Genomic DNA, 72,089 nt, shown 5'->3' on the forward strand with positions numbered 1-72,089 from the left:
TAATGAGGCTGAGCCTTCATATCCAATGAGAAGACACTTCACTGAATTAATCACGATACCACGTGGATCTTTCCAAAGACAGACATGTCAAACTGTGATATCGCGTAGTAGATGAGAGAGGCAATGATGGGACGCGCGTTTGTTTTCATGGTGCAAAAGTTCCAGTGCATCTTTCCCCGCGATGCTGCCAGGGCTGGACTCTGACTGCGGGCGGTTGGTTGGCCATCAACCACGGGCACATCTAAACTATATGTGTGTAGCAACCATTTAACTGGAGAATGGTGGACTTCAGCCTTGTACACCAATGCAGGTTTCGTCTTGCTAGTGATGCGGTCCCTAGGACTTTTCTATCGCTTCAGAGGTGTGTGTGTGTGTGTGTGTGTGTGTGTGTGTGTTTGTGTCTAAATGTAACCCTGACCGTTTTTACTTGTCTTTTGTTAAATAATCACTCGTTATTAAAATGTAGATATTTCGATAATACATCAACGCATGCTTAGTTTGTGCAAATTTATGTCACATTCATTGTCCATCTTTAGTGGGTTTAGGGGGCGCGTAGTCTAGGCTATTTACGGAACGTTATTATTTTCAAATATATGCATTTATAGTGTTAGTGTATATAAACAAATATATATTTTATAATGGCCGATATGCATGTACATGTATATGTTTTAAATAGAATGATTACTGTAGTAGGCTAATATGTGTAGCAGGGCATTCAGTTACTTTTTAAGGACAAAAATAAGGTGTCAGTGTATTTCATTAGACTTTAACTTTGCCAGCTATAAAAAATCTAGCATTTCCTCACGTTTTACCACTGACAGTGACGGTCGATATGCATTGGCCACTGGCTTTGACCACACCAACTCCCCCTCCCTTCTTCTCACAGCCACCACGCCCATTTAAGTAGCATTTTTCAAAAAGATTTTGAGCTAGACTTGAGCTGAAAGAGGGGGATTTCATGACCCTTTAAAGACGCATCTCTTCAGCCAGGCATTCACATAATATTTTTAATCTTACAGTTAAATCCAACCTCTAGTTCATAAACGCCAGAGGAGAACTGGCCCCCGACTGAGCCCGGGTTCTCCCAAGGTTTTTTTTTCTCCATTAGGTCACCTGATGGAGTTTTTCGGTTCCTTGCCACTGTTGCCTTTGGCTTGCTTAGTTGGGGATATTTTGGGGATATTTAATTTTAATTTTATCAATCAATAAATTCCATCAGAAACAAACCTTGTTGTATTATTTTAATTTAATACTGTGAAGCTGCTTTGATACAATCTGTATTGTGAAAAGCGCTATACAAATACACTTGACTTGACTTGACTGGTAAACACCTTCGAACTACGTAATAGGACACACTCTCTCAATTATCTTGCTTTCATAACTGCTAAAATTGTAACATTGGATTAATCGCCCAGCCCTATCAGTTAAAGCGCAATGTCAGAACGTAGGCTCACTATCACTAGAGCCTGCGTTCTGATGTACAACCCAGAAGCGCTGAACATAGTGTACACACAGAAGAAAATGAATAGTTGAATAATATCGTAATTTTTGTTATTTTTGCGCACTAAAAGTATTCTCATCGCTTGATAAACTTAAGGTTGAGCTACTGTTGTCACTTTGACTATTTTAACAATGTCTTTACTCACTTTCTGGGATGGCAGATATCGATTACCTAGCAGCCTATGGAGGAGTGAGACAGCTCTCAGATTTAATCAAAAATATCTTAATTTGTGTTTGGAAGATGAACGAAAGTCTTACAGGGTTGGAACAACATGAGGGAGAGTAATTACTGACAGAGCTTTCCTTTTTGGGTGAACAAACCCTTTAAGTTCTTCCTTTAAACATGTTATTGTGATCCAGCTAAAAAGTGTTAAACCCTTTATAAAAACAGCAGGTTCATTAACTGAAGCACAGTGACATGAACATTACTGCATCCTGTTTGTTATGATGGATTCCTGTGTTTATTTTGAGCATGTCTAGAGAGAAACATCTCTAGAAAGAAACAAGGTGTTTCTAAAAACATACCAGGAGGTTGACAGACTCGATGACGTCCAGGAAAACCTCGTTCTTCCTGTACTTGATGCCCTCGGACCTCCAGGAGACGGCGTTGGTTACAGTCGCAGGGGGTCGTGGAGCTCCTGTGTCCAACTTGTGACCTTCCTGCGTGATGTATCTGTGTATCGACACACACAATGACACGGGCAAAATGAACACACGGCTGGAAATTTATAATTGAATTTATAATTAAACTGCAAAAATATATGAGTGAGTGATCTCCGCTGGATCAGAGAAAGGCCTGGAATTATGTCAGTATTGAGACACATATTACAGTATCTCACTTGAAGCACAACTTTTAAAAATTTTATGCTTTTTCAGATTTCCAGATGTAATAGAGCTGTTTGTGAATGCAAATGTAAGATGTAAAACTTCCAGAGATCAAAGTGCAGATTATTGTCTCCCAAAAGAAAGAATCGATTCTGAACTGCCTGAAACGAGTCGTCAGTAACTTTAATTTTCTGCTGAACCTGCGTAGGTTTGTAACAAATTAGCATAATGGCAGCCTTTGATCTTCATTGGCTGCCGGTGAACAGCGTCTCTTAGCCCCGCCCTCAAACACTGTAGCTGTATTTGAGAATGGAAGAGTTTGGTTTGTGTCGTTCATGTCAAAAAGACGCTGTTTTCTGCTGACAAAACAAATCCACTTTGGTGGATATTTCTAAATATGCTAAAGAGCATTTAGTTTCCGACCAATCACAACAGACTGAGCCGTCTGACCAATCAGAGCAGAGTAGACCAATCATAACAGACTGGGCCATCTGACCAATCAAAGCAGAGTAGACCAATCACCAATCACAACAGACTGGGCCATCTGACCAATCAGAGCAGAGTAGACCAATCACAACAGACTGGGCCGTCTGACCAATCAGAGCAGAGTAGACCAATCACCAATCACAACAGACTGGGCCGTCTGACCAATCAGAGCAGAGTAGACCAATCACAACAGACTGGGCCGTCTGACCAATCAGAGCAGAGTAGACCAATCACAGCAGACTGGGCCATCTGACCAATCAGAGCAGAGTAGACCAATCACAGCAGACTGGGCCATCTGACCAATCAGAGCAGAGTAGACCAATCACAGCAGACTGGGCCATCTGACCAATCAGAGCAGAGTAGACCAATCACAACAGACTGGGCCGTCTGACCAATCAGAGCAGAGTAGACCAATCACAGCAGTCTGGGCCGTCTGACCAATCAGAGCAGAGCAGCTCTCGGAAAGGCGGATTTTAGAAAGACCAAATCCTTAATTGAACCTTTTCAGACACTGTGATAAAAGAGCTGATGGAACAAATAAAGTTTTTTTTTTTTTTCTTTGATGCATGTAAACCTGTTGTAGGAGACTACAAAACAAAATTAGGAACTATTCAAATAGAATAATAGGGGCACAATAATGATTAAAAAAGACTTGAGGGCGAGTATATGATGACAGAACTGTTAGTTTTGAGTTGTTATTCCTTTAACCCTTTAGAATCGGCTGTGTCGTCGCCGACACACACCAGCAAGCTGTATTCATTTTACCGTAACTCTTAAACCATTTGCACTATCAAATAGAGCTGCACGATTCTGGCTAAAATGAGAATCACGATTTTTTTGCTTGGAATAAAGATCACGATTCTCTCACAATTCTGAAAAGCTTTATTATTTTAAAGATCTACAAATCCTGAATATTAGGTTACCAAACAAGATAAGAAATAATACTCTTGCTTCAGTCAAATTTAAATAAATGCAGTAAACAAAAATAATGTAATATTTAAATAAATAAATAAAAAATGACAATTAAACATTGACGACATTCATTGTGTTGAATAGCGTTGCTTTTATAGACCTTTGTTTCGTGTGGCTGCTGGTGTTTTGTGATTGAGCAGTTTTGTTTTTAACCGTAAGATAAGTTTTTAATTGAGATGAGTTTTATAATAACTTTGGCAAGGAAACGCGAAAGAGGAATCTAGGGCTGTGACGGTATGGGATTTTTTCTTACCGCGGTGAAGAAGCAACAAATATCGCGGTTTGGCGGTTAACCGACCACCCCCCCCCCCAAAAAAAAATCACCCGCGGCCGCATCACACACTGTAGACGCGATCAAGACCGCATGTAGCTTAATGACAATGGAAATGAATAATCATAAAGCATTATTCTTTATTAAAAAAATAAACAAATTAACATTTATATTAAATTGTAAATATTAATAATTAACTATTAATTAGGTAGTCTTAAGGCCGGCAACACACTGGCTGTGTGGTGTGAGTGTGGCGTTTCTGTTGCGTGTCTTTTTCTATGTCTTTGCACACCAGAAACAGCTGACATATACGCCTCATTGGTGATATATTCGACATATGGGGAGAGAGTTGTGGAAGGCCTAGGCTACTTAATGTTATAAATATATAGCAGCAAAGACAGCGTCGGCACTCGGCAGTATTGACGGCAAAATAGGCTACAGTATATTTCGTTCTGTATTGACAGGTGCAATATTTGAAAATCGATATTTTTTTTAAATTACATTTATATCTACATTTATGTCAAAACCTTAACTTTCAAACATCAAAATGTAATTTATTAATATTTATTCATGTCAAAATGACATACAAACATCTTTTCCTATTATATTTTGCCAGGAAACGCTTCCAACAGGCTTGCGTGTCGCGTGAAAAATAGGCGTTGGTTCTATTTCTGGCATGCACGCGTTTTCAGCGCGGCTCGTGCCGCAACTGAGAAGCGCGTCTCACGCTCTCAAGCTCTAACCTGTTAACATGGGAGCCGAAATAAAAACGGACACGCCACGCAGCAGTGTGTCGCTGACCTAAGGTAGGTGTTCTGCACTTAAGTCCTGCAAACGCCACAGGATGGTTAATTTTTCTAAGATGTGGTCTAGTTATTGGTTAGTGGTATTTCCTCACGAGACGAATACTTTTGTGCGCCTTGTCCAAATTCACCGGCTTCCCCTTAATTGTCACCTGCCTCAAAGGCGACACAGTATTTGGCTTAGACACTAGATTCATGGCTATTTTTTGAATCATTCGGCTAGCGCCGTCAACTGTTATTTCCTATACCATATAAGAGAGATCGCTACTTGCAATTACAATCTAACTCCAACTGTTTACGTTATGCTTGTCTTTTATTCCTGTGTTTGTTTGTATTTAATTGAACATTATCTGTAAACATCACTAAACTTAGCAGTTATTTAATAATAATCAGACACACACAAAAAAAAAATCCCCCATATAGGCTATGTTTAACGGACTGTCCCTCGACTCCCTCCCTTGCACAGGAAGCGTTTTTTTTTCTCCAGAAGCCCTTGAACATGGGACTCGCAGAATACAGTAAATTATAAGCAAAATATTAATGTGTTTATAGTTCATATCACACACCATATGCACTCCTGTAACTTTCAGCAAAAAAAAAAAAAAAAAAAAAAAACGTGCGGTGATGACCTCACACCGCGGTAGGCATCTCATCAACGCGATATTGCGGTGATGCGGTTATCGTCACAGCCCTAGAGGAATCAATTCTGCATTCGAGCGCTATCTGACACGCGCCCCTCTCTCTCTCTCTCTGTGTGTGTGTGTGTGGCTGTGCGCTCAGATAACGCACGAGTCCCGGTTTTCAGCTCTTCTTCCGCGATTAAAATTGTTTGAATGTGTAAACTGTCAAGACAATACACATCCAAATTATGAACTTTCACTCTATGATGGTTAAATTTAGCAGTTAATACGCGAATCACATGCGTGCTGAACCGAATCTAGCGCGATCCGTTCCGCCCCTAGCGCGTTATCTCGTTGAATATCATTGGCAGAATCGCAGGATTAAGTTTGCGTGGGGGGTTGAAAAACCAAACCAAACCAAACCGAACCAAACCTCTACTATCAAAACCAATCAAATTGCCCCTAACAGTAGACAACATGTGCTTTTCGGCAATATATGACTTATTACGGTAATTTCATGCTTTCTGTCAGCAAATGACAGCAGCTTTCTGGCAGAGCGGGGTCAGAAGGATTTGAACAGAGAGATACGAAGCGCGGAAGGTTAGAGTGTTTTGGATTGCATAAAATAATTAAAGAAACGAACAAATACATGGCGAAAGAAGTGGTAGACAGCAGAAGAGGGGATTGGGATGATTTTTAATGAAACTTGGAAGGCGGATGGCGTTACTCTTTCACGTATCCAAGCATGTGGTGTGTGCATGTGTATGTGTGCGTGCCTATGAATGCGTGCAGTTGTATGTGTGCGTGTTTAAAAAAAAAAAAAAAGTGTCCTAAATGAAAACTGTGCAACCCAATGTAAAAAAAAAACTTGTATATATTATGTATTATAGTTCATTTTTCCACTAAAAAGTGTTTTTCTTTCATTTGTGATTTTTCTGTTTTTTTTTTCTAAATAAAAATCAGTCAATTTATTCTAGTTTTTTTTATTTTTGTCTATTTAAATTCTATTTACAAACTCACCACACACACAATAAAGGTCAACAACTGTAATTTGTTGAAAGCTAATCTTTTTCTGAAAAAGATGACACCTTGCACATGAAGATAGCACATCGTTTTAGAATTTTACAGTCAAAAAATCTAAATATGTGAAAAACACTGATTTTAGCTTCAGGTTCTAAAGGGTTAATGGCTCATAACAGAAAATCAAACACGAACTCACTCTTGAAGGATCTTGCTGTCTGTAGTTTGAGGATATCCAAAGTCCATGAGTTCGTCCAGCAGCTCGTAGATGATGACAAAGTTATCTCTGATACTCTCCTCCTCCAGCTCCTTAAAATACTCAGAGAAAACCTGAAAAACAGACACATCGAACACCAGTGAGAATAAAGCAAGTGATCGTGAAATGTAGTATGCAATGATAAAACCATATATTAATGAAGCTGATTTTGAGATTGCTATCAGTGTCGACTGATTAACAGAGGTGTTAGCACCCCCTTGTGTTAATTCCACTTTATTGGCCCTAATAATTATGGTCCACTAAGGTGAGAAATCACTTTATGCCCAAAAAAAAGAAATGTACAATTCACATGTAACGTACCTGAACAATTTTGTAGAGGAAGGAGAAAACCAGGGAGACGCAAGCATTCTTTTTGGATGTTGCAACAACTGTTTGTAAGCAGGTTAAGAGACAAAACATGACTAAAAGAGACAATTAAACAATAAAATGATTCATTAAATAGAAAAAAAGTTTGATGAGACAAACTTTAAGTTGGCTTGAGAAAGCCGGACCAGAGAGTTGGAAGAAGTTTGAAGTAGTTTAAGTTTAAAGTTAGTTTAAAGTTTGATTGATAGATTAGTTAGAAAGAATAGTTGGCAAGAAAGAAAGATTAGTTAGAAAGAAAGAGAAAGAAAGAGAGATTAGTTAGAAAGAAAGAGAAAAACAGAAAGATAGATTAGTTAGAAAAAAGATCAGTTAAAAAGAAAGATTAGCTAGAAAGATAGATTAGTTAGAAAGAAAAAAGAATATTTAGAAAGAAAGATTAGTGAGAAAGAAAGATTAGTTAGAAAGAAAGATTAGTTAGAAAGAAAGAGAAAGAAATAGAGATTAGTTAGAAAGAAAGAAAGATTAGTTAGAAAGAAAGAGAAAAACAGAAAGATAGATTAGTTAGAAAGAAAAAAGAATATTTAGAAAGAAAGATTAGTGAGAAAGAAAGATTAGTGAGAAAGAAAGATTAGTTAGAAAGAAAGATTAGAAATAAATAAATATTAGTTAGAAAGAACGATTAGTGAGAAAGAAAGATTAGTTAGAAAGAAAGAAAGATCAGTTACAAAGAAAAACAATAGTTTGAAAGAAAGAAAGAAAGAAAGAAAGAAAGAAAGAAAGAAAGAAAAGATTAGTTAAAAACAAAGAAATATTAGTTAGAAAGAAAGATTAGTTAGAAAGAAAGAAAGAAAGAAAGAAAGAAAGATTAGTTAGAAAGATAGATTAGTTAGAAAGAAAGATTAGTTAGTCAGAAAGAAAGATTAGTTAGAAAGAATGAAAGATTAGTTAGAAAGAAAGAAAGATTAGTCAGAAAGATAGATTAGTTAGAAAGAAAGATTAGTTAGTCAGAAAGAAAGATTAGTTAGAAAGAATAAAGAGATAAGTTAGAAAGAAAGAAAGATTAGTTAGAAAGAGATTAGTTAGAAAGAAAGATAGATAAGTTAGTCAGAAAGAAAGATTAGTTAGAAAGATAGATTAGTTAGAAAGAAAGAAAGATTAGTTAGAAAGAAAGATTAGTTAGAAAGATAGATTAGTTAGAAAGAAAGATAGATTAGTTTGTCAGAAAGAAAGAATAGTTAGAAAGAAAGATTAGTTAGAAAGAAAGATTAGTTAGAAAGAAAGAAAGATTAGTCAGAAAGATAAATTAGTTAGAAAGAAAGATTAGTTAGAAAGAAAGAAAGATTAGTTAGAAAGAAAGATTAGTTAGAAAGAAATATAGATTAGTTAGTCAGAAAGAAAGATTAGTTAGAAAGAAAGAAAGATTAGTTAGAAAGAAAGAAAGATTAGTTAGAAAGAAAGATTAGTTAGAAAGAAATATAGATTAGTTAGTCAGAAAGAAAGATTAGTTAGAAAGAAAGAAAGATTAGTGAGAAAGAAAGATTAGTTAGAAAGAAATATAGATTAGTTAGTCAGAAAGAAAGATTAGTTAGAAAGAAAGAAAGATTAGTTAGAAAGAAAGAAAGATTAGTTAGAAAGATAGATTAGTTAGAAGCAGGTAAAGAGACAAAACATGACTAAAAGAGACAATTAAACAATAAAATGATCCATTAATCTTATAACAGTTTTGTAATTTGAACATTGTGGCTCATCTAGTGATACAGATCTAAAAGCTGGAACTATCCGTGTCATAATTATAAGTTAATAGGGCAGCTTAATTAATGCAAAAATCTTAAATAATTTCTTTGGTAAATATTGAGATAATAAATACTGCAATATTCCATAAAAAAATAAGAATTGTTAATTTTGATATCCAATTTCATAAAACATTACACTTGACTTAGTAGCAAATGCCAGTGAAACCTTATGAAGCAATGCAACTCATATAATCAAATACATATACAATGGTAGAATATAAAACTACTGACAAATCATTGACTAAAAAATGAAATAATAATAGAAGTTTATGGTGAAATATGCATACAGATATATTATTATAAGAGCACAAGAAGACCGAGTACATAATTTCACACGCAATGTTTCATGTTTTACTTTTAACAGTCTACTTTTACACTCTATTACATATAACAAGCTGCAAACATTAGCGGTGTGGAAGGATACGGTACAGGTTGTTGTGTTTAATCCACATGAAACGAACTCCACCGTGAGCCAGGATGGGTGACAGCGTGCCCTCCTCTTCTTTATCCATCAGCAGGCTCATAAAATGCTCAATCTCGGACATGTCCACATCACCGCGGTAATTACGGCAGATCAGGACCTGAACACACACACACACAGACACGATGACTCTTACTGCACAGCTATTCAAATTCACTGACTGCCACCACAGAGTCATTACCATATTTGCTGATTTTCTTCTACTGAGACGGATGGATATTATCTGAAAGTCTTTATACGGGCTGCTAACAGACGAGGATGTATCCATATTATCCCAGATTCACTACAGTAACCATGCATGATAACCAAGGCCAGGAATGAGCAGTTTACCAGATTAAACAATAAGACTAGTTATACATGAAGACTTCAGATGCAAAAGCCTCTAAAGTGCCATCTGAAATTTTCTTCTAGAATGATCATTTTTTATCAAGCTTGTATGTTTATGATCAGTTATTTCGCTTTAATGGCAAAGAAAATGACCTATTAATTGTCATTAAAGTGAAATTACTGAACCTAAATATATACGAGATTGAAAAAAAATGCTCATTTTAGAAGAAAATTTCAGATTTTCAGGCTTTTGCATCTGAAGTTTTCACATGCAAAACACCATTTCTTTACAATACTTGCAATTTAAACAGTCAAATTATACTGTCAGGTGACGGCAATGACTTTGTACAGTAAATAGAATATAATTTAAGGAAAGCTTAAATGTGTAATTAGATCTCGGCATCGGCTGAAAAATTAAATATGTTTAATATCATATGCTGTTTGATGTGTGTCAAATTTGCTCCAAAAAATGTGCAATGGTTATGGATTTTTATTTTTATTTTATTTTTGCACGTAACCTTACAATGAATTACATTACATGAACATTTTAGTAAGGTAATATAGTATTATCTGATGTACTTTGCCATGGCAAAAATCACTGTAAGAGCACAAAAGTGCATTTATCGAAATTTTTCGAAAACTAAAACAAACAACAACAACAACAACAACAGAAAACTGCATTTATAAAGCATATTTCAAGCAAATGTCAAGTCAAAATGCTTTTCAAAAGTGACATGAATTAGATCTTATTAATCAAACTAAAGAACGAGGATGAAGGCAAACAAACTAAAGAATAAGGGTGGAGACAAACATCTGCTATTTATTAATTAGTGAGAGATAATAATTAACTTTTGACTGAGTCACAATACATAAAAATATATCAGTTTCTAAGCAGCTGTTTGAAGGGTGAATTTAATTTTAATTATTTTAATCTCAGTTTCATTTACTAATACATGAGTATCGACTGTTAAAAACCTTCGTAGGTTTCAGATCAGGGGAACACGTTTATTGGTTTTAATTGAGAATAATTCTAATTAAATGCCCGCACGTTCATGTTTGATGTTGATTAGCTTTAGCCTTCAGTGCTAGTGAACCGTTATCTTACCTTCCCCTTCAGGTCTAACACATAAACAGCGCTGGCCGACATGTTCGCGCCTTCCTCGACCGCGTTATCGTTGATCTACAGAAGTTCGCTCACTTCTGGGACATTTGTTGGTTTAATAAAGAACTGTCATCGGTTTTAGAAGCTCAAAGAAGCTCAAACATCATCAAATCGCGGATGGGAGAGATTTTGAGGAACCGGGTGGCGCCGCTGCGCTGAGAGCCTGTAGCGCCTCCTGCCGCTCTGGAGGAATGAGACAATACAGTTTGTGCAATGAGACAATACAGTTTGTGCAAAGACTTTAGAATAAATAAATAAATAAATAAATAAATAAATAAATAAATAAATAACATCATCAAACATGTGTATTTTTTACAGTCTATAGTTGTTTCAGTCTATTGTTGTCGAGTGTTGACAGCTGTGTGAACTGGATTAGTCTTTCCACTAGATGTCGCTCGAGGGCTGTATAAAAGCACCGTTCCAAGTATATTATTTTTAAAGAATAGGCCTACTACTAATACAGTTTTTTTTATTCGCTTTGGTACTATTTTCACAAGTAAGGTGTACATTTTCAAAACTCTTAGTACAAAAATCCAAACCGATCACACTTGTAACACAGCGAGTCATTCTTTCAAAACCTGATGTAATGCTTTCAGTCAGTTGCACATGTTTTCAGTCCACATAATCATCGTTTCAAACACAAGATTATTGTAATATGTAATGAGAACATTTGGTTTAATCACAGAAACACAACAGTGTGATCTTCTTTCCATTTAGTACTTTTAACAATCAGTTCATCCAACAGCAAACAATGCAAGATGCATGTTTCAAATCACCGTTGTTGCTGAATTAATTACAGTAAAACAGGCTATGCCACATTAGAAAATACACGTGCATAACCTGACTTATGTAATTTTATCCATGTTTGTAATAGTATCTATCCAGTGTGTTATCAAAAGGTGTGATGAAGCACAGCCATGATGTTCTGTGCTAGAACAGAGTTTGCTGGCAATGAATACAGTAAATGAGTTTGACTATTTGACTGAATATACTGTGGTGGACCTTTACAGATGAAGGTTGAGTTACAGTAATCTAACTACCATGTCTCTACCATGTTTACAGTATCACATAGCATACATACTGTAATGTAAAATGCTGTATTTGATGCCATCTGTCTCCCTTCTACTGATGCATCTCTGATCAATCTGATGTTTTACAGTCATTGACTGTTTCCTCTCCCTTATACTCTATTCTGCTTTACAGTATTTGCACAAATGGCAAATTTCTCTGTATCTTTCTCTCTCTCACAGACACACACACACATGCGTGTTCACACACTTTGAACATGATGGAGGTTATTATCTATAAATCACTTATGTAAAAATAATTCATTACATTTGGTTTTCCATATCAGAAATTGCAAACAAGTTCTATAGAAACTGTATATAGAATCAATATCTATTGAAATCTATAGGTGTACCAAATGATTCATTGATTAACCATTAAGATCAGTTGGATTAAATAATAGACAAATGTATTAAACTGAACAAGAAGAGATGCAAATCAAAAGTTTGGTAGTAAGAGCTTTATGAAAGGCAGTGACTGTGAATGAAACATGTATGTAGATGAAACACTTATTTTGTGTTGTGAAAAGGATACTTTGTGATTTTGTGTATTGTGCTAACACAATTGAAAACATAATGAAATGTTTGAAAAAAGTGCACTTTTGATGATCTGTTGTGATATTAGCACTAAGAGTTTGGAAAATGTACACCTAACTTGTGAAAATAGTACCAAAGCGAATAAAAAAAACTGTAATTTATTTTTTGCTTTAGTTTAAGTTCAGTTTAGTGTTTATGCTGATTTTAGTTCTTCAGCTTATTTCATTTAGTTCCAATGCAACATTTCTAGTTTTCATTGAACAGTTTTTCATCTAATTAATTTCCGATGTGTATTCCTGTACGTGTGTGTCTTATGTTCTGCATGCCATGGCTCAGAGTGAGACGTCCTCTGACGTCAGGCGTTTATTTATGAGTCAGGCACAGTTTAACCTTGAGATGCAGATGACACTTCTACTGTGTATAAGGGTTAAGAAGAGTATGTCCCCCAAGAGAGGCATAAAAATGTGAAATCGTCTTTAAAAGTGGCCGTGAACAATGCAATGAACTGCCCAAGTTAAGAATGGTGAAATCTTTGCTGTGAAAAACCCAGCAATGTTCTCCAGATTCTGTTGCAATGATTATCAGACGCAACACTGACTGGTTAAGTTCAGATTTAAATCACTCCTGTCACCTTTTAACCTCAGATCTTTCACTGCCTTTACATTCTCAGACTTTAAATATAATAAAATATTAATAAATGTATAGATATTTTTTATCAATTAAATTTTTTTCTGTTATTTTATTTCATCAGATTTTTTTTATTTTCAAAAATATTACATTTTATTTAAATTTTTTAAACATTATTTAAACTAAAAGGGTTTTACACAGATGCTACAACTCTACACATTTGCCTCATTTAGTATGCGTGGTTCTATGAATATGCAAATGAGCCCCGCCTCCACTCACTCACTCACTCACTCAGCTCAGAGATCCACTGGTTGACGATCACACGTTGATCTGATTGGTTACAAGGTAGTTTGTGACGTCAGAAACACCAGCGATTTCAAAGTGTGTTTTTGAGACTGTCTTTGGTTCACTGCAGTTTTAAGGAGAAAATACTCAGCAATGCTGTCGACTTATGAATTTACACATGGTTTGTCTTAAAGCATATTAAAAACACTGGGTTGCCCCTCCCTCACTTATTTATCCTCATTTCCTTCCCTCTCTCCCTTTCGACGCCCTTAGGATTCGAGGGAAGGATCAACCTGTGTTTGTTTCCTCGCCTCCTGTCCTGGAGGTGTCCATCACACACACACACACACACACACACACACACACACACACACACACACACTCTTCAGAATCTCATCGGAAGAAGTAGGACATCCGGGTACTTTTACGTGTTCGGACACTTCTTTTGTCACGTGTTTTTCTCCTGCTAATCGAGATGTGGCTGCAAGAGGGAGAAGTTACTTCGATTCAAGATTACGAGGCACACGAATTTAACAAAACAATAATGATGTGCACGGATAATTTATAATACTACTGCAATATTCCATAAAAATTGATTTCGTGGAGATTTTAAGAACATTTGAAGGACCTTTAAAGCACCTTATAGTGTTCCATGGATGTTAAATTATCTTATATCTAATGAAGTTCCTTTGTTTTGTACTGTGGGTCACACCAACACCCCTTCATCTGACCAATCAGCAACAGAGACACGCCACACCCATCAGAGGACATTGTTCTCTCTCTCTCTCTCTCTCTCTCTCTCTCTCTCTCTCTCTCTCATCTTTCTAACCTCTTCACTTGTTTCCAGATTCATGAGTGAGTTATTGCTGTTCTGTCCCATGAACTCTGTGCATCTAAGAACAGACATGCAAATCATTTTTCAGATATCTGTATCACAAAAATACTTTTATTGAGTTTGTCAGAAACAAAATGGAGTGTAGAAATAGTAAACATCTGTTTTATGAGGGCAAACAGAGGTTATTTATAGTCCAAAATTAAAAATTATCCATGCTTCAAAAACACAATCAGATCTTGTGCATTTTGTCTAGTTCTTGGCTTATGCAATTAAAATATTATTGCAAAATATGTATCCTTTATGGTTAGACAATCCCAGAATGCACCGTGATGAACTTTAATCCAAGATCGCTCACAGAGTAGAAGGAAATTTTGTTGATTTTAATCTGTATTTCCATGCAATCTTTAATATAATCACAACAAATATTGATTGAAAACAGTTTACATAATTATGTCACGCTTTATTTCACGTGAATATATTTCTATAATAAGAAACACAAGAAGTTTTCTCATGGACTGCATGAATTATTAATAAATTGGATGTAAAGATGAAGATAAGCATCTGTTCATGTGTTTACTCTTGTGTTATGATTGACAGGTCTAGATGAACATGCTCCTCTTGAACTTTTGGGTAACACTTTATTTGACAGTGTCCTTGTTACATATGTTACATGCACTTACCGTAGTAATAACAGTAAATTATGCATAATTACATGCATCTAACCCTCAACCAAACCCTAACCCTATATAAGTACATGTAGTTACTTACAGTAATATTACTCAGTACTTAAATATATAATTACACTGTAACAACGACACCTTAAAATGAAGTGTAACCAACTTTTGTTTAGTTGCTCTGTTTCATCTGCATTTTATGTATTGTTTTGCATTGGAACAAATGTCAGGAATTCATTAGTTGTGAATGAGAGGTTGATTTGCAACAGCTCGGCAGGTGTGATGATTTATGAGCATTGAGCATGTGGACTTCATGTGCACTATAATTAGACACATATTCAAAATATCACCTTGCGTTAGTGAACCTTCTTGTACACGTTTTGAGAAAGTGACAGGCACTCGGGTTGCACGCTGCTCTTGGAACTGAGTTTGTTAACCCTGTAAAGCCTGGCATGTGAAATAATAGTCAGAAAAAATCTTTATTTAAATTTTTTATTTTTTTTTAATGGAACGGTTACTGAACTACTTAACAAAATATGAAATAAAATAAAAGCTTTTAACTTTTAAACTGTTTTTTTTTTACAGTGCATATGTGTATTTTGTTGAGTATGATACATCAGGTTTTTATGGCTCACATTATATGATATAGTGAGAATATTGAGGAGAAAAAACACCTCAATATTGTTTTAATAAGAATCAATTCTGTTAGATTGTAACGTAAATGAGGTCTTTAAACACTGTCTCAGACTACTTGCATAAAGTGCATATTTCCAACTGCGTATATATGCACGTAAAAACTCATTTTCGCGTATTAATTGCACAATAAACACAATGCGTGCTATAGAGACGCATTTTCATGAGATCAGGCTGAAATATCAGTCGTCACTCAATATCTGCCAATCAGTAAGCTGATATTTAAATGCTTTGTTTTATGATCAAAGCTCTGTAGTTTAAAACATATAATGCAATGCAATACAGTGATGATTGAGAGATGAACAAACAAACCTTCCTCAAAAGCCTGATGATCATATATGAGACTCACATTTGAACACATTATATGGATAATCAAGTAAACCAAGACACGTGATCCACGAGCTGAAGGTGGACGTTTGTACAATTATAGTCTTTTACAGTGAACAAGTGTCAAATAAACTAGTTCTGCTAGTGACACCGGTTACGTCCAACTTCAGAGATGCAACGTTTGATAATTCAAACTGCTAAAGACATTTTTGCATTTATGTATCATTTTACATGACAGATTTTTCAATGATAAAAAAATTGCTGGATGACTTGTTATATTAGGCCACAGACGCAACAGCTGAATTGCCATTTGTTTATTGAAATAAGACATTGATAACTCTTTCAAAGCAGATAATGTTTCAGTAACATTTCTCTCAGATGCTTTTCATAAAAATAATTTTGTAGATAAAAACAAAAATAAGTCAATAAATGTCATAAGAGCAAATAAAATGAATGTGATTCGCAGCTCGGATCATTTGATGAGGAATGTTTGAACGATGTTAGCATAATGTTTTGAGAACATTATTAAAGACCAGATAATTTTGAACGAACCTTCTATTAATATTTGTTGAGAGAACGTTGGCTGTCTTGTTAAATCTAAGTTTGAGATGTTGTTAACGTGTAAGATTGCTGGTCTTTATCTCGATTTGCTGTGCTGATTCTTTACTTTGCTTTGATTCGTTGTTGTGGAGGAGAAATAATCCAAATGTCGTTTTAGTTGTAGTTTTCTTTCTTAAGCAAGTTCATCTAGTAAAATCTCACAGTCTGTTTACTGCCGTATGGCATGTGAGCAACTCCACCGCTGTACTGTATGTGTGTGTTCAGATATGATGGATATGTGCTATACCTTGCATGCTTATTTTACTCCTCTATGTGCAAACACACACGCTCACACTCACACACCATGTTTTCCATGTTGACATAATGGTTTTTACACTGTACAAACTGTATATTCTGTCCTCTTATACTAAACTGACCGCTAAACCTATACTCATCACACACACACATGCACGCACACACTAACTCGACCCCTAAGCCTACCCATCATACACACACACTTACCCAACCCCTAAACCTACCCATCACACACACACACACACACACACACACACACACACACACACACACACTTACCCGACCCCTAAACCTACACATCACACACACACACATACCCAACCCCTAAACCTACCCATCACACACACACACACACACACACACACACACACACACACACACACACACACACACACACACACACACACACACACACACACACACACACACACACACACACACACACACACACACACACACTTACCCGACCCCTAAACCTACACATCACACACACACACACACACACACACACACACACACACACACACGACCCCTAAACCTACCCATCACACACACACACACACACACACACACACACACACACACACACACACACACACACACACACACACACACACACACACACACACACACACACACACACACACACACACACACACACACACACTTACCCGACCCCTAAACCTACCCATCACACACACACACACACACACACACACACACACACACACACACACACACACACACACACACACACACACACACACACTTACCCGACCACTAAACCTACACATTACACACACACACACACACACACACACACACACACACACACACACACACACACACACACACACACACACACACACACACACACACACACACACACATACCCAACCCCTAAACCTACCCATCACACACACACACACACACACACACACACACACACACACACACACACACACACACACACACACACACACACACACACACTTACCCGACCCCTAAACCTACACATCACACACACACACACACACATACCCGACCCCTAAACCTACACTGTAAAAAAAAACTGTAAATTTACAGGAAACGGTCTGTATTTTTTAACAGAATTTTGTCGTTTTGTCATTATACAGTGAATACCTGTTATTTTACAGATATTTGTTGTAATTTAAAGGTCCACTATTAAATTTACAGGTAATTGCTTTTATTTTGGTTTTACATTAATTTTACGTTTTTAAAAGGAAATTCTCTGTAATTTTATAGGGTTATGTGTAATTTTACATAAAAAATTAAGTAATATTTTACAGATTATTTCTGTGGAATTAGAAAACAAAGAAAATAAGGTATAACTGCAGAAATCAGCAGTCACTAAACATGTTTTCCTTAAAGATTATTAAGCATGTGGGGGTTAAAGTGAGTTTTAAGATTTGTACACACATTAGGCAAGCCTATTTAATTATTTATAGTCTTTTAATTTTGTCTTGCAAATAGATGTTCATTTTGATCATCATTTGTAGGCTATTTGCCCGAAAATTTCATTTAGGCCTATATTTTATGTCTTTTATGAATCGTTTTTCCAAATCTGCGTGGCTTTGTGTGCGTTTGTATGTATGTGTGTGTGTGTGTGTGTGTGCCCGCGCGCGCGCGCAGATTCAAATTATCCGCCATTACGTTTCGTTGCTGCTAGTCCCGCCCACAACAGTTAGCTACAGATCTGTCTCTGTCGTCGACCTGTGTCAAGGGCAAGCGGGAGATTTGAAGTTTCAGTCTACGCTCGTGAAGTAGTCGTGGATTGTGATCACAGTGGTTCAAAGCTATAATCGTATTCGACAGAAGCAACCAGCCGTGAGCAGGAGCGCTGAACACATATTAGTTGTTTGTAGTCTGTCAGTCAGTCCAGAAATAATGCGCCCTTTTTCAGTGAGCCTGGTTCGTCGTCACAGCGGACCTCATCCCGACCGATCAACGGCTGAGGTAAGAGTCTCATACTACTGTGTGTACGATATTTTATATTACATTTGTGTTAAGTGGTTAGACAGTTTCCATGCTAACGTTAGCATTCTTAAATGATGTTCAGTTATAACTGGGTCAGGGCAAAACACTGAAAATGCAGCATGCGTTTTTAATTATCGATCTGTGTTAAGAAAGATCAGTTGAACCCAACCCACATCTCTACTTATTAACTTAAAGACCTAAAACAATCTTTAGTAGACTTGTTATTCATATTAAAGTCCATAATTGTGTATAAAATCTTCGTTATGATAGTCAGTAACATTAAATCAATAAATGGCGGGATATTTTGAAACACTGTCTGGAAGCTGAAAACTTTTCTCTTAAAAAAATACTTTATTTTATTATAATAAAATTGTAGTAAACACGTTTTTAGCTGATTTTTTACCATTGTAATAGCCACAGTTTTACTAAAAATAGGCCTACCGTGTTTCTTTTGTTTATTTCGTAATAGTTAACATGACTAACTTTATTAAGACTGTTAAGAAATCAAAATACTGTAACTTAAGGTACTTGTTGATGATACAGGAAAGCCTAGAACAGGAATACTAGAATATGAATACAACATGATGAACCCCTAGGACCTAGGTGTGCAGCTAGGTCACAGTAAATCATATTCATTTAACTTTACTTTCTATAAATGTAACTTAGCTAAAATCACATGGCAGCTCAAAATATTACTGTTAGCCTTTCCAGCTCAGCTTCAAGATCATAGTCATTTGAGTTTTTGCATTGTCCCAATGGAACATATTCTGACATGTGTAAATCTAATACTGAGTTTTAAAATAACTTGTGTGTGTGTGTGTGTGTGTGTGTGTGTGTGATTTCAGGTCACGTGGAAAGCAGATGATCATGGCAAACAAGGTATGGGAAGAATTCATTAAAACATAAAAATCATAACGGTTCTGATTCCATATGTTCATAACAGTCTTCTGATTCCATATGATTGCACTAAAAGTATGCACAAGGTTTGGATTTGCTACAGCAAGATTACGATTGTGTTAGATTCCACCCATCTTTCTTTATTTTTTTATTATTTTTTTAACTACCCACTAAGCAAAATTATGTCCGAAAGACTTCTTTTCAATGTCTTTGTTACAAAAATCAGACGTTGAAATGCCGTCCACTGAGGAGCCAGAATGAAAGTTATGACGTCTTTTTTTGACGTGTTCTGCACGTCCGATATAGACGTTCATCGAACCTTCGTACAAGGTTAAAACTAGTTCAGATGTGGCCATTGTGGACATATTTCAACATCATTTATGGTCTCATTTAGACATAATTACTTTGACTATTGCTGTCAGATGATCTTAGTGAGAATTAACAGAGGTTTAGATGTTGATATTAGTTTAATTTGAAGTGTCACCATTGTGGCGATCCGTGTTTGCTTTAGTTGGGCTCTTGGTCCCCGTTCCTTTTATTTGAGCTTTTCTTTGGCTGCTGTAACAGTGTGTTTGTGTAACACAATTGTTGTGGCAGGGAAAGCCTAGAAAAAGTATGAGGTGTTATCAGTTCAATGTTGATGATGACATAATTATCACAAAATGAGCCTTTAATATTGTGTTTAAAGTTTTGTGTTTATATTTGCCGTTAATAACCACCAACCTTTTGGAACTGCATTATTGGTGAAGGTGTATTTATTTGAAGGTGTGTAAAAAGCATGTGCACATTATGTTTTGAGCAAGAGTATCATACAGTCACACACAGACATCAAGATTTTGGATATGAATCACAACAACGGTGACAACCAAAAAAAGCTTGGGAATTAAGGATGAGTTTTGTACTATGAAAGCTACCCATCATGCATTGCAGCATGAAGCTTTTTTTTTAATTGTCACCATTGTTGGAAATCATATGCACAATCTTGATGTCTGTGTGTGACTGTATGATACTCTTGCTCAAAACATCATGTTCACATGCTTTTTACACACCTTCAAATAAATACACCTTCACCAATAATGCAGTTCCACAAGGTTGTTGGTTATTAATGGCAAATATAAACACAAAACTTTAAACACAATATTAAAGGCCCATTTTTGTGATAATTATGTCATCATCAACATTGAACTGATAACACCTCAAACTTTTTCTAGGCTTTCTCTGCCACAACAATTGTGTTACACAAACACACTGTTACAGCAGCCAAAGAAAAGTTAAAGTAAAAGGAACGGGGACCAAGAGCCCAACTAAAGCAAACACGGATCGCCACAATGGTGACACTTCAAATTAAACGAATATCAACATCTAAACCTCTGTTAATTCTCACTAAGATCATCTGACAGCAATAGTCAAAGTAATTATGTCTAAATGAGACCATAAATGATGTTGAAATATGTCCACAATGGCCACATTTTAACTAGTTTTAACCTTGTACGAAGGTTCGATGAACGTCTATATCGGACGTGCAGAACACGTCAAAAAAAGACTTCATAACTTTCATTCTGGCTCCTCAGTGGACGGCATTTCAACCTTTGATTTTTGTAACAAAGACATTGAAAAGACGTCTTTCGGACATCATTTTGCTTAGTGGGGCTCTGTCATTTAGAAACATGACTTTTCCTATCACTACTATCTTAATGACACATATCTTTTAATCCAGCTAGATGATCTGACGGTTGCTGCTCGCATCTCAGCCTACCTGATGGAAAATTCTTGCTGGATGAATGACCTTCACCTTTAAATCAGCCTTGCCAAGACAGAACTGCTTATGGTTCAGCTTTCAGCCAAAACATACTTGCTGTGATCCTGCTGATTTGCCTTATCATTAGGAGGATCAGGCCCTTCCTATCGGAGCTACACAACTCTCTTGTTCTATCCAGACTGGGCTATTGTAATGCTCTCCTGGCAGCTCTTCCAGTGTCAGTCAAACCTCTGCAACTGATCCAGATGCTGCAGCAAGAGTTGTCTTTAAAGGTAGCCCTATGCCTAAACTCACTACTTCAGATCTGTGTGTCTCCAGAAGCATGTGCTCTGCAAGTGAACGGCGCCTTGTGGTGCCATCATCCCAAAGAGACACAAAACCACTTTCACTGACATTTACCTGGACTGTTTCCTGGTGGTGGAATGACCGGCGCAACGCAACACATTTTCAAGAAACTGCTAAAGATCCATCTTTTTCATAAACACTTCACCCAATAATACTTAATCTTTGTTACAAAAAAAAAAAAAAACACCTTTCTATGTGTACTGTACTAGACTAACTGGGACTTGTCACTGCACTTGTTGCTTTTTATTATCTTTAATTATTATCTTAATTGGTTAGTCACTTTGGATAAAATGTAATTGTAAATGTTAAAATAAGTTATACTGTAAAGGTATACGGTAATTTCTTTTTATTGTGGATATTTTTACATGTTCTAAATTATATACTAAGCTTCTATTTCCTATCAATCACTTATCTTGATGTTTAGTGTTTGTTCAATTACTAATACTTTAAATATGCAGGTAATTTGTACTCATACATTTAGTTAATTTAAAAGAAATTGACTGTACATTTGCTATTATTAAGAACGTAATTAGAGATGTTGTGAAATTGGATCTGTACAAATAAAAAATAAAACTGTAAATTTACAAACATTTGTATTTGAATTTATGTACTTGTGTGCATTTTTTATACATAATTTCATTGTTATTTTACACATAAAAACTATATTAAAAGAAAATTACTGTAGATAGACAGCATTATTATATAAAATAATTTTATAAAACCTTAAATTTACAGTATTTAATTGTTTTAAAGGTGTATATGACTTTTTAAAACATTAAAAATCCCAGTAATTACATAAGATTTAATGTAATATTAAAGATATAATCTGTTATTTAATTATGGAAAATTACTGTATTTTAACGTGATTGTTTTTTGCCGTTATTTTACGGTAATTTTCTGGCGCCCCAGCTGCCGGAATAATACCGTTTTTTTACAGGTTTTTTTTTTACAGTGTACACATCACACACACACACATACACACACACACACACACACACACACACACACACACACACACACACACACACACACACACACACACACACACACACACACACACACTAACCAGACCCTAAACCTACACTGTAAAAAATTTGCTGTAGTTTTGCAGCTGTTTGCCAGTAACTTACTGTAGATTTAAATTTATGTTATTTACTGGCGACAGTTTGTTCAAAGTTAAATGAACATTAAACATTAACAAGTCTTTGTCTTTAAAGAATAAAATTATAAAATAACAATCTAATGCAAAGCATTCTGGGAACCAGAAATCTTCATCAACCTTTTTCTGTTTTTTTCCTTCAGATTTTGGTTCCCAGAATGCTTTGCATGAGGATGTTATTTTAGTTTTATTCTGTAAAGATAAAGACTTGTTAATGTTTAATGTTCATTTAATTTTGAACAAATTGTTGCCAGTAAATAACATCAATTTAAATCTACAGTAAGTTACTGGCAAGTAGCTGCCAGTAATACTGTAATTTCTACAGATTTTTCTAACAGTGTACCCGTCACACAAAACTTTCTGCATTTTTACATTTTCAAAAAACTCATTCTGAATGATTTATGAGCAGTTTTCCTCATGGCGACCAAAACTACTCAATAACCAGATTGACTTCATTTCTTCCATTCATCCACAGACGTTCTTATTGAGAATTAACTGAGGTTGAGATGTTCAAACATTTAGACATCAACATCTAAACCTCAGTTAATTCTCAATAAGAACGTCTGTGGATGAATGGAAGAAATAAAGTCAATCTGGTTATTACTGTAAGTGAAACTGTAATAATGTTTGTGGAGTTGTTTAATCTTCCTCTGCTGAGATCCTGAGAGATTTATTGTCTTCTTTTATTAGCAGTTGACCTCAGGCTGTGTGGCTTTAAGTCAGTTGTAGTTGTGTTTCATTTTCTGAGTGCAAACATGATGTTGAACCAGCATCACATTAAACATTGATTCAATGACGAAATTTCAAACATTTTTCAACATTACTGTAATTGCGGGTGCAAAAGTGATGTTGATTCAATGTGGTTAATATTGACACATTAACATTGATTTAACATTGTTTGGATGGTTGCTTGCCATCTGGGTAAGGTACAAAGATGTTCCTTTTCTCTTTATCTCAGAAAAAAGGTAAATCTGTCACTGGAACAGTATCCACACACACACACACACACACACACACACACTCCCACGCACAATGTTCTCAGTTTAAATCTGTCCCCCGTTTCTCAGTAAACTCTTCTGAAGGACAGATTTGTAGGTATTTGAGATGAATCATGTTTAATATTGGGCACACACATCGGTGGCGTACACAGACCTCCTCCGGGGCGGAAGGATCAAAAAGGGTACACACACACACAATGTACTCAGTGTGAACTTTCTCCCAGTTTCTCAGTAATCTCTCAGCTCTTCTGAAGGACAGATTTGTTGGTATTTGAGTTGAATCATGTTTAATATTGGGGAAACATTGCCCGGCCAAAAAAATAAATAAAGTCACTGTTTGGATTTAAACAGGCAAATGCTTAAGAGTCTATTGGATCATCATTATTATTATGTTTCTATCATGTTATATGTATGGCAACAGTTCTTCTAACCCTAATTGATGGAGTGTGTAGCTTTTCATTTCTTACTGTAATCAACCATTTATGAAGACACATCATGATCATATTCCAGGATGACAATGTTAAGATTCATCAGGCTCAAACTGTGAAAGAATGGTTGTGAGGAGCATGAAGAATCATTTTCACACACGAATCGCCTCCTCTGAGTCCGTTATTAGGATTTAGGATGTGCTGGAGGAGACTTTACAGAGTGCTGGACTCTTGCATTGACAATACAAGATCTTGATCAAAAATGGATGGAAATAACATCACATTTATTTATCATTTGTTTAATATCTAACTTTTTACAGTATTACAGCTTTTAATCGATTGCTTAAACACATTTCTTGAAACTATGCCTCAAAACAGTAAACACAAATCCATTACGTCTCACCCAATTCCACAAACATCCTATTTTCAGGTCAAAATGAAGCTCTACACTCACTTGCTGAAAAACCAAACTTTGCCCTCACACACAAGCCTTCACAAACACACACTACAACATAGTCTTAACACACTGGTGCAATAAATTCAAAACAATATTTCCAAAACTGGTAAGTAATGTTGCTTGTCCTCACAAACCTTTTCACATGATGAACACAAAAGACACGAGGATACATTGGCACATTTTTTTTATTCCTTAATGTGCTGTACAGTACAATACACCATACAAACAAACAAAACAAAAAATACTCTGCCTCAGCATCCCGTCTTTGGTCTGGGACAGGCCAGAGGATCTCGTCCACATCACAGGCTATATTGGCCATGGGCAGAGGGGTAAAATCCTCTCGCATGCCTGTTCCCCACTGGTTTTATCAAAATACTTAACACAATTCACAAAACCACACACCCAAACTGCAAAATACCTCATATATCCTGCAAAATGAAGCACTGCAACCAAAATATAGCATTATCAAAATCAAACTTTTGCACGAAATGGCACACACTTCATTCATATTAGCAGATTTGTTGTAACCAACTCCACACTGTTGGGCGTAATGAAGAGCACTCTCATCTTTAGCATGCTTTGCCATAATACTAAAATAGTTCAAATTGTTGAAAATTCTTCAGATTGTTCACATGCACAGAATATTTGCAGATACACACACACACGCTGTTGAAACATAATTTTTTTTTATTTTTCACAGTGCAACATATGCACAGCAGAAATATTTACACTGGACTGAACAAAAATATGCTCACAAAAACAGTAAACTGAAAAAGATTGAAGTGTTAACAGTTAAGCATTGAGGTGTTTGGTCAGGTGACTCATGTATCGGCCAATCAGATCATGTAGTGTCATTTTGAATGGCAGTGTTTTAAAATGGCAAACATGTGACTTTATGTCAGATTGTTGTGTGTTATGCAGAGAACCGTGTTCAGTGTGTTTAAAAAAGTGCCATTTTGAATTGCAAAATGTGTGTAAAGCAGAAAATGTGTTTAGACTTTTGGAGACTTGAGAAGAGGTCTGTGTCAGTTACAGTTTTTCTCGATTGCTTAAACACTATAACCAGGCTTTTGAACTAAAATTTCAAAACCATAACGCCATTTATCAAAAAGCACACCCATTTCACTAAACTATAAACACTATTCCCTGTTTTGACACATGAGTCAGATTTGTTGAACTGTCACTGCAAAACTCTACACACAAATCCCTTCATTTCTCATTGCTTAGACCATGTTGTCATTTAGAAAGCACTAGCATTCAATATTGTTCACTCAAGTCAGCACATTTTCAGCTCAGTTAGCACACAATTACCCAAGTGGAAACACTAAGAGTCAAAATTTAACACACATCAATCAGAACCTTCAATAGATAGACAAAAGGGCCCAAATCAGTTTATTGCGTTTTAGAACAATGGATCCAGAAAGACATGAAGGAAGAGGGATAAGAATGAGGAGGCAAGGACAAGAAGACAAGCAGTCTCAGATGAAATTCAAGCCACTCTAGTTGCCCATGTCTTTATCAATGGTATGACTATGAGGGAGGCTGGGCTACGAGTAAGGCCAAATTTGAGTCGCTTTACCGTCACCTCGAGAACCTTCAGGGAGGTGTGGTGGCAAACAAAATTCTATAACTGAATAAGAGACAAACATTTCCAATAGTCTTTGATGAGGTTTATTTTCTTGCAAGAAAAGGCCAGCAGTCATACAGTCAGACAGTGTGGCTGCAGAGTGTGACAGTGAAGGGAGGGCATCCTTTCTCCTTTATAGTCTGGACTCCCAGAATGTTATCTTTCTAGGTATTTCAACCATATGTGGAACATTCTTAGACGTGTCCATCATATTGTATCCTTGAGTGGAGGCCCTCCTGTTACGTCCCAACACTCTTTACCATTCCAATACAATTCGAATTCCATATTAGAATATGGATTGTGTGTGCTCTTTTACTGTCATATGTTGGTCACACACATCTTACTGTAAGTAAATATAAAAAAAAAAATTAGAGGAGAGAGTAAAAAAAAAAAGAGTAAAAAAAGAGTAAAACAGAAAAAAAAAAGTTTTTGTGTGTGTGTGTTTTCTGTGTATGAATAAAAATGTGACAATGTATCCACTGGTTGTGTCTTTTGTGTTCATCATGTGAAAAGGTTTGTGAGAGGGGGAACCACAAGCAACATAACTTAGCAGTTTTGGAAATGTTGTTTTGAATTTATTGCACCAGTGTGTTAGACTATGTTGTAGTGTGTGTGATTTTGAGGGCTTGTGTGTCCTGTCTGAGGGCAAAGTTTGGTTTTTCAGCAAGAGTGAATGGTTTTGAGTGTAGAGCTTCATTTTGACCTGAAAATAGGATTTTTGGGGAATTGGGTGAGACGTTATGGATTTGTGTTTATAGTTTTGAGAATACGAGGCATAGTTTCAAGAAATGTGTTTAAGCAATCGAGAAAAACTGTAAAATAATTGTGCAGTGCATGTCATTTTAGTGTGTTAGCAATTGGAAAAAACTGTAAATATCTGGCTGGCTTCTTCCATTTCATCGTCTCTGTGTCCTAGAAAAATAGAAGTACTGATTACTGTAACTGTAACACATCCTTTTTACAAAATGGAAGCATTCAGAAAACACTATCTGTATGTGAGTCAATTTGATGCATTCCTTTTTGTTACAAAGTGCAACAGCTACAGTACATGTATGTGTTGTACTCCACTCAAAAGTTACAGTAGAGAGCAGTTTGAAGCACATCTACTGTACCTGTTTTTCTCCTTGAAGGTTTTTATGATCGAGGCGACGGTGAAGCGACACAAGTTTGGCTTTACTCGTTGCCCAGCCTCCCTCATTGTCATATCATGGACAAAGACATGGGCAACTAGAGTGGCACTGCTTGTCTCTTTGCCCTTCCTCTTCATCTTCCTCATCCTCTTCCTCCACTCCCTACTGCTCTTCCTCTTCCTCCACCTCATACTTTTCCACTTCCTTCACCTCTTCCTCCACTCCCATCTACTCTTCCTCCTGACCCCGATGAGGATGATGAGCATGATGAGTTCCCAGATGGTTTCTGACAGTTCGTGCAGAAATTTGTTTGGTTATGTTGTAAAACTGCACATTTTAGAGTGGCATTTTATTGTGGCCAGCCTAAGGCACACCTGTGCAATAATAGCCGCGTTTCCATTACCCTTCAAATTGCGCAAATTGAAATTGCGAATTGAAAGTACGCCCAATGGAAACACGTCAATTTCACAAAAACTCCCATTTATCGCAAAAAAGTTTTTACGCTCGCATGAGGTGGTTTTACAGGCAATTCGAAAAATAAATATTTCGCAAAAGTGCAATGGAAACAGTTTTTGCGCATTTACAGGTCACCTGATGTAATGACGCGGTGTGTTTGGACAAAATACGAGACAGAGTTCTTTATTAAATTCATAAAAGACAAAATAGTTACAGGAATAATGGATTCTAAACCTCAAATAAATGCCACAATCAAGACCTCGAAGCAGAAATGAGTGAGAAACACCCAGAAACTCCTCATATGAGCCGCTCCCAGTATAAGGTTTGTTCCTTACCATTAATGCTTGGAAAACACACATACATCTCCTTCCATTAATAATAATGGCCAGTGCAGTGGCTGGGATATACATAAACCAACCAACGTCCATTGCTATGATTTTTGGTATGATTTTACTTATCGCGAGAGGGAAAAATTAAGTTTTAGTCGCATAACATCGGTTAATGGAAACAGCGTCATTTTACAATAGTTTTTTGTTGACATTTAGAACAATTCGCAAAAGTTTTGCGCAAATCTGTAATGGAAACGCGCCTAATCATGCTGTCTAATCCGCATCTTGATATGCCACACCTGTGAGGTGGATGGATTATCTCGGCAAAGGAGAAGTGCTCACTAACACAGATTTAGACACACTTGTGAACAATATTTGAGAGAAATAGGCCTTTTGTGTACATAAAAAAAGTCTTAGATCTTTGAGTTTGACTTTGAGCAAAAACAAAAGCATTGCGTTTATAATTTTGTTCAGTGTAGTTTAGGGAAATGGGATTGCTTTTTAATAAATCGCATTATGGTTTTGAAATTTTAGTTCAAAAGCCTGGTTATAGTGTTTAAACAATCATGAAAAAAATGTAAATGAAAAGATGTGAAATCTTTTGCTGCTTGTCAAATGTTTCTCAACAGCTTGGTGTAGATAATCTTTGTTTGGCATTTATCACGTTGTATCACTGTAAATGAACATCTGAGTTTCTTGTGCTGTTCAAAATAATTGTCGAGGTCAACAGCGAACACGGTCAATTTGAGCAAAATACATATATTAATAAAGAATATTCAGTGCTGGTAATTGAAAGTCCTTTAGTAGTTCTAAAATGAGCTTCATAGAGTAATATGAATTTAATCAGATACAGTGTGTATATAAGATTATTATAATCACATTTCAGAAGTCCTAAAGCATGTTACATTGTCACATACACACTCAGACTAAAATGACCAGGAAACAAGTTAAAGTTCAAACAAGGTGTTTATTAATAGGTTTTGGCAAGAACACAATCGATGACCAGGTAAGTAATAATACTGCAGATTGTTGAGGGTGAGAATAGACATTATTGCTAATTTTGAGTCTTTTGCATACACATAGGTATGTGATTGCATGCCAGGGAGGATGATGGGAAATGTAGTCCATGTTCAGGTGTGTGTGAGTGAAGAGAGCCTGGCGTGATCGTAACATACATAAATACACAAGATGCTTTAAGCAAGTCATTTGTTAGTAGCCTGGACCAATGAACAAGTATTGACCTATATGTGTAACCAGTGGCGTAACTTTGTTTTAAAAAGTGGGTGGGACGTTTATTTTTTTTTTAAACGGGGGGGGGGGGGGGTTATGAATGCTAAATCATAAATCAATGTATGTACAATAACATTACGATGTCCAGCAATCGATTGAAATAGTGCATGGGTTTAATTTGTCGTTTAATGATGTTTGATATGTTGGTGTGAGTAAATCCATAACAAAAATGTGGTCCAGTGGTAGAATTTTTGCCAAGCGTGTCAGAGGTTGTGGGTTCTAATCCACACTCGTATAGGTTTTTTTTTTTTCTCTTGTCATTAAAACCGATTAAGTTTATCAGTGGTTGTATATCAGGCAAGCATACGTTTGTATGCATTTTGTTTGGTAATTTCACCGGAACGAATAGAGAGTCTCCACAACGGATTGAAGCGCGCGTCCGAGTGAAGACTGTGCGCGAGCCACAAGAGAATACAGTATCAGCGCCACTGATCGCTGCGGCAACGAGCACTTTGACCACTTGATTTCAAAAACAACACATTTCAGCGGTTCAGCTTACAAACGAACTAAATGAATGCTCTGCTAGTTAACTGGAGATGTTTATTTATTTGTATTTGTACATTCGTGCCGCGAGATGTTTCAAAAGTGGTGGGGACAATATCGACCTTAGCAAAAAGTGGTGGGGACATGTCCCACCCGTCCCACCCGCAAATTACGCCTATGTGTGTAACTAAGATTCCCAGACATTTCCTTTCAATTTGTGTACAACAAAAAAGGAAACAGAACAAAAGGGAAATATAAAAATAACCAAAAGGTATTGACCTGAAATACAGCAAAAAAATAAAATAAAATACAAATTGCATTGATTTGTTGATGAGAAAATATATACCTGACTGGAATGTTAAATTTCATTTTGTTTGATTTCAAAGGTGAGTAGCTGTAGAGATCACATTTAATATTGTTAAACTACAGCTGTTGAATGTGAATAAACCACTATATCAATAATTACAGGTCAACATATATACAACCCTTGTGTTTGACCTTCACTTCAGTTCATTTTTATCTTGACTTATTTATGTTTTATGTTTACAAAATCTATTCTGCCCTCTAAAGATACATATTCGTTTTTTTAACACACAATATGTCTACAAGCTGAAAATTAAACATCTATGTTTGGGCGAATCTCACAAAACCTGTTAAAGAACATGATCATATTTTCCCCCAAAATCAAAAGAAAGAAAAAATTGTCTTTGCACTGAAACCTATTTTTAGGAACACTGAGATTTGTTTTATGCTTTATTCTCATTATTTTATGCCCTTCATTTATGAAGTTAAAGTAAAAATACTTTATAACAGAGTAATGTGAATCATCAATGAGGGTAAAGTTACATTTATGTTAAATTAATGAATCATCATGAGTCATGAGCATTTGGAATTTTATATAAAAATTTTTTTTTTTTGGGATGAAATGTGATTTGTAAAATTCACAAGCCTACATTCTCATCAAATTAGAACTTTCAGATAAATCTGGTGCAAATAGCATAAATAAAATCAAGAAACATTTTAAAGGGGCGATATGTAAGAATTTTCATGTATTAATCACTTTTTATTGCCAATGTGTGAACAGCTTGTAACGAAACTTCCTAGCTTGTCTATGAAAGCTTGAAGATTTTTATGAAGGACTCGGGACGTTTTTGCCGGGAAAATCAAAAGGATGTGACGGTTAACTTTCTCTTAACTTCAATGACACATGAAATTAATGATCAGGATAATGCCGAAAGAGCCATTCTGTACTATAGTGGCAATGTATCATGATTAATTCAAAATAGTCGCACATGGCCAGATCTATAGTCTCAATACTTCATAATCAAACTATCATAACAGTGTAATTTTAATGACCTCGTCTGTCTCCTGATGTCGGTGAATCGCAGGAATGGTGCAAACATATTCACATCGCTACGATATGATGCTTTCTTTAAAGGAGTAGTTCACTTCAGAATTTAAATTTCCTGATAATTTACTTTCTTCCTTTCTTCAGTCGAAAAGAAATTAAGGATTAAAACATTTCAGGATTTTTCTCCATATAGTGACTTCAATGGGGTCCAACGCGTTGAAGGTCCCAGCCGAGGAATAAGGGTCGTATCTAGCAAAACGATCTGTCATTTAAAAAAACAAAAAAAAAAAAAAAAGTTTTAACCACAAATGCTGGTCTTGCACTTGCTGTGATGCGCCACGCATTACGTGATCACGTTGGAAAGGTCAAGCGTGACGTAGGCGGAAGTGAGGGCGAAAAACTATCTAAAACTGACATCGTTGTTTTACCTTTTTTTTTATAAATGGCATTTGACTTGCTTTGTAAACACTAGTTCTGTCCTTTTTTTGTGTTTTTTTTACTATTGTACTTTCGATTGCCCTTTCCAACAAGATTACGTAATGTGTGGCGCATCCCAGCTAGTGCAAGATGAGCATTTGAGGTTAAAAAGTTTTTTTTTTTTTTATGACTGATGGTTTGTCTAGATAAGACTCTTATTCCTCGGCTGGGATCGTGTAGAGACTTTGAAGCTGCAATTTGGCCCTTCAAACCATTGGACCCCATTGAAGTCACTATATGGAGAGAAATCCTGGAATATTTTCTTTTTGATTGAAGAAAGACAAACATCTTGGATGGCATGGAGGTTCTGAAGTGAACTAATCCTTTACCTGCTTCTTTATTCTCACCACTGTCAATTTTGTTGTGTGTTTATTTTGTTACTGAGAGGAAAACGCACAGCACATATTTACATCTTCATCTAAACATCGCTCTCAGCAGCGTCAACGGCATCTGGATGTTCGTATATCACTGCAAAGGTATTTCTAACTTATTTTTACTTCTAAGAAAATATATCAGGGGTTTGAATCACGTTCAGTCTCTTATACTTTACGACGAGTGGATGACTGCAGTTCACGTAATGGCCACCGGGGTCGCTAATAACAAGAGTTTCTGAATTCTACAATATAGATCCTTTAAGTTTTCTGTGTTGACCTCATGAAGTTGTGTTTAGATTTGTGGTGGTGTCTGTCATGATGACCTCTGTTGATTCATTATGACGTGACGCTGGTTCTTTTCTCATTACTGCGGTGGCTTCATTGACGCCCTGTTTGAAGAAGCTTCCGTGATGTTTCAGTCTGTGCTTCCTGAAAATCCACAAGGAAAGTTTTGTATATATAAAGAAAGTTTTGTATATATAAGGCCTGATCTCTAAATTTCAGTGAAAGTAAAGTCGACTTTACCTCTCCTCTCTCCTGCTCTGTGGCGTCTCACTGGACTTCACAAACACAACAGGCTCTCCACCCTGAATGAGGGAACCAAACTCTCCATCTTTGGGTCTGAATATTACCCTTCAAAACAAAAGAAACATTTTTTTTTGCTTTAAAGACCACCTGTGGTGAAAATATGTCTATACCAAAGCCAGTTCACCATATCACGACAAGGTTGTTTTTAATATGCTTTAAGACAAACCATGTGTAAATTCATAAGTCGACAGCATTGCTGAGTATTTTCTCCTTAAAACTGCAGTGAACCAAAGACAGTCTCAAAAACACGCTTTGAAATCGCTGGTGTTTCTGACGTCACAAACTACCTTGTAACCAATCAGATCAACGTGTGATCGTCAACCAGTGGATCTCTGAGCTGAGTGAGTGAGTGGAGGCGGGGCTCATTTGGATATTCATAGAACCACGCATACTAAATGAGGTAATGGTGTCGAGTTACATTCAAGATATTTTAAGGCATTAAGAAATATTTTTCCAAGAAAAAAAAACTTTTTAATATGTCATTTTGGAGATCAAAGATGACTTTTAAGGGATAAAACTTTAATTATTTAGTTTCATTTATTAATAATACGTTTTTGTCTTACTTTCACTACAATAACCCCCTGTATGTTTTGCAGTTATGATATTACATCGTCAACCTTTATTGAAATAATATTGAAAATGTGTTAAAGATTTTGTAATCATATATTGTGTAGTTGTGCTTGGAGTCAATTGTTTTAGTAAGGAATAATTGACAGGCCGTTGAATTATTAGAAAAATAATGCACACCCGAGGTGGTAATGCGGTCACGACGCGAAGCGGAGTGGCCGTTCAGTGGATTTAGTTGTTACAGAAATCACATGAATCACATGAATCACATGAAATCACATGACTAACTCCGCCTACAGTGGATTTAGTTGTTACAGAAATCACATGACAAACCAGGAAACATGACCATGACTAAACTTCAAAATAAAAGACCTGAAAACAAGAACATGAACAAAACTCCAAACTGAACATGACAATATTTAAACCTGAAATGACTCACTTGGACTGTGTTTCTCCAGATTTAATCCTCATTCTGCGGATGGTGAACTGATTGCTGCTGAAGAAGCCGGAGAGATACGAGTCCTTCTCCCAGTGGATGTTCAGCATCAGAAGATCTCCGATGTCTTTATCGGACGTCACCAGGAAGGAGACGGTGCTGTTGCTGGTCAAGCTGGGCCTGGGTGCAAATTACAGGACATATGTTCATATCTCAGTGACCCTGTTTAAAATTAAAATAAGAGGGTACATATCACACCTGTGTTAGCATCCCTTCAATGGTTACCGGTTCAATTCAGAGTTGATTTTAAGGTTTTAGTATTTGTATTTAAAGAAACACACCGACTTTTTGGGACTTTAGCTTATTCACCGTATCCCCCAGAGTTAGATAAGTCCACACACACCCTTCTCATCTCCGTGCGTGCCGTAACTCTGTCTGACCGCTAGACTAGCTTAGCACAAAGACTGGAGGTAAACGGCTCCAGCTAGCATACTGCTCCCAATAAGTGACAAAATAACGCCAATATTTTCCTATCTATTGTTGTGATTTGTATAGTCACAGCGTGTGCAAATAACAAGGTCACATGACACACAGCCATCTTCTAACCGTATACATACTGGGAACTATATTCTCAGAAGGCGAAGTGATTAAGAATAAGCCATATTTTTCTAAGGCTTATTCTTAATCCGATTGCACTTGTAGTTTTAATTGTTTTATTGGCTCGATGATGTTTTGATAGAATAAATCTATTATTTTCTGATGTTTTTCTTCTGATATATTTGATTAGTATTTAAATGTTATTGTATGATGATATTTTGTTATGTCTGTTGTGCAGCATGTCTTGATCAGCATTCATGTACAGTATATAACTAAATTAGACCTTGACCTTGTATCATTTCAGATATTTTTAAGTGTGATGCAAGTGTCCAAATAATTTTGGGGCCACTGAATTAGTCAAATTACTGAAAAAAAAAAAAAAAGTCTTTTAAAATAAGGTAACTCACACAATGACCGAGATGTCATCCCTTTCATCGGTCGTCCCGAACAGAGACACTTTCATTGGCTGCTCCAGCAAAGTCATGTTTATGTCGCTGAAAAGATGCAGCTTAATCTGGTAATGAAACACTGCAAGAGAACAAGAGAGAGAGAGGAATATGAAAATCACAAAACTCATTTCACAAGTTCATTATGTGCAGCTGTATCTGGTTAGTACTTGTATAGAGAGGTAACTAGATGTACAGTGATGCATTTCTTTCAAAATATGAGAAATATTTTATATATCTTTTTTTTTAATATGAGGGAAGAACAAACCACTAAACTTGGTTAAAGTATTTATCTGATAAAATTATTTGACAAGCTACAGGTGTCTTTTTACTATGCAAAAAAAAATGCATCGAAAAACAAAAAGCTCACAGGAAAAAGCATACATTGACTACAATATAATCAGTTATTAATATTTTGTTTTTGCATGCATTTATAATTTCTTGCCTGGCCAAAAATGTTGGCACAATTTGGCATGTTTCATTGCGTTATTATCACAAATAAAACAGTCGACTCCAAGCACACCTATGCAATATGCTTACAAAATAAAAAAAATAAAATAAAAAAAAAGTAATATTTGAATAAAGGGTCAAAATGTCAATTTTCCATCAGTTTTGGCCTGTAGATTTGTAATAGCTCTGGTTGCTCACCCTTATACGGCATCATGTCCCGGGTTTTGAGGTACATCTTTGCGCTCCTGCTGCTGCGGATCTTGTTGACGTTGTAGCCGAGTTTGTTGCAGCGGTTCTTGCGGCAGCTCAGACACAGTCCCTTGTTGAAAGAGTCTCTGGAGCCGCAACGAAACGCCCAGCTCTGGTGCGCACGGTTCACCAGCGAGTCGATGAACAGGTGAATCGAGCGCTCGTGGGAACACTTCACAATCTGGTCCATGTCTGACAGAGGTCAAAGGGAAGGTGAGAGGTCAAATGTTTAGAGAAAAAACAAGCTGATGGTCCTTAACGGCTTAAAGTTTACTGTACATATGCATTGATTTTAATAGAGTAAGCATTTTACTAACAGTGTTGTTATTGTTAATTAAAAGCATTATAATTTTAGGTTATTGAATAAAATGTTACAATTTTCATTTATTAGAAAATTTGAAAGAAAGTTTGGCTAAAAAGAAATATAAAAAGCTAAAAAGAAATATATATTAAAAAAATTACATAAGCACACAACAAAATAAATTTTAATAGCATTTAAACAATAGTGCTGTTTTTGTCAATTAAAACTAAAACTATAAAGAAAAAAACATATTCGTAACTGAAACACAACTGAAATATTAGATTGAAAAAGTTGCCTGAAATAAGTTGATATAAAAATAATGTTAACTGAATTATTTTTTTTTACTAAATTACTAGAACTGAAATAAATAAACCAAAGCTAAATAGAAATACAAAAAAACTGATTAAAACTACAAAATCACAGATTAGAGTAAAATGGAAATAAATATAAATTGAAGCTAAATAAAAAAAACTAATAAAAATGACAAAAGCACAATTTTTTTTTACTAAAACCTAAACTAAAATGAAAACTGAAAATATAAAAACAAAAGCTAATTCAAAATATTAATGGATAATAGAGCTGCACGATTTTTTTATGAAAATAAAGCTAACGATTCTGAATAGAAAACTAAACAACATAACATGTAATTTACTAGAAGTCCAAAATGTTAACTGCTGGATTCTGTTTAAAAATATATAATGAATAAATTGTTTTATTTTTTGAAAATCGGGTTGAATGAATGATTCAATGACTCATAAATACTTGTTTCATTAATGGATGATAAATAAAGCATTTTTGAATGACTCTCTTGCATGAATGATTCAATGACAAACAACACTTGTCGCCTACTGGTGCAACGATGCAATTGACGCAATCATTTTCTGAAGCGTCATAATACTTTCAAAGCGCGATTTACTCTATTTTGATCACAACCATAGACATATACCCGAACTATAAACTTTTATCCCAGTACTTCTGTGAAAATTTTAATTTATTGCAACACAATAACACTGTGGTTTGTGAAGCGGTTATTACCTATACATGACAATGACTGTATAGACTGTATAATTCGCTGTCATCGTAAGTCATTGTCATTTAGGAATAAGATCACGAACAAGATCTTGATCTTTTAACAATTAATAGTGCAGCTCTAATTGATACTACCGTAGTCAACATTTAAAGTGGATCAAAACCTTTCATCAAAGTTATACATGAATTTCGAACAAGACCCGTTCTTGTCTTAGGACAGCTTTGATGAACTTTTCTGTTCCACTTGAAATGTTGACTACTGTATAATAGTACAGCAATAGCAGTAAGTGAACAGGGCGTACTGTATATGCCGTAGGTGGCGATGAGCTTCATGGTGTGCTGAAATGTGCAGCCGGGCTGGAAAGTGCCGCCGTTGGGGTACATGTCCACGTGACCCACGGGTCTCTGGATGCCGATGCTGAGGTCCGGTGAGCCTCTGGTGTTTGTGTGCAGGACGTCCACGAACGAGGCGTCATCCGGCGACAGACGCCTCAGACTCTCTGCGTTCTCAAAGCTGGGGCCCGCTGGGTCGAGACCTGCAAAACCATGAGGAAACAGCAACAAACTCTACACTTTATTTAGTTATTACTAAGGAATCATAGGAGATACATTACAAACATCTGACAAAGTTCCTTCTGGGACAGAAAAAGAGCAGATGTAAGGGATAATGTACATCCAGCCGGTTGTTATCTCAGAATAAACCCTGACAGGGTGATGAGGACCCTGACGGTTTTAGTTCTTAAGAGATATTGATTTTAGATTAAACCGTTTTAAAATCATACATGTTTGTATCTTACAATCTAACAGTGTACAAAAATGGTCTCAAAATGGCCGCCGCGGCATTTCTGTTTTCAGTGGATGTTATCTGGGAATAACATACCGCTGGATGGCGCGATTGACCAATCAGAATCAAGTATTCCACCGCGCCGTGTAATAAGCACTATTAAATGAAGGGTTTCCCACCTGTAATTCTGTTGACTTTGTTGTTGGTGAGGTTTCCTGCGACTCCTGCCACATGTGCACCGAGACTGTAGCCGAGAAGATGCACCTTCTCCAGCGGATAGTCCAGCTCCTTTACACACACACACACACACACACACACTCGCATTTAATCTCATGAAGCCTGTAAACAACATGTCTGGGTCATTAAATGAGAAATTATAGTTTGCTTAAAGTCGACATGAAACGGAAGTTGCAATCGTCAATCGTGAAATCGATTTTAATAAACACTGCAATATTCCATAAAAAAAAAAGAAGAGAAAAAGAAAAAAGCCTTTTAGGATTATCAATATTTTCAGCATTGCAATGATATTTTAGGGGATCAGTTATTTTTAGTGTTATTTATGTATTTTATAAATGTAGAGTTTTTATTAATATTTTGACTAAGCTTTTATTTGTATATTCCTGTATTATATATTTTTTGTTAGTTATATTATTTGTTAATATACAAATATATTGTTATTTATATATTATATATATTATTTGTATATTCCTATAATTACAGTTTTTCTCAGTCGCTTTGGTGCATTTCTCACATCACTATTTACATTTGCACAACAGTTAGTTCAACCTCCACAACATTTAGTCATTTGTGCACATCATAGTAGCAGTTTCTCATTCCTTCCCACAAATTGCAAATGCTTTTGGACATGCATCAATTGCTTTCATGCAACTCTCTGCTGTTTTATAACATTATCATTTGCTTATGTCATGTCAGTCAAAATTAACTATACTTGTGAATGCTGAATAGTCATTCCATATAAAACTAATAGTCCTCATTTCATTGCTTGAGTCATTACATACAAAAATGTTGAACTAGTTGTCAAAATCTGTCATTTAAAAAAATAAAAATAAAAAAAAAATCCTGAAAAAGTCTCCTAAATTGAACAATTTGCAATTGAGCAAGAGATGATATTCGCTGGGATGTAGATTAAATGATGTGACCAGACAGAGAGGAACGTCTGGATGTGCATGAATGATTACAGCAATATGTATGTTGTATGTTCAGTTCCAATACAGTATATAGGCCTACTGCAATATTGTTCACAGTTGTGCACAGCTCTACCCAAAGGGAGTTTATGTTCGTTGTAAATAATGGTGTATTTTTTCTTTTGCACAATACTGTGAACAAATTAGAATTGCAAAGAGCATATGCAGTAAAAATGTGAAACATACATATATTCAGTGTCTTGTACTCAGTTACCTCATAAATACAGTAATGTGTAACTTTACTGTATTTTTTCAAATGGCTGTGCAAATAGTATATAGTGCTGTATTGAGCATTTTCAGGTAGTGTCACCAAGATCTGACTTTTATCATTGGAAAACATTCACAGAGTAAACTGTCATAATGAAAACATGACAAAGCCATTTGACTATCTTGTTCATAAACGATGGTGTCAGGACTTTTTATTTTGATGACACTGACACTTTCATTGACATAAATACTTGCTTTTGAGGAATGGGCTATCCATTTTGAGCAAGTGACACGCTTTTGCAGGTTATCAACTAGGTTTTGCAGTTTGTACTATTTGTTTTGAGAACTGCATTAACTCTTGTGCAAATGTAAATAGTGTTATGAGAAATGCACCAAAGCGACTGAGAAAAACTGTATATATAGTATTAAAACCATATTATATATAGTTTTAATTTTAGTTTAATTTTGCTATTTTATGCTTTCGACATTTTTATTACTTTTTTATATTCCTATTTAGGTTGAATTTTTTTTTTCTGTTTTAGTTTTTGTTGTTAATTCTTATTTTTATAGATAGATAGATAGATAGATAGATAGATAGATAGATAGATAGATAGATAGATAGATAGATAGATAGATAGATAGATAGATAGATAGATAGATAGATAGATAGATAGATAGATAGATAGATAGATAGATAGATAGATAGATAGATAGATAGATAGATAGATAGATAGATAGATAGATAGATGGATGGATGGATGGATGAATGGATTAGATAGATAGATAGATAGATAGATAGATAGATAGATAGACAGATAGATAGATAGATAGATAGATAGATAGATAGATAGATAGATAGATAGATAGATAGATAGATAGATAGATAGATAGATAGATAGATAGATAGATAGATAGATAGATAGATAGATAGACATCTCGTTTATGTTTTTGCCCAGGGAATGTTTTTTGTAATATTTGCTCACACAATCATAACTCATGTGGGGTAACCTTCAGCTGACAGTCCTCACAGAAATGCTACAGCAACAATGTTACCCTCGTGTTTCTCTACATACCTCCAGCCAGTCGATGAACCGGGCCACGTCTGCGCCCACCAGTCCAGTGTTCTCTGCGGATTTGGGGTAGTGTTGGTTGGCCCGATCCAACCAGTCCACGACGATGACATTAGCACTGGGTTCACGATCAAACAGAGCCGTCACAAGCTTATAGACCCAGCTCTCAAACAGACCTGCAACCTACATTCAACAGACGTGTGTGTGTGTGTGTGAGATTATTCATGGAATTCATAGGGGAAAAAAGAAGTAAAAAGGACATTTTGGTCTTAAATTATGACACAGTTTTCTGTCTGACAAAAAGGCATCCGCGACTCACCGACCATCCATGGATAATAAGGAAGGTTTGGGAGTCATTTTTGAAGTTGCAGTCCGAAACAGATTCCTGTTGTCCTGGGACAAGATAGCAAAGATCCTCGTCAGGGAATTCTGCACTCCTGATGGAGAATTTGGACTCGATGTCGCTGTAGTCCAGTGTCTGATCAGTGGAGTTCCCTGAAACTAACATCACACACACATTTATCATCTTTAGCATGTGCCTCCAATGGAAATGTTTTGTAGGTTATTTTGGCTTATATTGTAGCGTTATATATGTGAAAGGCAGAGGAGATTGGGTCTCTCCCAAGTGTTTTTTTCTTCTTTTTTTCCCTCATCCTACAGAAACAGTTTCTTTTTCCCTCACAGCTTTTGGCTTTGCTGTGATTACTGGGGCTTGTAAGCCATTATTCTCTGTACAGCTGCTTCGGAACAATGTGTATTGTGGTGATCAAATAAAACTGAACTTGCTGATCCAGGATCAGGGTATATGCAATGGCCAGATTAAGTCGAGCAGAACCACACTGATCCTGGACCTGTGCCTTAATCACTTCCACATACAGTATACATGCACCTGTTCCAAATGTTCAAGATTAAGGTTTATTTAATTACAGTTACTTGCAACACATTCTTATTGCAAAAACAGGAGAGAGAGAGTGAGTGTGTGTGTGTGTGTGTGTGTGTGTGTGTGTGTGTGTGTGTGTGTGTGTGTGTGTGTGTGTGTGTGTGTGTGTGTGTGAGTGTGAGAGAGAGAATGTGCATGTGTGTCTGTCTGTGTCCTTGTGTGAATGTATGTGTGTGAGTCTTTGTGTGTGTGTGTGTGTGTGTGTGTGTGTGTGTGAGAGAGAGAGAGAGAGAGAATGTGAGTGTGTGTGAATGTATGTGAGTCTGTGTGTGTGTGTGTGTGTGTGTGTGTGTGTGTGTGTGTGTGTGTGTGTGTGTGTGTGTGTGTGCGTGTGTGTGTGTGTGTGTATGTGTGTGTGTGTGTGTGTGTGTGTGTGTGAGAGAGAGATAATGTGCGTGTCTGTCTGTGTGCGTGTGTGAATGTATGTGTGTGAGTCTGTGTGTGTGCGTGTCTATGTGTGTGTGTGCGTGTCTATGTGTGTGTGTGTGTGTGTGTGTGTGTGTGTGTGTGTGTGTGTGTGTGTGCGTGCGTGTGTGCGCTCGCGCGCGTCTGTGTGAATGTGTGTGTGTGTGTGTGTGTGTGTGTGAGTCCGTGAATCTGATTTTCTGCATATCTTACAAAAACATTCATTGTTTTGCACAAATGTACAATACAAATGTGATTTGTAAAAATTACAATACAAAAAGTGATTAGTATCTACGTTATTTTGAAAGTGAAAAACTTACTAGCAAATACTTCTTCAGTAGAGTTGAAAATTGGTTTGCTTGCAATAAGAGAAAATCCGATTACCAGCAGCCATAAACTTTCTTTTCCCATAGTACAGAACAAATAAAATAATTTCAATTTTACAGTACAGTATATATAAATAATGTTCAGTCAATGATCCCAATATAAAGAGCCAACGGGTCGTCCGCGTGTTATTTACTGTGAACCTGCTGCTGCTCACGGCATTTATAACACAATGCGTGTTTTTTTCGTCCTCTTCAGCAATTGGGTGAAAGTGAGGGGGCGTGGCCAACATTCTCAAGTGGGGCTCTATTAGCAAATCAAATGCGTGCGATTTACATTCAACCAGCTGTCAATCACAAGCGTAACGTAAACAGTCTTTGTGTTTAGCCTGAAGATTCAAATGTTGTGATGCTAATCGCTACAATAGTTCTACAAAAGCTTCTTGATACACTTTCTCTCGTCTCACTTTTTTGTTGTTGTTGTGATGTTTAAAAAAGGATGGCTTTATAGGCTATATATTTCCATTAGCCTACATATACATATTTTATATTTATGACTTTATATGAAGTAGTAGACTAATTAATTATTGAACTGTTTATATTATATTTAATTGTATTGTTTATATCTGAATTTTCTGCATCAGTTGAATCTGTTAGTTTTCATAAAGATCTCAAAAGTGGCTGTAGTGCATCATCGGGTCTGTCTGTGTTTCCTGAAGCTGCAGATAATGTGCCTTGAAGTATCATCGTGGGATATGAATATGATAATCATTCAGATTCAAACATTTTAAGCAAATAAGAATACTAGTCAGAAACAGTACAAGTCAAATACTAGTTCAGAATTTCTTTATGTACTGTTACGCCCCCTGCTGACAAGATAAAGCACTTCTCTTCTGTGATGCCTGAGGTTTTGAACAGAGAGTGAAGAGTGTGTGATTCCAGATCTCACCGCTAGAGGGCAGCTGTCAATCAGCAATGACGAGTCATTCCTCACCAGGGTTACCAAGAAAAGGACTTTTGACCTCTGATTTAGGAAAAGGTCATTTATGCTTGATTATGGGTTGTAAATCTTAACATATTGCATGAAATATTTTTTAAACATTTGTATTGCATTATTAAATTCTATCATATCACAAAATATTAAACTATAATTAAATCTGACTTTTAAAGGGAAAGATGAAGGTCCTGTCATCGTTTACTGACCCTTAAGTTGTTTCAGAACATTAATACTCTTTTTCTGGAGCACAAAAGAAAAGTTTGCGGATTAAAACTTTTCCATTAAAAATAAAAAGTAAAAGTTGACCATGCATGAACTGTTCCTTTAACAGTGTGAACTAATGCACTATATATGATCAGCGTTTTTAAACTATTGGCCAATATGTTCTTGATGCCAGAATGCCAGAAGACTTTTAAATATTTGGGAACCATGATTGACTGTAAATTGAATTTCTCTGATAATGTGAATCTTATTTATAAGAAAGCAAATCAAAGGCTATTCTTGAGGAAATTGAGAAAATTTTCAGTAAGTCAGGTTGTTCTGCAAAGAGTTTATATAAGTTTAATTGAGAGTGTTTTAATATAACTGTGTGGTTTGGATGAGTTACATCTGTGAATAAAGTCAAATTAGACAGAATTACAAGAGTAGCAGGTACAATTATAGGAAATAAGCAAATGTCAGCCGCACATTATATCAAATTGCTGTTCAGAGAAAAGCTTTGGCTATAACAAGAGACACAACACACCCCTTGAATCATGTTCTTGAATTATTACAATCACGTCATCGTTACAGAACACCAAAAGTGATTAAAGCATATAAACAAACTTTTGTACCCAGAGGTGGACAGTAACAAAGTACATTTACTTGAGTACTGTACTTAAGTACACTTTTTGAGTATCTGTACTTTACTTGAGTATTATCTTTTCTGGAAACTTTTAACTTTAACTTCACTACATTTGAAAGACAAATATCGTACTTTTTACTCCACTACAAATCTGTCAAGGTCCTTGAGTAGAAAATAATAACGTCAGTCAGGGGATGATTTTGGTTTGGAAATGAAAGTCGGGTTGACGTCAAAACCCAACGTCAGATTTACGTCAAAACCCGACGTTGGACAGACATCGGATTTTGGTTGGAAATGAAAGTCGGGTTTACGTCAAAGCCAAAAAACTAAGCCAAGGGCACTATTTGAGGGAACAGCCATTTGGGTGTCCGAAACCATTGTGGACGTTATTGAGTGACTTATTCAATCTCATATTCAATACCACTATTGGAACTGTGTTCTAGAAATAAATGTGATATTGATATGAGGGTAGGTATGCAGGCATAGATTCAGAGGCATACGTATGACGGCAAATCAATGCCAATAATAAACGAGCGCACAACTGATGCGGGCGCGCGCGGTAAATGACTTCCGCGAGAGGATAACAGATCTACACGCGAAGAAACGGGAACTCGCGAGCTCATTCAAACCCTGCGCGCGCGCATAACATCATCTCTGCACGCGATACAAGCCCTCTCGCGCGCGCATGATCATTCCCCACGCGCTCGCGCTTGATCTGCTCTCGCCTGCTGCTTTTGCTCGCTCGAACAATTTTATTTTTGGCAGTCGAGGGGCGGGACTTACTGTTTTAATAACCTCAAATGTCATTGGTTACTTTTCCCCTTTTCCAGAAGTCAGTTGCGATTGGACGCCTGTCCAATGACTCGTAATTCACTTGACTTGAGACATGAGACATCACTTCATTTGTTTTATTTATTGTGGTTTATTGATGTGTAATGTGATTTAATGCATTGTTAATACAGAATAGATTCTTACCAGATACTTTATTAACAGAAAGTCTTATTGCATTGTGTTGTTAAGAGATATTTAGGCTACATACTATGACGCATTTCCATGGTTATTAGCATTGCAAATTGACCCAAATTTGTATACATTTTTACATTTTATATTTATAACACTGTGATTTGTGATATTGGCATTAAAATATCTTAAAGAAATTGGAGAAAAACGGGAATGTAAAGTCATACAAGTGAAACTCGAAAAATTAGAATAAGTTAATGTGCAAAAGTTCATTTATTTCAGCTTATAAGGTGAAACTAATTCAACCTACAAGGTGAAACTAATATATTATATAGACTCATTACATGCAAAGTGAGATATTTCAAGCCTTTATTTGTTATAATTTTGATGATTATGTCTTACAGTTTATGAAAACCTTTTCACAATATTCTAATTTTGAATTTGTTTCTAATTTTGAACTTTTGCACGATGTTCTAACTTTTCGAGTTTCATCTGTATTTGCTGTATATCACCACTACATTACCACTACTCTCATTCACCACTATTTACATTTACCCAACCAAAATTATATTAGTTCTGTGAACCTCAGAAATGTAAAACGTGACCATTAAATAGTTGCAAATATAACAAGGGCTTTGGATGAATGATACATTACTTGTTTATATCAATATTCAAGAGTTGTTGTGTAAGCTTTTTGTTATCATCTTGTGTATTACTTTTATGTCAATTTTGAGTGGTTTATTATATTTTCTATTAAATGTAAAAGGGATTCTGGCTTCTCAAGATACAGTACAAGGCATAAATAATTACACCCCTCTGAAACCCAAACAAATTCAGAATTTTTTTCTTTATAGGTCTAGGACATTTTTTTTTTTTTTTAAAGATATGTTATGTTCAGATGGGGTGTAATCATTTATATGGTGTACTGTACTTGCCTCATACTTTCTCTTATTAGGTTATTAGTTAGATGGTTAAGATCACTTTATAATATTTTAATATCTAATTTGCTGGGTTTAATTTTGTTCCTCTATATTTTGTAGCAAATTCTGAAAAGGCATATGTAAGCTAATTCATGCTGTGTAGGCTACTGTATCTTAACTTGAGAAGCCAGAACCCCTTTTGCATTTAATAGAAAACATAATTAACCACTTATATTACCTAAAATGTATGTGTCATTAGTCTAGCCTAAATATTTCTTAACGACACAATGCAATAAGACTTTCTGTTAATAAAGTATCTGGTAAGAATCTATTCTGTATTAACAATGCATTAAATCACATTACACATCAATAAACCACAATAAATAAAACAAATGAAGTGATGTCTCATGTCTCAAGTCAAGTGAATTACGAGTCATTGGACAGGCGTCCAATCGCAACTGACTTCTGGAAAAGGGGAAAAGTAACCAATGACATTTGAGGTTATTAAAACAGTAAGTCCCGCCCCTCGACTGCCAAAAATAAAGTTGTTCGAGCAAAAGCAGCAGGCGAGAGCAGATCAAGCGCGAGCGCGTGGGGAATGATCATGCGCGCGCGAGAGGGCTTGTATCGCGTGCAGAGATGATGTTATGCGCGCGCGCAGGGTTTGAATGAGCTCGCGAGTTCCCGTTTCTTCGCGTGTAGATCTGTTATCCTCTCGCGGAAGTCATTTACCGCGCGCGCCCGCATCAGTTGTGCGCTCGTTTTTTATTGGCATTGATTTGCCGTCATACCATACGGTACTGTAAGTATTACATTCAACAATGCAACAATAATAAAACAATGCATTAACATTTACTTTTTACTTTTGATACTTAAGTACTTTTAAAAACGAGTACTTTTGTACTTTTACTTAAGTAAGAATCGGTCTTTACAGCTTTTACTTGTAATGGAGTAGCCTAATATTTGACCAGTAGTATCTGTACTTTCACTCAAGTAAGGAAGTTGTGTACTTTGACCTCTGTTTGTACCAAATGCAATAAGTCTTTTGAATAAAATGTGAATATTTTAAACGTTGATATTGTGGATGTTGTGTATTGTTAGATGTATCGGGTGGATGTTGTGTATTGTGTATTGTTATGTGATTGAGGCCAAAGACCAATTTTCAGCTAAGGCTGAACAATAAAGTACTACTAACTTATGTTTATGCCGTTATAATGTGGAATATGATTAAATGTGACTCTGAGCTGCTGGAATTCTGGGATGTCATTTAGTTTTTCCTGTTTCAGTTAGGAGATTGTTTTACGACTTTGACATTTCATCTTTCTGCTTCACATAAATACATGCAGCAATCCAGACTGAAACTCTATTTTATCTCCATTTCCCTGGTACATTATTTGAAAAGAAGATGATCAAAACGATCTGGGTTTCCGTTTTGAAACACTTACCGCAATAAAACCTGGAAAATAATGTATTAAGAAAGTAAATAGGGTGAATTTTGATTTCATGTTGACATGGACTTTTTCTGTATTTTTAATCTATCAGCAGTTTAAATGGATATACCTTGTTATGTGGAATTTTAGATGTAGACAAAATGTAATTTGTACACTCAAAAAAATTATATGTTGGCTTTAATTAACTTTTTTACGTCAACAGGTTCCACATATCTGGGTTACGTTAAACAAACATAATTTGTTCATGTAACTTCGACATCATGGAATGAAGTCATTTTAAGCGACCCATTTAAGTAGTCTCAAAGTGAATTTTTAAAGGCTCTCTGACATGATTCAGGTATTCATATTTATATATTCATTCAGCTATTAAGATTTCATTTATTTTAGTGACACACAATTGAATTGATAGACTATAGGTATCAACCAAGCGGCAACCTCCCTGTCTCTCTCTTGAAACCAACACGGAAGTGAATTCAACAGCAATTCATCGACTGGCCACTAGAGGCTGGGTGCAGAAGTGAGTCAAATCTGCATCTCCCCCATGTTGAAATGCCCAACTTTACAGCAGAAAAAACACGTTTACAGCCTGGAGCATAAAGTGGCTTTGGTCTATATAGCTAATTTTTCCCTTCATGATGACTGCGAGGGGGGTTAATTTTTTTATAACTCATCCATTTAAATTATATTAAGCCTTACATTTCTGCATAATTAAGGGCGTGTCCACTTTTGAGTGACAGGTGGATTCCCGCTGCTGTGGTCATTAGTCATCATTAGCTGTTTGTCTGCTGTCTGTTAGCCGTCACGTTAGCTCAGCTCATTGTCTGACTGTAAACATAAATAAATTCGGGAGTGACGCGCTGCCAAGATGGCGACCACGCCCACTTTAGGCTTCAAAAACGGTCTTCAGAAACCTACGGGTGACGTCACGGACACTACGTCCATATTTTTTTACAGTCTATGGTATCAACTTGCTAGCAGTAGCACATATTAAAGGGGTGGTTGATTATGCTTTAACTTTTCTAACATTAGTTAGTGTGTAATGTTGCTGTTTGAGCATAAACAACATCTGCAAAGTTACAACACTCAAAGTTCAAAGCAAAGGGAGATATTTGCTTTTAAAGAAATCACTTTTTAAGGACTACAACAAACGGCTGGTAGAGACTACACCACATTCATCCCGGGTTAGTGACATCACCAACCCTAGAATTTACATAAACCCCGCCCCCTAAACATGACTTATAGATTATCAAGACAGAATATGCTAATCAATGACTAGAAGATAACTACACATGAGCTTCATAAATTCATAAAATAAACCATTCAGAAATGTTGTCTACATGTTGTCACTTCTTCTTGAGTCTCTCCATCTTTCTGACTCCGGTTTGAACATAAAAGGCTAAAAGTTTTTGAAATTTCCAGTGTATGTGTGTGTGAGGTAAAAGGACATGAGCTCTTGAAGCTCCACCCCCTGTGCCGGGAGCAGCAGCTCATTTGCATTTAAAGGGACAGACAAACAACAGAGCATTTTTGCTCACCCTGATGACAATGACAACTTTAATATGCGATATAAAAATATCTGTGGGGAATTTTGAGCTAAAACTTACTACACCTTTTATATGTTAAATGCTAAGATTGTCATACTCCTTCAGGCATCACAGATAACTGTATATACAGTTTTTCTCAGTCGCTTTGGTGCATTTCTCATAACACTATTTACATTTGCACAACAGTTAATGCAGTTCTCAAAACAATTAGTACAAACTGCAAAACCTAGTTGATAACCTGCAAAAGCGTGTCACTTGCTCAAAATGGATAGCTCATTCCTCAAAAGCAAGTATTCATGTCAATGAAAGTGTCAGTGTCATCAAAATGAAAAGTCCTGACACCATCGTTTATGAACAAGATTGTCAAATGGCTTTGTCATGTTTTCATTATGACAGTTTACTCTGTGAATGTTTTCCAATGATAAAAGTCAGATCTTGGTGACACTACACTGTAAAAATAAAAGGTGCCTGGAGGAACCTTTTGGGGTTCTTCACTTTGCCACACCGGCGGAACCGTCTGAAGATCCTCTAGGCACCCTTTAAAAAGGGGTGGTTCTCTGAGGAACCACACAGGTTTCCTGAGGAACTCTTATATGAAGCACTGTGTGGAACCACTGTGGGTGCCTCCAGGAACCAAATTTCATTTTTTTTTTTAATATTTAATTTCATGTTGTTACTATGGTTACCTTTGACATCTATTATAATAAACAAATTGAACCAAATACAAAATAAGAATTGTTTATTACATATTTGATATTCATTTTTATACATACACTTCCATGCACATGGGGAAAAAAGCTAACTACAGATTAATATCAATGAATACACAAAAAAATTGTATAATACATAAGCAACATGAATAATCAACCATGTATATACAATAGATAAACAAGAAAAGACATCTCAACAAAATGCATGGAAACACATATGTTCCACGAAATAAATCAATGTAAATAAAATTACATTTGAACTAATTAAAAATGTCCATCATACTTAACTTTAAAACATTTGTGTTTCAGTCCGATGGTAAGTCTGACATCACTGTTTCCAAGTCCAAAAGCTCTATCAGATGCCAAAAACAAACAACAGTGCTAATATAGGCAAGGCAAGGCAAGGCAAGTTTATTTATATAGCACATTTCATACACAACGGTAATTCAAAGTGCTTTACATACTATTAAAAATAATCAGAAGAAATAAGAATATACAAAACAGTTTAAAATAAAGAAACAAGAAAGAACTAAAAATAATTAAAACAGTTTAGAATAAAGAACAGTTTAAAATAAAGAAACGAGAAAGAACTTAAAATAATTAAAACAGTTTAGAATAAAGACTAAAATAAGACACAGTATAAACAGTCGGACAAACAGTGACACAGTGCTCATTCATTAAATGCAAAGTTAAACAGATGTGTTTTGAGTCTGGATTTGAATGTGACTAATGTAGGAGCACATCTGATCTCCTCTGGAAGCTGGTTCCAGCTGCGGCTGGCATAATAGCTAAAAGCAGACTCTCCTTGCTTAGAGTGAACCCTTGGTATTTCTAGCTGATGTGATCCTAATGATCTGAGTAATCTGTTGGGTTTGTATTCCGTGAGCATATCTGCAATGTATTGAGGTCCTAGGCCATTGAATGATTTATATACTAGTAATAATACTTTAAAATCAATCCTATAAGTAACTGGCAGCCAGTGTAATGACCTGAGTACTGGTGTGATATGATCATATTTTCTGGTTCTGCTAAGAATCCTGGCGGCAGCGTTCTGTATGAGCTGCAACTGTCTTATGGTCTTTTTGGGAAGGCCAGTGAGGAGTCCATTACAATAATCCACCCTGCTGGTGATGAAAGCATGCACTAGTTTTTCTAAGTCTTGACTGGAAACAAAGCATCTAATTCTTGCAATATTTTTCAGATGATAGTATGCTGATTTAGTTATTGCTTTGACATGACTATTGAAACTAAGGTCTGACTCTAAAGACACACCAAGATTCTTGACCTGATTTTTAGTTGTTTGACCCCTAGAGTGAAGGTATGCGTTCACCTTGAGAACTTCATCTTTGTTTCCAAACACAATGATTTCAGTTTTGTCTTTGTTTAACTGTAGAAAGTTTTGACACATCCAGCTGTTGACTTCATCAATGCATTTAAGCAGAGAGTCAATGGGGCTGTAATCATTAGGCGATAGGGCTAAGTAGATCTGAGTGTCGTCTGCATAGCTGTGGTAAGAGATTTGGTTCTTTCTCATTATTTGGCTCATTGGGAGCATGTACAGGTTGAACAGGAGTGGCGCAAGAATTGAGCCTTGAGGGACTCCGCATGTCATGGGCGTCCACTCAGACTTATGATCTCCTATACTCACATAATAACCTCTCCCATCTAAGTATGACCTGAACCATTTTAGAACTGTCCCAGAAAACCCCACCCAGTTTTCCAGCCTGTCAAGAAGTATGTTATGATCGACAGTGTCAAATGCAGCACTGAGGTCGAGTAGAACCAGAACTGATAATTTGCCTGAATCTGTATTTAAGCGAATATCGTTTATTATCTTTATGAGCGCCGTCTCTGTGCTGTGATGCGATCGGAAGCCAGATTGAAAATTATCAAAGTATCCATTTGAGTTTAAGAATTTGTTCAGCTGATTGAAGACAACTTTTTCAATGATTTTGCCTGTGAAAGGAAGATTTGAGATCGGTCTATAGTTGCTTAATATAGTCTTATCCAGATTGCTCTTTTTCAGGAGGGGTTTGACAACAGCAGTTTTAAGGGAGTTTGGAAAACTTCCATAGAAAAGTGAGGCATTTACCACTTCTAGGAGATCTGCTTCTAAACAGTCTAACACACTTTTAAAAAAAGATGTGGGAAGTGTGTCAAGGGCGCAGGTTGATGTTTTAAGGTGCTGAACGGTTTCTTTCAGAATTTTGCCATCAATTTCTTCAAAATCAGACATAGTAACTACTTTCTCAGGTTGTAGTCTGATCTGTCTGACCCCAGTGCAACTCAAGGATGTGCTGATCACCTTTCTAATATTATTGATTTTCTCAGAGAAAAAGGTAGCAAACTCACTACACTTGCTGTCGGAGAGCATTTCACTGGGAATCTGGCTTGGGGGATTTGTTAGTCTGTCGACAGTAGCGAAGAGATTTCGAGTATTATTTAGGTTTCTGTTTATGATATTGGAGAAGAAAGTCTGTCTAGCTTTGCCTAGTTCCATATTGAAAGCACGAATGGTGTCTCTATAGATGTTATAGTGGATTACAAGTTTTGTCTTTCGCCACATGCGCTCTGATTTTCTGCATTGTCTTTTCATAATTTGCACTGCTGTTGAGTTTCTCCAAGGTGCTTTTTGTTTACCATTCTTCCTGACTTTCACAGGAGCAATATCATCAATTACATTTTTAACCTTCGAGTTAAAAGAATCAAGGAGAGAATCAACCGAGTCAGCAGATATGCTCGGCCTTAGGGATATGGCCTTCATAAATAGTACACTAGTGTTCTCATTTAGGCATCTCTTCTTGACAGACACAGATCTAACTTCAATGGCAGGAGAGATCAATAAATCAAAGAAAATACAGTAATGATCAGAGAGTGCGACATCCTTAATATCATTCAATGAAATGTTTAGACCCTTACTGATAAGTAAATCTAGAGTGTGTCCACGATTGTGTGTGGGCCCATGTACATGTTGAATCAGATCAAAAGTTTTTAAAACAGTATTGATTTCTTTTGCCATATTATTTTCTGCATTATCTATGTGAATGTTAAAATCTCCAGCAATAGTGAAACTGTCAAACTCTGAGGAAATTATTGATAACAGTTCTGTAAAGTCTTCAGCAAAGGCTGAAGAGTATTTTGGAGGCCTGTAAATAGTGATAAGTAAAATCCGTGGAGCACCTTTTAACACAATACCCAGATATTCGAAAGACGGGTAATTACCAAATGATATTTGCTTACATTGATAGACATCTTTAAAAAGAGCAGCTACACCCCCACCTCTCCTTCCAGCTCTGGAGACACTCATAAAGGTAAAGTTCGGAGGAGATGTTTCATTTAGGATTGTTGCACTGCAGCTGGCTTCTAGCCAAGTTTCATTTAGAAATATAAAGTCCAGGTTGTATGTGCTTATAAAGTCATTGACTAGAAGTGATTTTTTATATACACTCATATACAATATACTCAATATACAATATAAGAGTGTATACAATATACACTCATTGTGCTGTAACCTTTATCTCTATACTGAAATCTCTGATGGTTAGTTATTCAGCTATTTTGAATCATAAAATGTTTAAGTCTGGGATGCCGTTAGACTGGAGACTGTAATGTACACTATATGGCTTTTGAAAATCTTAAATGTGTGACTTGAATCAACAGTGTTCATAAATGGTTGTTGAGTATTCTCATGAAACAAGATAGAGGAAGTAGAGGCTTCGACCCGGAAACAGAGTTAAGGTGCAGTAAAATGATCTGTTGTTCTGTGAATGTTCACTGGTGAATTCCAGTCATTTCACTAAGAATCCACACGATCAGCAATTTCGTTTGTGGTCAAAAATGTCACTATGGGACCAAGCTGGTGTGAGGTACTTAAAGAGTTAGAAAAGTGAAAAGGTACAGCATCGTTTTCCGTTTGTTTTTCCTCTTTTCTGGTGGATGGTCCAGGCACTTCAATGATTTTCAGGTCTACAGGAGGATTTTTATTCTTGATCAAACTTGTATTTCAGCTTACTGAGATCCCTGCAAAGTACAAAATTTACTGTTAGTAATGTTATTAAAGTGATAGTTGTGAAATTTAAATAATTTCCTCAGCCTTGTGACGTTCCAAACCTGTTTGACTTTCTGTCTGTGGAACCCAAAAGCAGATCTCAGGCATAATGCAGCCCCAGTCACCATTCAGTTTCACTGCATGAAACACAAGAAGAAAACAAATGTGTAAATCATTCATGAAACCATTCTTATGTACACTTGTCTAGTTCAATTCAATGCAACAATTTATGTAAAAATGGTTAAGCTCCAAAAATGTCCCAGAAAAGATCCTAAAAATAATCAATGAGTTCACAACTCATGTGTTATGGGTTGCGTTGCAAGTCTTCTGAAGCCTAATAGCTTTTTCCTTTTTTTTTTCTTTTTTTTTTTGTCGAAAAAGACTAAACTTTAAGTTATAATTCAGAGTTAAAATGTCTATAGCATTTTTTGTGAATCAAACCTGTGATATTATTTTTCTGAGTAACATGAATGAGATTTGAGATCATGAGAAAATATTTTCAGAGAGTAACTGATTAAAAAACACAAGTACACAGTCAAACAATACAATTGCACAAAGAGAAAGTTCATAGTAATAAAGTACAGCATGTGGTGCAGGTACTTACTGTAATTCAATGTTGCCACTGAAATGTTCAGATTATTTTAGAAATGTAATGGTTGTTCTGGGGAAACAAAAGAACAAAGCTGATTATTCACAACATAATATTTATTGACCAGTAAATGGCTTTAAAATGGTATTTGAGAGAATGAGGGCACCTGTAGTAAGTAAAGTTAACGTTAGGCTAAACACAAACAGAGCAAACTATAGGCTAACCTGTTTTTGTTATTCATAACAAACGCCAAGAATCAGATAATTTTCTAAATTAGTTAGGCTATATCAGCAATTTGAAGACACAGTTGTACAAAATATGTTGAAATGAATGACTAAATCAATCTAAGACAATAAGTCAATCATTTCCATTTGTTCATTAGATCAACGTAGTTAGCATCGCGGCTAAAACCAGATACTGTGCAATAAACGAGTGGTAAACACTGTAAAAACGTAGTAATGTATAATAAATTTAGTTTATATATATATGTGTGTGTTTAAATATATAGTGAGTAGACTCTGTATTTATATTTATTTGGCGAGTTTACAAACCTTGTAATGGAGAGCCGAACAAACGGCGGAAGCTTTGATGAGAGGAGCCGTTACTTTCAAACCGATGACGTCGATCAGCTGAGCTTTGTTGCGCGCGAGGATCACTGAAGCGACGACAGCAGAGGAATAGCAGCAGTTTCGTGACAGAATAATACTTTTCTCCTCCTGCTTCTTCTTCTTCATATAATATTATTATTATTTAGTGTTGTTGTTTAAGGTTTAAATGACTTAATAAAATAGGCCTATACTAAATATATGTAAGCTACCCAAGTGAAAAAGACTAGGTTACTGTTAAATATATTAAAAATGCATTAAAGTATATTTGTATTGTAGGTCTACTAAAAACACACTCAAGTACATTTTTAATACATTTAATAGTACATCTTTTTCACCTGGGTATGTATCCTGAATCAAACTTGCCTATAATAATAATAATAAAAATGCATTAAAGTATATTTGTATTGTAGGTCTACTAAAAACACACTCAAGTACATTTTTAATACATTTAATAGTACGTCTTTTTCACCTGGGTATGTATACTGAATCAAACTTAAGTAGCCTATAATAATAATAATAATGGGATAGGCCTAATAATAATAATAATAATAGAATAATAATCTAATTCAGGCCTCATTGAACCATTGGGTTCCTCCAGATGCTGGCTTTAACTTAAGAGATCTTCCAGGAACCACTTAAATGTTAAAAGATCTTCCAATAACCCTTCTATCGCATTCAAGTTCCTCTATTTTCCCCCAAAGCACTTCGAGGTCTCATAGTAATGAAAAGGTGACTCCAGAACCTCTGAAGTAAATACAAAGTGCTTAAAGGATCCCATATGTTCCAGCAAGAACCTCAAAGATTGTCAATGCTCCTCCAGTTACCCTTCTATAGGAAAAAGAGCTTTGAGGCACCTAAATTACATTTTGAAGTTCCTTGAGTATCCAACAGGATACTTGAGGCTCCTTTAGTTTTTACAGTGTACCTGAAAATGCTCAATACAGCACTAAATACTATTTGCACAGCCATTTGAAAAAATACAGTAAAATTACACATTACTGTATGTATGAGGTAACTGAGTACAAGACACTGAATATATGTATGTTTCACATTTTTACTGCATATGCTCTTTGCAATTCTAATTTGTTCACAGCATTGTGCAAAAGAAAAAATACACCATTATTTTCAACAAACATAAACTCCCTTTGGGTAGAGCTGTGCACAACTGTACACAATATTGCAGTAGGCCTATATACTGTATTGGAACTGAACATACAACATACATAGGACTGTAATCATTCATGCACATCCAGACGTTCCTCTCTGTCTGGTCACATAATTTCATCTACATCCCAGCGAATATCATCTCTTGCTCAATTGCAAATTGTTCAATTTAGGAGACTTTTTCAGGATTTTTTTTTTATTTTTATTTTTTTAAATGACAGATTTTGACAACTAGTTCAACATTTTTGTATGTAATGACTCAAGCAATGAAATGAGGACTATTAGTTTTATATGGAATGACTATTCAGCATTCACAAGTATAGTTAATTTTGACTGACATGACATAAGCAAATGATAATGTTATAAAACAGCAGAGAGTTGCATGAAAGCAATTGATGCATGTCCAAAAGCATTTGCAATTTGTTGGAAGGAATGAGAAACTGCTACTATGATGTGCACAAATGACTAAATGTTGTGGAGGTTGAACTAACTGTTGTGCAAATGTAAATAGTGATGTGAGAAATGCACCAAAGCGACTGAGAAAAACTGTAAATAGGTCCACAGACTAACAAAATGCTCCACTCTTCTCCACAATGGTAACCCACTGTAATTTAAATGGTTCTAATAATTCCACTGTAATTGAACACTAAACACAATTACACACTATCACACTACACACATTTTCTAAAAAAAAAAAAAACCCACATAAAATAACAGTTAGTTTTAACATTTATTCTCTCTTAATTCAACCATATGCAAAGCATGCTGGGAACTAACAAGCAGCGCCCAGTTTCAGTTAATGCAACACAAATCATTCATGTAATCCAACACAAACGGATTACGTAAACTTAAAATTTACATATATTTAAGCAGATTGAACATAATCAAATTAAGTTAGGACAGAATGTATAGCAATTGTGTTGCTTAAGCTCATTTTAATTAAGCAATTTGATTTGAACAAGCAGCAAAAATATTTTTTTTCAGTGTAAGATTAAAACATCCATGTTAAACTTTCTAGAGAAACTATTGGATTAAGGACATTTCCCAAACACACTCGAAGTGCTTGACCAATCACAACACACTGCTCCAGCCGACCAATCAGAGCACAGTGTGCTTTTCAGAAGGAGGGGCTTCATAGAGACAGGAACTAAACAGAGCGTTACTGACAGACTGGGAGGAGAGGAGCCGCAACAATGGAGAATATGAGGAAAATTATCAACATTCAAGCAGGAAAACCTGAGAGCACAAAAACAACATCAAGCATAATATGACCTAAAATGATAAACAAAAAGAAATACATGAGAGTCAGGTGCCCCAAAAATGTGTCTTTAGGGGTTAAACCTGCACAGTAGCTTCATTTAAGATGTTTTCTATCATGATAATATCTCAGTCTCATACGAAATACATTAATCTCTTTCTGCAGTGTGTCAAAGTCCTCTGAGGTCGGATGTGTTTGGCTGAAGACATCAGCAGCATTACTATCATATCTTACACGTCCAGCTCATGTAATATGAGCTCATGTGGCGTTCTGAAGGAGTGACTCACGGTCTACGGCAGGATCACAATGCTCACGCTGACCTCTGCTAACTCAAAACCCCTTAAAAGGGCTATAAACACGTTAAGGTCATGATCTCTCTAAATCATCCATAGCCTACGGAAGAATGCAGGATGCAGGTGTTCCTGGAGGATGAACCAGAGAGATTTCACGTCCCCGAGGTCTCAAACTCATTATGATCCTCATAAAACAGCTGGATTTATAATGCTTTACTCTTCTGCTATTAGAAACTCGCAAAAATAAAATAATGACCATGGTAACCAAAGAGTCTGTCAAAACACTGGAGTTACTGCAGTTGTAAAATCATCATACATTTATAGTTTTATGTTCTAAATCTGTCTGTCTTTTTTTATGCCAGTACCAAATTAACAATATATTGGTGGAAACTATGATGATCATGGATTTTATATTTTTGTCAGAGAGGAAATTATGAAAAGAGCTTTTCAGTCATAAGTTTGGGGTTTGAAAAGAAGCTTCGAAAGAAGTGTCTTCTGTTTATCGAGGCTGCATTTATTTGATCAAAAATACAATAAATTCACTAATATTTTTATGAGATATTATTACAATTTAAAATAACAGTTTTTCTATGTGAATATATAGTAAAATGTAATTTATTCCAGTGATCAAAGCTGAATTTTCAGCATCATTACTCCAGTCTTCAGTGATCCTTCACAAATCATTCTGATATGATTATTTGTTGCTCAAGATCAACATTTATGATTATTATCAATGTTGAAAACAGTTCATATGCTGCTTCATATTTTTGTGGAAACCTTGAAACATTGTTCAGGATTCTTTGATGAATAGAAAGTTTAAAATAACAACATTTGTCCGAAATACAATCTTTTGTAACATTATAAATGTCTTTATTGTCACTTCTGATCAATTTGATGCATCCATGGTCAATAAAACTCTTTATTTCTTTAAAAGATTCTCACTGACTCACAGTAGTGATGATTTGATGCTCAAGATCAACATGATTATTACCATGTTGAAAACAGTTCATACGCTGCTTCTTATTTTTGTGGAAACCTTGATACCTTTTTCAGGATTCTTAAAGCATTTGTAGGAAATGCAATCTTATGCATTATGAATGCATTTATTGACGAATTCAATGCATTCTTGCTCAATAAAACTCTTTATTTCTATAAAAGATTCTCAATGACCCCAAACTTTTGAACAGTAGTGTATAAATCCACATATTCTGCCTGTATTTTCGGTATATTTTTCAAACTTAAAGCTAGAAATGAGCTTCCTAATGAACATCGAGTCCAGAGTAAATGAGTCTTGCGTTCTGAATATGTTATTAATACTGCATAAATGGACAGACAGTCATAAGTTGTTCCACAGCCTTGAATCAGCGACCCTTGAACTTTAAACGTGACAGTGAATGAAGGATGTGGACGGATCCGAGGCTCCTGCGGGACCGCTGGAAGCTCGTGAGCTCAGAGATATAATAAGGAGCTGATGCATGTACAGAAACACATCTACTACTTGTATTTGAGTTCTTGCAGCTCAACTAAACAGCGCTGGTCGAGTGTACAGCTTAAATGGAGAGTTCATTTGGATTCAAGTGTCAGATGAGCCTGTCATAACCTGTGGAGCTGATGATTCTGGTGTGTGTTTTATATTAGAAGAACAGAACAGAAGCAACAGCTGAACACACTGTGTGTGCACTGCATGTTAACATTTTAAGTCATTTCAACAGAAATGATTTTAAATAGACTTAAAAAATGAGTTGAATCTAGTATAACATTTAAAAAAAATAATTTGTATTTTTTTTATGATGATTTTTCCTGTTATTTTACTGAGATACTAGTTTCCCCTTCATTTTATTTGAAGTTTTAGTAAATCTGTAGTTATTTTAGTGCATCAAGATACACTCAATGAAAATGAGAAGTGCTTCCTTGACAAATAAAGTTAATTTTTATATATTTTATTTTATTTCAGTTTACTTTAACAAAAATGTTTTTAATGGTTTAGTACCCTTTATTTTTTTTATAAATATGTCTCTGGGTTTTATTCGATTTTTTATTTGAGTTTCAGTTTGAGTTTGTGTATTTGTAGTGTAGACGCTGTTTCCAGACGTGAAGTGTTTGCTGTCGGTCTCGGGCTTCATTCTCAGGACCTCAGCTATGCTCTTGACTCACAGTATCAAATTCGTCTATTCCCAAGGTGCCCACATGCTTTTTTGGGTGTTTTTACCATAAAAGGGGATGAGGAGAGTAGATGCACTTACTGTGGGAGGATCTTTCTCCCTTTCAGTAATAGAACTACTCTCTCTCTCTCTCTCTCTCTCTCTCTCTCTCTCTTTCTTTCTTTATTTTTTAGAAACAAGTATTTTTGTGTTTCTAAGATGCTATTTCACGTCTTGAGACTATTATTTTAATTCCATTGCTCTCATTAGTTGGTTGAGAAGTCTTTAAGTCAAAGTCTCTCTCTCTCTCTCTCTCTCTCTCTCTCAGCCAGGTCAATAAGCGTTGTGCCATTGTTTTTAGGTTTGGTAGCTTCTCGATTGAGGGTGGGGTATGCATATTACAAGCTGGTGGAATCTCTGGCAAAGTTTATAGAATTATGGGGAATAAATTAAGTATTATGTACACTGTATGATAATGAATTGGTTTTGATGTTTTAAAGGGGGGGGGGGGGGGGGGGGGAGTGATGTTCACAAAATCACTTTCCAGAACATTCTCATTCACGGTTCCATGCTGGTGGAATGCTCTCCCTCCCTCATCCGGAGTGCAGAATCCCTGACAACATTCATAAGGAAGCGGAAAACTCATCTCTTCTGTGAACACTTAACCACATAAAAAATAAATAAATAAAAGTCTTTCCTTTTCCTTTAATCCTCGCTTATCGGGCTTATGCTTCTCTGAACAACTGCCTGAACTTCGTATCTTGAGCACTTCTTGCATTGTTTTTGCCTCTTCATGATGACTCGCTTAATTTAGTCCTAAACTGTAAGTCGCTTTGGACAAAAGCATCTGCTAAATGACTAAATGTAATGTAAATGTGTATTTTTTTGTAAATCTTTTGTAATAATAGCACGTCAGTTGTAGTAATAAAGGTGAACTTAATCCTCTCTCTCTCTCTCTTTCTCTCTCTCTCTCCGCTGCACTTTTAACACTTCTTGCAATTTCTGAAATCAAGAAAACCTTTTGGCCATGTGGCCATTCGACAATAACAGCATTCAATACAATAGTTTCCTCAAGCTGCATGACGACAATAAAGTTAAAGTTAAAACTCAACACATCTATCATTGAAAGGTTTGTGGTTGGTACGATTTTTAAATGTTTTTTGAAAGAAGTATTTTCTGCTCATCAAGGCTGCATTTATTTGATCAAAAATACAGTAAAAATGTGAAATAGTATTACAATTTAAAATAGCTGTTTTCTATGTGAATATATAGTATAATGTAATTTATTCCTGTGATCAAAGCTGTATTTTCAGCATCATTACTCCAGTCTTCAGTGTCACATGATCCCTCAGAAATCATTCTGATCTAATGCAAACATTTCTGTTTATTATCAATGTTTAAAAAGTTGTGGTGCTTCATATTTTTGAGGAAACCTAGATGCATTTTTTGATGAATAGAAAGTTCAAAAGAACAGCATTTATTTGAAATAGACTCTTTTGTAACATTATAAATGTCTTTAATGTAACTTTTGATCAATTTAATGCAGCCTTGCGTAATAAAAGTATAATTTTTCTTCATAACATCATAGTGACCCCAAACTTTACAGTTATTTTTATTCAGGGCTACTGGTCCTCTAAGCAATAAGATGTCTCATTATCCGAGTGTCTCGTGGGACTCTTGTATCGGATCTGTCACTCATTCCTGCAGGATTACCGCAGTTGTTGTGTTGTGTGTTGCGCTAGGCTTTTAAAAATGTTCTCATTTCATTATGGGCTGTATTTTAAGACTCGGCAGCTGTTACATCTCCTCACCTGTCGGAGCTGAGGATCTCGAGAACATCATCTTCCACATACGCTTAAAATCAGACATGTCTTTCTAAAACTGAGCAGTGAGACAAGAGAAATAAATGTAATTGTGAATCTTAAGAGATTCACAGTTAGTCATTATCTCAAAATAACCCTGATGAATGTGTCTTGTATTAAATGACAACTTGCCAAGTAAATAAATAAATAATAGACATGGAATATTGATTTGAGTTGAAATTATTTGATTATGTGAGCATTAAAGGGAGTGTTGAACGGCAATCGCATGGGACAAATGATACATTCATAATAATTCTATTATCCAGAATATATAGAAAACATACGTCTTATGAATCGCTTATTTCGTTTTGCACAAACATTCCCATCTCAGACTTTTCCTTGGCTCAGAATTCCACTTTTTCCATTTTTGCCCTTTTCCCCATAAGCAGCCCCTCGTGTCTCTGACCAACCCTGTTATTAACACTGAAGCAAACGCTTGACTGCGGATCAAACTATATCAGAACAACCAGGAAACTCCATTGATTGTGAAGATGACAAAAAAGTTTTCCATTTAATTTTTTCATGTATTTAAATGTTTGAATTTTATAAATATACTGTATGTACACACACACACACACACACACACACACACACACACATTTTACATATTAAAATCGCCACCAAAATTTTAGATGAGATTTTTGTGCAAATTGTTTTTGTTTATATATTTGTTTTGTTTATTATTACATAAATTAGGCTATATAAATAAATATATAGGCTATTAATAACATATATATTTTACTATTAAATAAATAATACATTGTATATTATTTATATATTTATATCCAATAATTATTATTATCCAATAACAATAATTATCCAATATTTATATATTTATTTATGTAATTGTGTGTGTGTGTGTGTGTGTGTGTGTGTGTGTGTGTGTCAGATTTTTGATGCAACATGAATGAAACAGGATATTTAAGATTTACTGACTAGCCTACACTTAAAAAGTTGTCAATTATTTTCAAACTTCAATTAATAGTAAAATTCTATCAAATTGAATTGAAAAATCCTTACATATTATTCATATTTTTAATTTTAAACGAGTAAAAAAAAAAAAACCTAGAGCTTAATAAAACATTTTGTATAAATCTTAAAGGCACAATGGAACATTTCGTAGTCATAAATACATGAATAAATGTATGAATACTAATCACATAAACTGAAATGGTCAATTGACTCATTCCTTTAAACACGTTTAAATATCCTCTATGTTTTTTTTTACACATTTAAAATGATTAATTTAAAATATGAATAATATGTAAAGATTATTCAATTCAATTTGATGGAATTTTACTATATACAATTGAAATGCGTAATCTTTTCTTAAAAAATACTTCATTTTTTTAGTCTGATTGAATTAAATTACAATTTTTATCATATTGATTAAATCATGGGTGTTAAATGTCAGAATGTTAAATGAAAAAGTAGGAGTGACTATATTTTGATAAGACTGAAAAACTCGTTTTAAACGTACATTAATGAGTTTGTTTTAAAAAAGTAGAGTGAGTTTGCTTTGTTTAATGAAGCATAAGGAGCCAGTAAACACTCTTATGCACATCTCGCTTCTAGTAGAAGATCGGTTACTCACTCCTAATATGGGAATCTGCTGACTTTTCTGTGGGTAAAAGGTTTGGTTGAGGAGGGTGTGTGTGTGTGTGTGTGTGTGTGTGTGTTGAGGAAGGGGAGGTGGAGGACACCAGGGAACGAGTCTCGTCTCCTCAAACTCAGGTTTAAACCATCGGCAGCAGCGTTTCAGTTCAGTGTGGACTCTCCCCGCTCTCATCTCACAAGGAAAAGCGCTGTGTTTCTCTCTCTTTGTCCAGTAGCTCTCAGCCTCCTCTTCATTCTCTCTCGGGTAACACACTCCAAGAGCAAAAACAGCAGAAATGGAGGCGATTAAGAAGAAGATGCAGATGCTGAAGCTGGATAAGGAGAACGCCATCGACCGGGCGGAACAGGCCGAGTCTGATAAGAAAGCAGCGGAAGACAAATGCAAACAGGTGAGAGGAGGACGAGGACATGCAAATCAGATCGTGGAGAAGAATTGATGTTTGTTAACTGAGATTGAAGTGTAATGCTTTCAGACTTTACTTTGATATACAAGTTATTTAAAAGTTTGCATGCTTGAAAAAGTTAACAAAATACTTTATATAGTGCCTTTAAGGTGCACCACATGAAGTTGGTTTTCCTGAATTCATGCTTAAATGAGATATAGCAGCCAAAGAAATCTCTATTTCGGAGTAATTTTTCACAATATCTGAATAGTTTAAAGAGGCATGGGTTCGGGAACTCTGGCTTCATTCCCAGACCCCACTGAGGGATGATGATGGTATCCAGGGTTATAGAAGCAGCAGGAATAATCCCGAAGCGTGCCAGCTGTTTCTCTGGGCCTGAGTGTGTTTGGAGTTGTTTACATGTCTCTGGAGTGCAGCATCCCGCAAACCTCTCGACATTCCCACACATTCCAGAGCTAATGCCTGTATTATAAACATTTTCAGTTCACTCAAGACCATTTTAAAGAATATGTAAGAATTTTCATGTATTCATCGATTATTATTATTATTATTTCCAATGTGTAAACAGCTTGTAATGAATCGTTAAAAATTAAAAAAATTAAATAAAATAATAATAAGGCCTTCCCTGAAATTTTTTTAGGTTGTCTTTGAAAGCCTGTAAACTGGTTTTTATGTGAAGGACTCGGGACGTTTTTGCCGGGAAAATCATAAGGATGTGATCATGTGACGGTTACGCGCGCTCCCGAGAGCCACTCTGAATTACAATGACACATAAAATGAATGTTCACGATAATACAGAATATGAAAGAGCCGATCTGTACTGTAATGTCAATGTGTTATGCAAAGAAAAGGGATTAATTCAAACTACAGTCTCACATAGTCAGAACTATATAGGCCTCATAACAGTGTAATTTTAATTACCTCATCTGTCGACATAATGTCTGTGAATCGCAGAGCTGGTGTAAACATATCCACATCGATATGATCAGATGCTTTCATAACTGCTGCTTTATTCTCACCGCTGTTGTGTTTATGTAGCCTATTAAAGCGTCTCGTCGCTCTCAGCTGTGTGTTCGGCGTCTGGATGTTCGTATATCGCTGCAAACTAAAGGTTTTCTAACTTCTTTTTATTTCTAAGCGAAGAACGAAAAATAACTTCGTTGTGAGTATATAGGGCATTGAATCACGTTCAGTCTCTTGAGCGTTACATGAGCACGAGCAGTAAGAGCTGCTGCAGTTCACCTTACGGCCACCGGTGTCGCTAGACCGTGTGTTTCCAATGGCATCTGCTGTAAAAAGCTCCTAGATTACTTACATTTTCCACAGTTTATATTGTCGGGAGTTTTTTGTCAACTGAAATTTCTTGGAAATATATTTTTTTCTAGTGTTTCATGAGCAGAACAATCCAAAACACATTAAACAACAGTACAGCCCATTGAAGAGATGCATGTCTGTCCCTCGCAGCCTCGCTTTCATTCCCATTAAAAATCAAAGATGGCGCTGCTGTGAATAAGGTCAGTCGATGGAATGTAAGTGATGATGTTTATAAGATTCCAGATTCTAGAATTAGAATCACACAAACAGAATTCCAGCACAGATCTGCTGTATGCATGTGTCAGATCTAATGAAGCCCTCTCAGCCTGACAGTGGCAGATATCACTGATGTTCGAGTCGCAGCTGCAGACGGTAATATCAGCGTCTCTGAGGACACACACTGATCAGTGTATTCATGCTGAGCGTGTGCTTCACATGTATGGCCTCAGAGAGTCTGTAGTTCATGTAGATGCACTGTTTGCAGGATCTGAAAATACACTCAACTATCAACACATGAACATGAACTCTCTCGCTGAACTTTCTTGAAAGGGCAATGAAGATTAAACAATGATATATGATATCACTTTCATTTCTAGTCTATCTATCTATCTATCTATCTATCTATCTATCTATCTATCTATCTATCTATCTATCTATCCTTCATCCTTCCTCCATCCATCCATCCATCCATCCATCCATCCATCCTTCCTTCCTTCCTTCCTCCATCCATCCATCCATCCATCCATCCATCCATCCTCTATCTATCTATCTATCTATCTATCTATCTATCTATCTATCTATCTATCTATCTATCTATCTATCTATCTATCTATCCTTCATCCTTCCTCCATCCATCCATCCATCCATCCATCCATCCATCCTTCCTTCCTTCCTTCCTTCCTCCATCCATCCATCCATCCATCCATCCATCCTCTATCTATCTATCTATCTATCTATCTATCTATCTATCTATCTATCTATCTATCTATCTATCTATCTATTTATCTATCTATCTATCTATCTATCCATCCATCCATCCATCCATCCATCCATCCATCCATCCATCCATCCATCCATCCTCTATCTATCTATCTATCTATCTATCTATCTATCCTTCATCCTTCCTCCATCCATCCATCCATCCATCCATCCTTCCTTCCTTCCTTCCTTCCTCCATCCATCCATCCATCCATCCATCCATCCATCCATCCATCCTCTATCTATCTATCTATCTATCTATCTATCTATCTATCTATCTATCTATCTATCTATCTATCTATCTATCTATCTATCCATCCATCCATCCATCCATCCATCCATCCATCCATCCATCCATCCATCCATCCATCCATCCATCCATCTATCTATCTATCTATCTATCTATCTATCTATCTATCTATCTATCTATCTATCTATCTATCTATCTATCTATCTATCCTTCCTCCATCCATCCATCCCTCCATCCTCCATCTATGGGAGCCCCTCGAAAACAAGATGGTTCATCTCAAGGGACTAATCCTAATAAATAAATTTCTCTAAATCTATCCATCCATCCATGTTAATATGTTCTGTTGTTGGTTTATTTCATCAGCTCGAGGACGAGTTGCTTGGTCTACAGAAGAAACTGAAAGGAACTGAAGATGAACTGGATAAATATTCAGAAGCTCTCAAAGAGGCTCAGGAGAAGCTGGAACTGTCTGAGAAAAAGGCGTCAGACGTGAGTATTCAAGCATTAGACGCTTTTCACTAACAAAATCATTTTTCTTCAATGAGACGAGTTAAATGGCATCATCAAAATCAAAAACACATGTGATCCCCATAATAACTCCCTCATAACCTTTATATGCATGTGGCAAATCTTTGCACCTGGTCGGGATGCGAAGCTTCAGACAGATTGTTCTCATTCCAGCGACAAAGGTGCTTTAATCATAGCGGGAGCATGTCAGCAGCTCCATGTGGAAAAAATGGGAAGAAAAAGTTTCCCCACATTCCTTTTCGGCTACTGTTGACAGCCTCGAATAAATGTCTTTCCCACTCATTCTGTTACCGGACGCCCCACAGACGTCAAACGTCTTCAGTGTGCAATTTTCTTGCAAAGGCTTACTTGAACTCATCGGCCTTTTTTTTTATATTTTAACTGTGGAATCCGGGCTCACATGCAGAGGAAATGGATATTTAGGGCGAGAGCCACCTCTGAAACCCACAGGGAGAAAATCCAGACCGCAAAGCATGAGAGCCAGAGCTGCACAACCGAGAAACATTATAAAAAACTGTCTGGACGTGACGTCCACCTTCCCAGAGCTGCATTCTTTCAATGCACTGGGAGAAAATGTGCTGCAGAATTCTTAAAGGGACTGTATAAATAATAAACCCATTCTTTTTCCTCTGTGAAACGCTTAATTGATCCATACAAGGAAACCACGTCAAGCTTCGAAAAGACCATGTCATTCATTATGACTCCTGTGCTATATTTACATAATGCATTTGGTAGACACTTTCATCCAAACCGACTTATTGCATTGCATGCATTTATCAGTACACTCACATAAAGTAATATATACAGTATATAAATCTTGATTGCTTGAATCATAAATGTAAACTATATTATCATCCAGCTCTAATCTGCTAAATGTGACTATAAAGCATGAAGATATTAAGATATTATAAACATTAACGTCATGATTTTCCTGAAGGATTTATGATTAAACAAGTTTCACTCAGAAACTGCTTGTAAATTTCACAAATAATTATAAAGAACAAGCTGAATTAGTAGTATAATCTTTGTACAACTTCCAAACAACAACAACAACATGGTAACACTTTCTATAAAGCCTGTATGCATAATGCATTATAAGAGTATTATTAATGAATTATATTACATGCATTATGCCTTATGACAACATAATATGTTGTATCATCTGGTAAATAATCATAACAACAGTTACAATACATTATAATACTTATCTATTTGTGGTTATAACTTTTAAGAGTATGCATTATAACACTAGATAAAGCCTGCATTTATAATGCATCATACGGGTATTCATAATGCATTATAAGCAAACTTCTAATGTGTTGTCATCACATGAATAATTGTAACAACAGTAATTAAGCATACCCTTATAATGCATTATAAATACAGGCTTAGTGTTACCAAAAACAGTGTATAAATATTCTTTCAAATATATATTCAATGCCAAAAGCATTTATAAAAAAAGTTGTCCTATTTTATAGGTTTTACACGTTAATTGAAACTGAGAGTTAGGAGCTGTCTTCTGCAGCAGACAGCAAGGCGGCTCACTAGGCTTTAGATATTCTTGTTATTTGTTGAACTATTTCTTTTAAATAATAGATAAACTCTCTGAAAATGGACTCACCCCAAGCTCTAAAAATACAGATAGATTGTTTCTGTTTCATTATATTGACAAATTAGATTTAACAATCCAGACGTTCCTAAATTAGATCATGGTGGCACAATCTCTTAACTTGTGTAATATTTCTATACAAGGCAACAGTGTCTGTGCAGAGCATGAAGTTCACTTCATTTCTTTCCTTTCACTCACAGTTACACACACACACACACACACACACACACACACGCACAGTGCAGGAATGTGAGGAATTCAACTAAAGCAAACAATGAACCTTCAGCCCTTGAATCTAATGAATCCAACTCATGGGGGGAGAAACACACACACACACACACACACACACACACACACACACACACACACACACACACACACACACACACACACCCTAAACCATTTGCAAAAATACTCCCACACATGCTGGAATTCACTGATTGGAACACAAATGCTATTGCAATAGCGTCATACAGCGAATTCTCATTTAAAAAGAATTTATTTATCACTCACTCTTGTTGTCTTCACACTGACGTTTGATTTAGGCCATAAGCCATTCGTTAAACTGATTTAACCCTATAGCTAAACACCCTTAACTGTGGGAAAATCAGCTTGGCTTGCTTTTATAAAACAGTGGGTAACGCATAACACATCATGGTTTAATAAATAATGGCATATTAATAATAATTGGAGTAATATTCTTCTGGGAAGTAATGCAATTCATCAGTCTGACTGTCATACAATGAAGCAATGAGCATTGATATATCAGTCACAGATGTGTGTTTATCACATTTTATAAATGTGTTTCAATGTGGCTCATGCGATTATCATATATTTGACTGATTCGGACAATAGAACTATTTCTGTCTGGATTTTGGGATTGGGAGCAAGTTGTCTGATCCGTAACCTGTAAGAGGGCCAATGATCACAACAACACTTCCTCATGAAGAATATGTGTTCTGAAGAACATATGGAGCTCAGTGTGTGTGTGTGTGTGTGTGTGTGTGTGTGCGACCGAGTAGATGTATACGAGTTATATGTACAACTGTGTCTCATGTGCACATCCACTTAAAAATCTTATGTATGTGTGTGTATTCTTGTAAATAATAACAGATGCATGATCTAAATATGAGATAGCTTCCCATCTCATGGGTGTCACTTTATTTTTTGTTGTCAGGATATAAGGATTAAAACAAATTTTATGTGTTTTTTTTAAATACAAAGCTTTAAAAATCACATTTGGGGTGTAATTGTTTGTAATTTATGCTATAGAAAAATGAGTGAAAAAAAATATTTCCATATATTTTGGGATTTCCACAAGATAAACATATTAAACTCGATATAATACGTCATCTGAGAGTGTGTTGTATATGTGCATGACCTTTCAGAAAACTGACTGAATTCCCCTGTGATGCATGTATGTCCTCTGTTAACATTGCTAATGAATAAATGATTTAAACTAGTGTGAAAAGTGCTTATTTTCTGTGCATTGAGGATTGTACCTGATGCAATCACACGTGGTCATTCATTAGAAACACCAAATATGTCCAGAAGTCAGCACATAATAGTAGCAGAAGTCAAACAGGAACACCACCCCCCAAATGTCATCTGAAACCCGCATCTTCTTCCTGGGATTGGACTCTTTTTTCTTTTTTTTCGCGCATTCCTGCCCTTTTTTCCAGGATTCCTCATTTTGCAGCGGCGCGCGCCAATAGAAAGTTTGCGAGTTTTTTACGCAGCGGATCCACATCTGCGCTCTCTGCTTATGAAGTGATTCATTTCGCCATTTCGCTCAGGTGTTGTGTAAGGTTCGGAGATGTCTGTGAAGTCTTTAGACTCCGTGAAGAGGAAGATCCAGTGTTTGCAGCATCAGGCGGACGAGGCGCAGGACAGGGCGCAGTTTCTGCAGACGCAACTGGACAATGAACGAGACCTGCGAGAGAAAGTGAGGAATCCATGATCTTTCCTCCTCTTTCTTTCTCTCCTGCTGCTGTCTCACGCTTTTCACTCGTTTCGGTGCTCGCTGAACACAAACAGCGGAGACCGGGGCTAGTTGTCACACTTTAGTGAACGTGTTGGTCCAGTTGCACAACTGCTTGTTTTATTTTACAGTCATTTATATCGGAATATGTTATTTTTGTGAATTTTATCCTCAGAAATTCCAATAGGGGGAGACCGGGGCTAGTTGTCACATTGTTTACTCCAGTCAATATTATTCAGTTTAGCTTGGCACAATACCGGGGCATGTTGTCACAATGTGGTGTAAATATATTTACAGTGAAAATCTGTCTTTTAATAGTTTTTTTTTATTTATATCCTAAACTTAAACAATAAAATAAGGTAACACTTTATTTGGTAACACTTTAGTTTAGTGTCATTGTTAGCCTACATATGTTACATGTATAGTAAGAACAGTAAATTATGCATAATTTCATGCAACTAACCTTCAACCGAACCCTAATCCTTCCCTAACCCTATAGTAAGTAGGCTACATGTTGTTAATTAATATTACTCAGTACTTAAATATACTGTAACAGTGACACCTTAAAATAAAGTGTAACCCTTTATTTTAAGGTGTCTTTGTTACACTGTAAATTAATTATACATTTAAGTACTGAGTAATATTAAGTAACTATACATGTACTTATTATAAGGTTAGGATTAGGGTTTGTTTTGGTTTAGGTTTAGTTGCATGCTTGTAATTATGCATAATTTAATGTTATTACTATAGGAAATACATGTATGTAACTGACACTGTAAAATATGTTACCTAAAGCAATTATAAACACTAGGCTATGCAAAAATATCAACCCATTGTTTTGGCCAATAAATATCATGACGATTTGCCCCAACCGGGCATTTTTAAAATAAAAAGTTTTAAATTAAAATCTAGAAACCACTGCTAGAGAAAATAAGCTTTTGTGTAATCAGAATGAATGAATGAATGAATGAGGCATTTAGCGCTTTCAAATGTACTGTGAAAGCCCTATTTATTTACTTAGCCCTCATCAGGGCTAAATGTCACATGTGTTTTAAATTTTGTAATTTTATCCTCTTCTTCTTTAGTTTATTTTGGTCACGACAATTGTTTTGTGTTTTATAATTGTTTTACTTTTGCTGAAGAGATGTTGTTATATAAGTTGTTGAATATGGCTAGTACAAATCAGTGCCAATAAACAGCAGGTTCCCACTGTGACATCTTACCCCATGTGACCACACTATAGTCAACCAGTGTTAAATGAACTTGGGCAATAATGGTGGAGAAATGTTCAATAGTTTTTTTTGTAGTCAAGACTTTAAGGTTTGTGTCTACAGAAATAGACTTCTGGCGTGATTTAAAATACTTTAAACTTGATGTGTATCAGCTTGTGTTGATTGTGCATACAAAATACTGTCTCTCAGGGAGGTTTTGGAAACCCACTTTAAAGGGTTAGTTCACATAAAAATGAAAATTCTGCCAGTAATTACTCTCCCTCATGTTGTTCCAACCCCATAAGACTTTCATTCATCTTCAGAACAAAAATGAAGATATTTTTGATAAAATCTGAGAGCTGTCTCACTCCTCCATAGGCTTCTATGTAATCGATATCTGCCATCCTAGAAAAGTTAGTAAAGACAATGCTAAAATAGTCCAAGTGACTACAGTGGCTTAACCTTAAGTTTATCAAGCGACGAGAATACTTTTTCCGCGCAAAAAAGTCGTGCATGACTGAATCTGGAACAAACTCCACACCGTTTACCACATCAAACCTGTTACCTCATCATCATTTCTGCTCACTTAGACCTGTTTTAAACATTAAACTAAACCCATAACATGATGCCGTGATGGGAACCCCTAAAAGGTTCTATATATGTGAAGTGCCTGACGGAACCCTTTAAAGTTACTTTTAGAACCTTTTCTTCTAAGAATGGAACTCAGCAGCAAACATTTGTTACATCCTCACTTCCTGTCTGATTGGTTTGTAGTTTGCTCTGAAACTCTTGACCCAGATGTCTTTTCAGCCATACAGCGTTTGGAAAGGCTATGTTGTCACTTACTAAATACATTCAGCAGATGCAATGATCTGAAAGGATTTATGATCTGGTTCCTCACCTCCAGCAGATA

General features: G+C 36.0%; 3 protein-coding genes across 5 annotated transcripts in view; 1 reads left to right on the forward strand and 2 right to left on the reverse strand.

Annotated features, from left to right (window-relative positions):
* The window catches only part of ap1m1 (adaptor related protein complex 1 subunit mu 1), a 35,165-nt gene extending 24,140 nt beyond the window's left edge, over window positions 1-11,025 (reverse strand). Inside the window, exons 1-5 of the mRNA XM_081373574.1 lie at window positions 10,787-11,025; window positions 9,298-9,454; window positions 7,075-7,142; window positions 6,697-6,827; window positions 2,026-2,173 (exon numbers count right to left, since the gene is read on the reverse strand). Of these exons, the coding sequence (XP_081229700.1) occupies window positions 2,026-2,173; window positions 6,697-6,827; window positions 7,075-7,142; window positions 9,298-9,454; window positions 10,787-10,828 (546 nt within the window). The 5' untranslated portion in view covers window positions 10,829-11,025. The remainder of the gene's footprint in view (window positions 1-2,025; window positions 2,174-6,696; window positions 6,828-7,074; window positions 7,143-9,297; window positions 9,455-10,786) is intronic.
* Window positions 11,026-29,278: 18,253 nt separating this feature from the next.
* On the reverse strand, window positions 29,279-42,009 carry LOC308695916 (lipoprotein lipase). Its single transcript, XM_081374185.1, has 10 exons — window positions 41,893-42,009; window positions 40,547-40,728; window positions 40,231-40,410; window positions 37,925-38,033; window positions 37,264-37,497; window positions 35,581-35,823; window positions 34,894-35,014; window positions 33,893-34,069; window positions 32,824-32,931; window positions 29,279-32,727 (listed from the first exon to the last, which is right to left on the reverse strand). Exons 1-10 carry the CDS (start codon window positions 41,981-41,983, stop codon window positions 32,577-32,579), a joined length of 1,596 nt encoding a protein of 531 aa, XP_081230311.1. The 5' UTR covers window positions 41,984-42,009; the 3' UTR covers window positions 29,279-32,576.
* Window positions 42,010-62,790: 20,781 nt separating this feature from the next.
* Window positions 62,791-72,089, forward strand: part of tpm4b (tropomyosin 4b) — a 19,257-nt gene continuing 9,958 nt past the window's right edge. The window contains exons 1-2 of one of the 3 annotated variants that reach the window (XM_081374553.1): window positions 62,791-63,290; window positions 66,211-66,336. In XM_081374553.1, the coding sequence (XP_081230679.1) occupies window positions 63,177-63,290; window positions 66,211-66,336 (240 nt within the window). In that variant the 5' untranslated portion in view covers window positions 62,791-63,176. Of the gene's footprint in view, window positions 63,291-66,210; window positions 66,337-69,543; window positions 69,930-72,089 lie in introns of those variants that run through there. The other 2 variants (XM_081374555.1, XM_081374554.1) reach the window with 2 other exon arrangements.

This window comes from Scardinius erythrophthalmus (genome assembly GCF_964197995.2).
Source record: "Scardinius erythrophthalmus genome assembly, chromosome: 9".
Taxonomy (NCBI): Eukaryota; Metazoa; Chordata; class Actinopteri; order Cypriniformes; family Leuciscidae; genus Scardinius; species Scardinius erythrophthalmus.

Excerpts from the sequence above, each read along its gene's own strand:
- LOC308695916 (XM_081374185.1), bottom strand. The coding sequence starts at position 41,983 with ATGGGAAAAGAAAGTTTATGGCTGCTGGTAATCGGATTTTCTCTTATT. Across the intron at positions 34,070-34,893 it reads GATGACATCTCGGTCATTGT|GCCCAGCTTGACCAGCAACA; the intron begins GTGAGTTACCTT and ends ATTTGCACCCAG. Across the intron at positions 32,932-33,892 it reads TCTGGAGAAACACAGTCCAA|GGTAATATTCAGACCCAAAG; the intron begins GTGAGTCATTTC and ends TTTGTTTTGAAG.